This window comes from Pseudophryne corroboree, chromosome 7 (genome assembly GCF_028390025.1).
Source record: "Pseudophryne corroboree isolate aPseCor3 chromosome 7, aPseCor3.hap2, whole genome shotgun sequence".
NCBI lineage: Eukaryota > Metazoa > Chordata > Amphibia > Anura > Myobatrachidae > Pseudophryne > Pseudophryne corroboree.
The window spans coordinates 310,915,965-310,988,053 of NC_086450.1; the positions used below are offsets into that span (position 1 = coordinate 310,915,965).

A 72,089-nucleotide genomic window follows, 5' to 3' on the forward strand; every position below is an offset into this window, starting at 1 on the left:
GAGCACGTGGATGGAATATCGCAAAATCTAGAGATAAATCTACAAATACTTGGTTAAAAATCCAAGTATTTCTATATCTGAAAAAGATTGAAGGTGAATAGGCTATTAAGTCAGGATAGCCTAGACCACCTTTATGTCTATGTGTAATCATCTTAGCCCTAGAAATCCGTGGGCGTTTGCCCTGCCAGATAAATTTAGAAAACATTGCATCTCGTTTTCTGATATCTGAAAGCGACAAAGCTATCGGTATTTGTTGCATACAGTAAAATAACTTCGGAAATAATATAGATTGAACAACAGCAAGTCTTCCCAATAGAGAGATAGGTAAGTCTTTCCATGACTCAAGCTTCACGGCTATTTTCGATATCACAGAAGAGAAATTAGCCGAATATATTTGAGATACATCTGAACAAATTTGTATTCCCAAATATTTAATTTTAGAAGGGGCAAGTGCAAGAGGAATATTTAAAGATTTTAAGAAGTCTGAGTTAGTAGAACCCAAAAGTAACACCTCTGATTTTGATAGATTAACTTTATATCACGACACTTTACCAAAAGAATCAATTAAATGTAGTAAGGCTGGTAATGATCGGGAAGGGTCAGAGAGAAAAACAAGGGTATCATCTGCAAATAGTCCTATCTTCAGTTCTTCCGACTGTATTTTAATTCCTTGAATCAACGAGGATGTTTGGACAGCAACCGCTAGTGGTTCGATTGCAATAGCAAATAGGAGGGGGATAAATGACATCCTTGTCTAGTACCCCTTTCTAGTAGAAAAGCATTACATGCCACCTGCGATTTGGGTTTAGAGTATATAGTGCGGAGAATATTTATAAAATGGGCCGGAAAACCAAAATTCATCAAAATTCAAAATAAGTGGGGCCACAACACTAGGACAAATGCTTTTTCAGCGTCTAAGGTAACCACAATATGAGATGAAGACGAGGAAGATGCATTAGAATAAACATGTTGTCTTGCAGATAGGACTCTCCTCACGTTCACCACTGAGTGTCTTCCTGCAATAAACCTGGTTTGATCTTTATGGATCAAAAAGGGTAAAATGGGTTTTAAACGTTCAGCCAAGATTTTTGTGAATATCTTAAAATCATTATTAAGAAGTGAAATTGGTCTTTAAGAACCAGGGAGATTTAAATTTCGACCTTCCTTAGGCAAAAGATTAATAATCGCATCTGAAAAGTGTAGAGGGAGTGTCCCATGATCTATGATATGGTTAAAGCAAGCTGCTAATGGTTTAACTATAATCGGACTAAGCAGATGGTAAAATTCAGTAGAAAAGCCATCTGGGCCAGGAGCTTTCACTAGTTTCAACTGCTTTTTAACCTTTGACACTTCCTCTGGGGTAATTGGAGCTATCAGAGAATTTGCCAATGAATCAGAAAGCTGAGGTAAAGGGAGGAGATCCCAAAAAGATGGAGAAGAAGAATGAGTAGAATTAGAATCCGATACATCCGGTGGAGAACTCTGCACTAATAATTCCAAGGGAGATGAATATAATGTCTCATAGAAAGACTTCATAGTATCCCTTATTTGAGAATCTGAGTCAGTGAGCGAACCATCTAAAATCACCAAGGGATGTACTGCCGTCTTATGTTTAGAACCTTGCAGAAGATTTGTAAGAAGTTTTCCAGTTTTGTTACCAAAACCTGTGAAATTTAAAATTCACATTAAACAAATATTTGTCACCACTCAACTGGAGAAAATCATTAAAATGTGTTTAGGCAGTAAGGTATTGAGTCTTATTAATAAGAGAAGGGGCTGTTTAAATAATTGAAATGAAGCAGAAAGTTTAGATTGCAAACTAATATAGGATTCATTTCTCTTTTTCATCATCTGAGAATGATATAGTATAAGCTCACCTCTAATCACTACTTTAGCTGTTTGCCAAAAGTAGATGGGTCACTTAATTCATATTCAGCATTATGAAACAGATAATCATTCCATGCTTGTACCAATCGTTCTTTAAATATATTCAATTTGGTTAAATAAGCTGGGAATTTACACATAGGTCTAGTACCATGAGACTTCTTAAAACGTAGGACAATACAGACTAATCCATGATCCAACAAAACAGGGGGTTCAATAGACGCCGATTGAATTTGAGGAAACAGAGGTTCAGCTATAAAAACATAATCAATTTGCGACCACGTGGTATGAGTCATGGAAAGACAGGAATACTCCCTCTCTATAGGATTAAGTGCTCTCCAAGAGTCTATCAAATTAATGGAATTAGCAAAGAAGTCAATACCTAATCTAGGAAGTCTAAGTGGCGATCTCGGAGGTGGAGAACGATCTAAAAAAGAAGCAATTAAATTAAAATCTCCACAAACAATTAATGAAGCTGGGTCATAAGAATGAAGCTTGGCCAGCAATTTTGTAAAAAAAGATTTACTATATGGAGTCGGAGCATAAATGCTACATATATGATATGTAATACCTTCAAATATTAGCCCTACAATAACATATCAGCTCTCTAAATCAGCAAACACAGAAGAAACTTGGATATTAAGTGACCGTTTAGCAAGTATTGACACTCCACTCGATTTAGTATTATATGAGGCCGAACCTAGTAACACCCAGTTTAGAATTTGTAACTTTTAAACCTCATGGGGCATTAAATGAGTCTCTTGTAAGCAAATAACATCTTCAGAAAATCTATTTAAAACCATCAACATTTTCCTGTGTTTAGTGGGTGTGTGAATACCACGGATATTAAGTGAACCAATCTTAAGAGACACTGGTAATACCTGGATAAGGAATATCAAGAGGATCTTTGAATCATGGAGCGGGACGGGTAAAGAATAAAGGGAAAGAAAAGGGAAAATACAATAGGAAACAATAACATAAAATCACATTGACAAATACAAACACATTATAATGTGAACAAGATGAGCAGAATACCAACATTTCCAAAGAGGACTTCCAGCAAAAATCCAAAATCTGGAAATAAATAAAGAAACAAAAATGGCACAGCTCCAACTTCTCACCACCAGCATATATGTACTGTATAACATGAACTAAACTGCCACCGCATATTATATCACTAAGCATAAGCATACAGCAACTCAGAAAACATATCAATCTTCAGTCAGTGCTAAACATTTGGAACACTTTCCATTATCTTAATGTGTATCATAACTGAAGTACAGAGATATGTTTTTCTTTTCCCTCACATACAATGACATCTATCAGCAAATGGCCTATCAGCAATATCTGAACTATAATTTTCCGCAGATTCCTCTTTCAGAAACGCCTCTGCATCAGCAGCGTTGGTCAAATCTGAGTGTCCAGAGTCAGTAAAAATCCGGAGCCTTGCAGGAGACATCATAAAAAATGTGCGATTCTCTTTAACTAAATTAGAACAAATTGGTAAAAAGGACCTCCTCAATTTTGAAAGTTCCACTGAGTAATCCTGAAATACACGCAAGTAATGTCCCTCCAACATAAGTGGATTGAATTTCCGCGACGCTTTCCATATCTCTTGTTTGTGTAAATAATTCAAAGTCTTAAAGATGACCACTCTTGGATGGTTTTGGGATTGTTTAGAAGCATCTCCAAGCCTATGCACCCTCTCAGTTATAAGATCAGCACAATCAGCTTCAATATGGAGTAGCTTGGGGAGTGTAACACTAACAACGTGTGCAAGAGAGGTCCCAATAAGGGATTCAGGGAGTCCAGTAATTCTTAAATTATTTCTCCTTGTTCTATTTTCAATACTGTCCAGCTTTTCAGATAGGTGTTAATTGTCAACTTCCAAACTATGGCCTGCTTTCTGCAGGATAGTATTATCGACAATAGCATCACTGACATGCCTTTCAATATCAGACACTCTGCTAGTAAGATGATTCAGCTGGGAAGTGATGTCTGATACAGCTTTTTGCAATAGGGGAGCCATAGTAGCCTGTATAGCCGAGACCATATCTTCATATGTAGAAGATAACGTACCTTTGCGGTCTCCTCCTGTCGTAGTTTCAGAAGGGAGATCAGAAAATATTGTCTTACTTGCTGGCGTCCCTGGAGCGCTATCCGCGCCCGGCGCCATATTGTCTTCACTTCGATGCTTCTCCTGAAGTGGCTGCTGTGCAGGAGAGACCGCTTTAAGAGTGGGGGACGCGGCCAGAAATTTCTCCATGTTGTACTCCTGACGATGCGGAGATCAGGAGCGGTGAGAGCATGCGGTAAACAGTTTAGCTGGGGTGATTAGCGGAGCTGTTGGGAGACCCTGCTCACTCTCCCATGTCGGAAATGGAAGTTGTTTATTAATCAAGTTAGCAAAATGGGTAGTAAAGAATTCAAGTGTCATATTGTTACATAATATTTCATATTTCCATTAATATCTTCTATTATAAAAATGTTTAGATAAAAATTAACAAATAAAAAATACTGCATAAAAAAGTTTAATGATCTGTACATATTAAGCATTTCATTTCATTATTACTCAGTGTACTTTATTTGCCAACATAAAGAAATTCACATCTTAAAGTGATTTGTAAGTAAATAGAGAAATAAAACTTTAAATATATTTTTTATATGGTGTTTAAAAAGCTTAAGAAATATATTTAGCATGTTCAGTAAAATTTCTATTGGTTCTGTCATCTTTTATTCAATTAGCTTTGCAGATTTGAACTGTTATATCAATCTCAAAATAATATGTTTTTTGCAGGCTTTTATCTGTAGTTTAATAAGTCTGTTTTCTGTTTTCGGGGGAAATTTACTAAGAATCATTTTTTGGGTGGGATTCATGATTACCCCTTATTGCAAAACATTTTGAACCACAAATTGCACGTTTGTCTTTCGATGGTGTACTGAATCTTATTGTAGATCTGTCAATGTGGGTGTTTTTGCAATTCATTTCCCAATTCTTGATATCACAGGTGAGTGTGCCAGAAGTTGCAGGGCAGATCCCAGATGAATGCCCTGGAAGTCACATCAGAAATGTGCACAGATTTAGCAAGGAAGTTGCACTTAGGGGGTAAGTCCAAGTTGATCGCAGCAGGATTTTTGTTAGCAATTGGGCTAAACCATGTGCACTGCAGGGGAGGCAGATATAACATGTGCAGAGAGAGTTAGATTTGGGTGGGGTGTGTTCAATCTGCAATCTAAATTGCAGTGTAAAAATTAGTGATGAGTGGGTTCGGATCCTCGGGATCCGACCCGCCCGAACTTCACCTTTTTTTTACACGGGTCCGAGCGACTCGGATCCTCCCGCCTTGCTCGGTTAACCCGAGCGTGCCCGAACGTCATCATCCCGCTGTCGGATTCTCACGAGACTCGGATTCTATATAAGGAGCCGCGCGTCGCCGCCATTTTCACACGTGCATTGAGATTGATAGGGAGAGGACGTGGCTGGCGTCCTCTCCGTTATAGTAGAACACAGAGTGACTTAGTTAGTTATAATTGTGGGGAGGATTGGGGACAGGGAGCAGCTGTTAGGGAGTACAGTGCAGGGTTTTGATTATACCACACCAGTGAGTTTAATCCTTTGTTTCTCTGCCTGAAAAAAACGCTCCACCATATCTGTGCTCACTCAGTGTGCTGCACTGCTGCATGATATATCTGTGCTGAGTGCACTGCTCTGCTCACACTGCCTAATTGTGGGGACTGGGGAGCAGTTATAGCAGGAGTACAGTGCACAGTTTTGCTGACAGTGACCACCAGTCCAGTATACGTTTGTCTGCCTGAAAAACACTCCTGTGTTTTTTTTTCTTTTCTTCATACTAGTTTAGCAGTCTGCTGACAGTGTCCACCAGGTCCGTTATACAGTATATTATATATATAAGCAGCAGTACGGTAGGCCACGGCTGTACCTACCTCTGTGTCGTCAGTGCACTCGTCGTCCATAAGTAATATAATACTATACTATCCATCCATCTACATTGTATACCTGTGGTGTTTTTTTTTTCTTCATACTAGTTTAGCAGTCTGCTGACAGTGTCCACCAGGTCCGTTATACAGTATATTATATATATAAGCAGCAGTACGGTAGGCCACGGCTGTACCTACCTCTGTGTCGTCAGTGCACTCGTCGTCCATAACTAATATAATACTATACTATCCATCCATCTACATTGTATACCTGTGGTGTTTTTTTTTTCTTCATACTAGTTTAGCAGTCTGCTGACAGTGTCCACCAGGTCCGTTATACAGTATATTATATATATAAGCAGCAGTACGGTGGGCCACGGCTGTACCTAACTCTGTGTCGTCACTCGTCGTCCATAAGTATAAGTAATAATAGTATACTATCCACCCATCTACATTGTATACCTGTGGTGGCTTTTAGTTGTGCGCAAAATATGGAGAACAAAAATGTGGAGGTTAAAAAAATAGGGAAAGATCAAGATCCACTTCCACCTCGTGCTGAAGCTGCTGCCACTAGTCATGGCCGAGACGATGAAATGCCATCAACGTCGTCTGCCAAGGCCGATGCCCAATGTCATAGTACAGAGCATGTAAAATCCAAAACACAAAAGATTAGTAAAAAAATGACCCAAAAATCAAAATTAAAAGCGTCTGAGGAGAAGCGTAAACTTGCCAATATGCCATTTACGACACGGAGTGGCAAGGAACGGCTGAGGCCCTAGCCTATGTTCATGGCTAGTGGTTCAGCTTCACATGAGGATGGAAGCACTCATCCTCTCGCTAGAAAAAAAGAAAAGACTTGCGGCAAAAGCACAGAAAAGAACTGTGCGTTCTTCGAAATCCCAAATCCCAAAGGAGAGTCCAATTGTGTCGGTTGCGATGCCTGACCTTCCCAACACTGGACGGGAAGAGCTTGCGCCTTCCACCATTTGCACGCCCCCTGCAAGTGTTGAAAGGAGCACCCGCAGTCCAGTTCCTGATAGTGAAATTGAAGATGTCAGTGTTGAAGTACACCAGGATGAGGATATGGGTGTTGCTGGAGCTGGGGAGGAAATTGACAAGGAGGATTCTGATGGTGAGGTGGTTTGTTTAAGTCAGGCACCCGGGGAGACACCTGTTGTCCGTGGGAGGAATATGGCCATTGACATGCCTGGTCAAAATACAAAAAAAATCAGCTCTTCAGTGTGGAATTATTTCAACAGAAATGCGGACAACTGGTGTCAAGCCGTGTGTTGCCTTTGTCAAGCTGTAATAAGTAGGGGTAGGGACGTTAACCACCTCGGAACATCCTCCCTTATACGTCACCTGCAGCGCATTCATAATAAGTCAGTGACAAGTTCAAAAACTTTGGGCGACAGCGGAAGCAGTCCACTGACCAGTAAATCCCTTCCTTTTGTAACCAAGCTCGCGCAAACCACACCACCAACTCCCTCAGTGTCAATTTCCTCCTTACCCAGGAAAGCCAACAGTCCTGCAGGCCATGTCACTGGCAAGTCTGACGAGTCCTCTCCTGCCTGGGATTCCTCCGATGCATCCTTGAGTGTAACGCCTACTGCTGCTGGCGCTGCTGTTGTTGCTGCTGGGAGTCGAACATCATCCCAGAAGGGAAGTCGGAAGACCACTTGTACTACTTTCAGTAAGCAATTGACTGTCCAACAGTCCTTTGCGAGGAAGATGAAATATAACAGCAGTCATCCTGTTGCAAAGCGGATAACTGAGGCCTTGACAACTATGTTGGTGTTAGACGTGCGTCCAGTATCCGCCGTTAGTTCACGGGGAACTAGACAATTGCTTGAGGTAGTGTGCCTCCGTTACCAAATACCATCTAGGTTCCACTTCTCTAGGCAGGCGATACCGAGAATGTACACGGACGTCAGAAAAAGACTCACCAGTGTCCTAAAAAATGCAGTTGTACCCAATGTCCACTTAACCACGGACATGTGGACAAGTGGAGCAGGGCAGACTTAGGACTACATGACTGTGACAGCCCACTGGGTAGATGTATTGCCTCCCGCTGCAAGAACAGCAGCGGCGGCACCAGTAGCAGCATCTCGCAAACGCCAACTCGTTCCTAGGCAGGCTACGCTTTGTATCACCGCTTTCCAGAATACGCACACAGCTGAAAACCTCTTACGGCAACTGAGGAAGATCATCGCAGAATGGCTTACCCCAATTGGACTCTCCTGGGGATTTGTGGCATCGGACAACGCCAGCAATATTGTGCGTGCATTACATCTGGGCAAATTCCAGCACGTCCCATGTTTTGCACATACCTTGAATTTGGTGGTGCAGAATTATTTAAAAACAACAGGGGCGTGCAAGAGATGCTGTCGGTGGCCAGAAGAATTGCGGGCCACTTTCGGCGTACAGGCACCGAATACAGAAGACTGGAGCACCACCAAAAACACCTGAACCTGCCCTGCCATCATCTGAAGCAAGAGGTGGTAACGAGGTGGAATTCAACCCTCTATATGCTTCAGAGGATGGAGGAGCAGCAAAAGGCCATTCAAGCCTATACATCTGGCCATGATATAAGCAAAGGAGGTGGAATACACCTGTCTCAAGCGCAGTGGAGAATGATTTCAACGTTGTGCAAGGTTCTGCAACCTTTTGAACTTGCCACACGTGAAGTCAGTTCAGACACTGCCAGCCTGAGTCAGGTCATTCCCCTCATCAGGCTTTTGCAGAAGAAGCTGGAGGCATTGAAGGAGGAGCTAAAAGGGAGCGATTCCGCTAGGCATGTGGGACTTGTGGATGGAGCCCTTCATTCGCTTAACCAGGATTCACGGGTGGTCAATCTGTTGAAATCAGAGCACTACATTTTGGCCACCGTGCTCGATCCTAGATTTAAAACCTACGTTGGATCTCTCTTTCCAGCAGACACAAGTCTGCAGAGGTTCAAGGAACTGCTGGTGAGAAAATTGTCAAGTCAAGCGGAACGCGACCCGTCAACATCTCCTCCTTCACATTCTCCCGTAACTGGGGGTGCGAGGAAAAGGCTACGAATTCCGAGCCCACCCGCTGGCGATGATGCAGGGCAGTCTGGAGCGACTGCTGATGCTGACATCTGGTCCGGACTGAAGGACCTGCCAACGATTACTGACATGTCGTCTGCTGTCACTGCATATGATTCTCTCACCATTGAAAGAATGGTGGAGGATTATATGAGTGACCGCATCCAAGTAGGCACGTCAGACAGTCCGTACGTATACTGGCAGGAAAAAGAGGCAATTTGGAGGCCCTTGCACAAACTGGCTTTATTCTACCTAAGTTGCCCTCCCTCCAGTGTGTACTCCAAAAGAGTGTTTAGTGCCGCCGCTCACCTTGTCAGCAATCGGCGTACGAGGTTACTTCCAGAAAATGGGGAGAAGATGATGTTCATGAAAATGAATTATAATCAATTCCTCCATGGAGACATTCACCAGCAGCAATTGCCTCCAGAAAGTACACGGGGACCTGAGATGGTGGATTCCAGTGGGGACGAATTAATAATCTGTGAGGAGGGGGATGTACACAGTGAAAGGGGTGATGAATCGGATGATGATGATGAGGTGGACATCTTGCCTCTGTAGAGCCAGTTTGTGCAAGGAGAGATTGATTGCTTCTTTTTTGGTGGGGGCCCAAACCAACCAGTCATTTCAGTTACAGTCGTGTGGCAGACCCTGTCGCTGAAATGATGGGTTCGTTAAAGTGTGCATGTCCTGTTTTTACAACATAAGGGTGGGTGGGAGGTCCCAAGGACAATTCCATCTTGCACCTCTTTTTTCTTTCATTTTTCTTTGCGTCATGTGCTGTTTGTTGAGTATTTTTTAAAAGGGCCATCCTGCGTGACACTGCAGTGCCACTCCTAGATGGGCCAGGTGTTTGTGTCGGCCACTTGGGTCGCTTAGCTTAGTCACACAACGACTTTGGTGCAGCTCTTATTTTCTTTGCATCATGTGCTGTTTGGGGACTATTTTTTTAAGTGCCATCCTTTCTGACACTGCAGTGCCACTCCTAGATGGGCCAGGTGTTTGTGTCGGCCACTTGTGTCGCTTAGCTTAGTCACACAGCGACCTTGGTGCGCCTCTTTTTTTCTTTGCATCATGTGCTGTTTGGGGACTATTTTTTTTGAAGTGCCATCCTGCCTGACACTGCAGTGCCACTCCTAGATGGGCCAGGTGTTTGTGTCGGCCACTTGTGTCGCTTAGCTTAGCCATCCAGCGACCTCGGTGCAAATTTTAGGACTAAAAATAATATTGTGAGGTGTGAGGTGTTCAGAATAGACTGAAAATGAGTGGAAATTATGGTTATTGAGGTTAATAATACTATGGGGTCAAAATGACCCCCAAATTCTATGATTTAAGCTGTTTTTTAGGGTTTTTTGTAAAAAACACCCGAATCCGACAAAAAAAATTCGGTGAGGTTTTGCCAAAACGCGTTCGAACCCAAAACACGGCCACGGAACCGAACCCAAAACCAAAACACAAAACCCGAAAAATTTCAGATGCACATCACTAGTAAAAATAAAGCAGCCAGTATTTACCCTGCACAGAAATAAAATAACCCACCCAAATCTAACTCTTTCTGCACATGTTATGTCTGCCTCCCCTGCAGTGCGCATGCTTTTGCCCAATTGCTATCAAAACTCCTGCTGCGATCAACTTGGAATTACCCCCTTAATCAGTGAAAGTCGCAAACACATTTGGATTGGTCAGAATTCACACATTCAACGGTGATGTCACCATGTTATTACAAAAAATGCCCTAAACTGCTGGAAACACGTGATTTGATGGCATTTGTGCTGGAGTGTGTTAAAGTTGGTTGTACAGAGGTGAGCAGTGAGATTTTTTTTAAGTCTTTGCAATTGTTGCCTGGTTTTGAAAGTTGTCTTGTGTATTTCTGCTGTCTTGTTAAGTTTGTATTTTTTGTGTTGTCTTGTCATTATTTGTGAGTGTCTGTAGTGTGTGTGTCACGTGTGTGTGTGTCACGTGTGTGTGTGTGTGTGTGTGCGCGAGGAGGTTTTTTTATTTTATTTTATTTTGAAGTGTTCTGTGTTTAGTGTGGGAATGGCAGAGGAGAGTGGTAGCAGGAGGGGAGGGGACAAGGAGTTTGAAGTGAAGGAGGTTTCTGTTCAACAGCCTATGGCTGAGAAGGAGTGGGAGGAGAAAAATGTTGATGATGATGATGATGATGATGATCGTGTTTCTACGACCAAGGCCAAGATAACGAGTGGCCACAATGTGTGGTTTAGTTATGAGGATAACATGGCTCTCATCAAAGTCGTGATACACCATCATGACCAGTTGTTTGGCTACTACTCTTCTAGGGCAAGTAAAAAACACAAATCTGGCAAAAAGTACCAAAGGATGACAATTGCTTTGGTTCATTGAAACACAGTCTAGAGGTGGCCAAAAAACAAACAGGTTTAACAACATCAAATGAAAAGAGATATGGTACAACATGTAGAGTGGCATTGGCTACCTCTTCCAGCAGGAGTGACTTGAGTACAAAGAACCACTGTTACTGGTAATTCCACCAGAAGTGGTTCAGGCACTCCACGTCCAGGACACAGATGCCCTTCCCAAACAGGGTGAGTAATATTCTAATACTAACCTTTGTCATATTATTGTAGTTTAATGTGCTCAATGTGATATAACGTCAGTTTTTTTTGTTACATTTTACAAATATGTTTAGTACTTTACAAACAGTGGGAATAATTCAGACTGGATCGCTGCTGTGGCAGCGATCGCAATCTAAATTCCTTTGTGGAGTGCACCCACGCACCCTGAGAGCCCAGTGAGATGCTAACAGCATCTCTGGGCTGCGATTGCCTCTGCTTGATTGACAGACAAAAGCAGTCGCGGAAGTGCCAATGGCATTAGAATGCCATTGGCATGGTGTGGTCTGGACAACACAGGCGTGTCTGGAGCGTTGCAGGGGTGGGGCACGTCAGCTACTGGCCAGGTGCAAAAGCATCGCCGCCGTGTGATGCTATTGCACCCTTGCAGAGGGGGGGGGGGGGCGGTGTGACAGAGCCAGACATGGGGGGCAGACTAGCCCTATGCTGGTTGTCCTGCCACATGTCTTGATAGAGCCAGACATGCGGGGCAGACTAGCCCTGTGCTGGGTGTCCCCCCCATATGTCTGAGTACATTATCGTAGATGTGCTAAAATTAGCACATTTTTGATCAGATCTGAATTAACCCCAATGTCCATTGTTTTGTGCAGACATGGAAATGTGAATTAGTAATGTTAGCAGATATATGTCCACAAAACCATTATCTTCTTGTTGCCCAGGTTGTGTCTGGTTAGGAAAATACACAAAATACAGTATGGATTTTATTACTAACAAAGAAAAAGGCCATCAGTAAATGAATTACCAGGGATGTGCAGTCAGGGGAGGCAGGGGAGGCAGTGCCTCCCCTGTCATTAATGATTACAGTAATACAAAGAATATATTTATGACACACTGTTTGTGTCATAAGTATATACTTTAGCCTTTGCATTATTTTTATAATTTTTTTACCTACTTAAAAAGCTTTAAAAGTGTTTTGGAGGCACCTCTGTCGGTGCCTCCTGCTGTCAATGATACAGGTCCGGAAGCGGGGGTAGGGCCAGCATAGGGCAGTCATGGACCATTAAAAAAAACCTAGAAGCGGCACCTCTAGAAGTGCCAGTTTGACAGGGGCGTGCGGACAGCAAGCACATGCAAGCACACCCCTGTCACTGGGTCTCATGTGATTGGCAGTGGGCAATTTCGGGGGCAGAGATGTATACCAATTACCCAGTAGCTTACAGCTGTTGCCAAGTGCAGTCCAACCCAAGGGGGAGGAGGGTCCGCGATTTTCTCTCCTCTCATAATTGCTATGGCTCCACTGTAAGGGCTGCATGCTGCCGCACAGGGCTTCCATCAAGGGGGGATTGCCGATACAGCAGGCCCGGGCACTGTAACAGAGATGGGGGTCCCTGGAATGCTCCTATCGCCCACAGGCTGCAATGTGAATGAAGTTCTAAGGTCACCTGCCCGCTGCAGCAACTGCCGCTGGCTGCTACATCTAGTGCCGCATGCCATGGTACAGTGCTTAGCAACATGAAAGGGAGGAGGCAGGGCTTACCGGCAGTATCAGACAGTGCACCCGCCTCCTGCCAGCCGACTGCCCACCTTCTGCACGAACATTGCACGCCCCCCGCCGCTGCGCTGCCAGTGTTCCTGCTCTTTGGTGACTCACTTGTGAGCAACAGTGAAATTAGCAAAGGGGACTGATAGGGGGAGTGCTGGGGCAGACATAGTCCATGCGTAGAGGAGGGCACACACCACACCAGGCTCAGGCATGATGCTTAGTTCAGTGTGTTACTATGTTGCTGTGTGTGTGTATGTGGCTGTGTCTGCATATGTCGATGTGTGTGGCTATATGTATAATGTGGTTGTGTTTGCATATGTCGATGTGAGTGTGTATGTGGTATATGTTTATGTACTGTGTAACTATGTAACCAAGTAATGTTGTGTAAAACACCAGTTGTCTTAGAAAATGTGACCCTTTTATTTAGACATAATGGTAATTTTGGATGAAGCAGGCTGGGGCAGGAGACTACAAAAAAGCATTGATGAGAAAAATCAAGCCTTCAGGTCATCAGTCAAAAGTATTCAGTTAGACATTGTATGAAAGCTGTGTACTGGCGTGTTTGTTACCCCCTATGCTGTACTTTCCTCACTACTCCCTAATACCATTATAATTTATTATTATACTTTATATTTAATGTGCTGACTTATTACACTGGCATAAGTCAGCAAACATGGTCATGCACCAAATGACCATCCATCTATCTATCTATCTATCTATCTATCTATCTATCTATCTATCTATCTATCTATCTATCTGTCTATCTCATATCTATCTATTTATATTCTGTTCACACTGCTCCAAGAACAGTGTAAATATACAGCTGTTATGGGGCAGGGTGGAAAAGGGAGGGGGTAGTAAGGTGGACGTGGTGGTTGGGAGGTACCAAGTGACCTGGCAAAGGCCAGTCTCTTTACTAGCTTATAATATCATTAAGAAAAGTTATTCTGTCTCCTAGCCGTTGGTGGTGAAAGGGGGGGTACCATTGTTATTTTGCCTCGGTGCATCTGCTATGAACTTACACCCCTGGATACGTGGTGCCTGAAAAGCAACCTGGATCAGGAGAGATGTATGTTTGCTGGCTGAGGCAGAACTTTTCTGGAATAACAGTGTGTGAGCATGACTGCAGTGAGTGTTTGTGCATTGCTGCCGAGTGTGAGTGACTAAATTATTTTTGTGTAAATATAAAGTAGTGGGGGGAAGGGGGCCCTGCCTATTATGTCAGTCCTAGGCCCAATAATTTCTGATGGCAGCCCTGCTGCCACATAAGCGGATTCAGGGGAGGGGGTTTCCCTCTGATGGGTTGCTGGGAGGTCACCTCACTAAGTTACCATGCTCTACCAGTGGCCAGCTCAGATGGTCCCCAGCTGTGCCGCCTTCCTTTGTCACAGGCAGAGCTGCAAAGAGGATGGGACGGCTGGAGCGTGGGGTGCCTGCCGCACTGTGTGGTAAGCTAGCAGCTCCCGGTTATCCCCTGACTACTAGCCACTGCCACAAGCCAAGTTGCTGGGTGACTGCTGCATTGTGTGATACACCAGTGATGCCAAGCCCCTGCTGTCCCTGGATCTTCCTGCTTCCAATGCCTTCCTCCACCTCTTCCAGTATGTGACGCGATCTGTCCATTGAAGTAGAAAGAGCACACAGCATCACACAGAGAAGACTAGCTGTAAGAATAAACAAGGAACCTGTGGATCGACCCAGCTCCCTCCAGCCATAGTCAGCCCAGTATAAGTAAGTTAAAGAAACAGATGATGGCATTAGTAGATGTTCCTATTAATATTTATAGTTTATTAGCCATTTTTGAATTGTGATTATGTTTTGTCCAAGGCGTATGTGCCTGGGGGAGGGGTGTCAGTCATAGTCTTGTTAGGTGTAATCTATCTTCCCCTTTCCTATACTCCTAGCATCTTACTACTGTGGTGCTGGAGGGAGACATGGCAGGATGATGGCATCGAGGGAGACAGAGCAGGATGGTAGGTGGAGGGAGACAGGGCTGGATGGTGGCGTTGAGGGAGACAGAGCAGGATGGTGGTGCTAGAGGGAGACATGGCAGGATGGTGGTGTTGAGGGAGATAGAGCAGGATGGTGGTGCTGGAGGGAGACAGGGCAGGATGGTGGCATCGAGGGAGACAGAGCAGGATGGTGGTGTGGAGGGAGACAGGGCTGGATGGTGGCGTTGAGGGAGACAGAGCAGGATGGTGGTGCTGGAGGGAGACAGGACAGGATGTTGGCATCGAGGGAGACAGAGCAGGATGGTGGCACTGGAGGGAGACAGGGTAGGATTCTGGCGTCGAGGGAGACAGACCAGCATGGTGGTGTAGAAGGAGACAGGGCAGGATGGTGGCGCTGGAGGGAGACATGGCAGGAAGGTGGCAGCCATTGGGCAGAGGCCATTAGCGGTGGTGGTAGTGGGCATTGGCTAAGGGGCAGTAGCAGGCTTTGGCTCGGCGGTGGTAGGGGTCATTGGGGGGACTCAGTGGACATTATGGCTACAGTGCCTCACCAGCCACTGACCTCACCGCACGCCACTGAGTAGTAGCACCCCTAATACACATAATGCCCACAGTAGTAGCACCCCGTAATACACAATGCCCACAGCAGCAGCGCCCCTTTAACAGTGCCCACAGTAGTAGTGCTCCTTATGCAATGTCCACTGTACTGGTAATGGCCACAGTGGTAGTGCCCCTTATATAGAGTCCATAGTAGTGGTTCCCCTTATGTCCCCAGGAGTGATGCCCCTTATGAAGTGCCCCCTTTACAATGCCCTCATTAGTAGTGCCCCCATTAGTAATGCCCTTAATGGTAATGCCCCTGTGTAGTATTGCCCTCAGTAGTAATGTCATCTGTAGTAATGCCCCCAGTCATTTAGCCCCCTGTAGTTTAGCCCCAGTAGTTATGCACCCAGTAGTTTAGCCCCAGTGGTAATACCCCTGCAGTTATGACTGCAATAGTTTACCCCCACTTTTTTTACCCTCCCAGTGGTAATGCCCCCAGTAGTTTAGCCCCTGTAGTTTAGTCCTCGTGTAGTTTTCCCCATGTAGTTTAGCCCTCAGTGATAATGACCCCTGTAATTTTGCCCCTGCAGTTATACCCCTAGTAGTTTAGCCCCCAGTAGTAATGCCCCCAGTAGTTTAGCCCCTGTAGTTTGGCCCCATGTAGTTTGCCCCAAGTAGTAATGCCCCCAGTAGTTTAGCCCCTATAGTTATGCCCTCAGTAGTTTAGCCTAAGTAGTAATGCCCCCCTGTAGTTTGCCCCTTGAAGTTTGCCCCCCCCGTAGTTTAGCCCCCTATAGTTTAGCCCCCCTTTAGTTTAGCCTCCAAGTAGTAATGCCCCCAGTAGTTTATCCCTTGTAGTTATGCCCTCCAGTAGTAATGCCTCTGTAGTTATGCCCCCAGTAGTAATGCCCTGTAGTTATCCCCCCAGTATTAATGCACCCCTGTAGTTATGTCCCCAGTAGTAATGTGCCCCTGTCGTTTGACCCCAGAAGCTTGTCCCCTTGTAGTTAGCCCCCAGTAGTTTGCCCCAAGTAGTTTAGCCCCCAGAAGTAACGTCCCCATGTAGTTTGCCCTCTTGTAGTTTAGCCCCCCTGTAGTTTAGCCCCCTGTAGTTAAGCCACCAAGTAGTAATGCCCCCAGTAATTTAGCCCCTGTAGTTATGCCCCCAGTAGTAATGCCCCCCTGTAGTAATGCGCCCCTGTAGTTATGCCCCAGTAGTAATGCACCCCTGTAGTTTTCCCCAAGTAGTTTTCCACTTGTAGTTTGCCCACAGTAACTTGCACTTTTGCAGTTTGCACCCAGTAATATGTCCCCTTGTAGTTTGCCTCCAGTAGCTTGCCCCTAGTAGCTTGCCCCCCTGTAGTTTTCTCCCAGTAGCTTGCCCCCTTGTAGTTTGCCCCCAGTAGATAGCCTTCTTGTAGTTTGCCCCCAGTAGCTTGCCCCCTTGTAGCTTGCCCCCTTGTAGATTGCCCTCAAAGGTTAGCCCCCTGTAGCTTGCCCCCAGTAGTTTGTCCCCCAGTAGTTTGCCCCCTATAGCTTGCCCCAGTAGACAGTCATTAATACACTCACACATGTTTAAAAAAAAACATACTTATTAAGTCCCGCTCCCGCGTTCGACCACTGTGATCCTCCTGGTGTCGGCTCCTCAGCACTATGAGAGTGACATCATGACGTCTGTCCCATAGCACGCACTGACAGAGCCGAAGCCGGAGCTCAGTAGTGAGCTCCTGCGACTGGCTTCTGCTGTGGAAAGGGAGCCGGGCATCCACTGGTAACACAATCTCAGGAGCCGGTATCTCCTTGTGGCTCCGTGCACACTATGGGTTAGGTGAGCCGGAGGAGGCGGAACTGCATTCCGTCTCCAAGTGGAACTGACAAAACGCAGTTCCACCCTGTTCCAGCTCACTTTAACCCCTGCCACTATGACATTACAGGCAAACATTTTGGAGTGAAGAAAAAAGTGTCCTGGCCACCCCAAAGCCAGGATGATAAACAGCAATGTAAGTACATTTGGAGGATTTTGCTGTGGTACTGTAAGTGACAAAAAACATTGTTGGCTTGCAATTTACACATGCTTCTTTTCTTTAAGGACGATCTGCCAAACAGTTACTACCGCTGCACCCTCCTGTGAAGAGTGGGGAGAAGCAGCAAGTGAAAGTTCATCACACAACTCCATGTACGCAGGAATTTGGTGAGTTTCTGCAGAGATGAAGGATAGCCTTAGCACATGGGTCTTCAACCTGTGGCCCTCCAGATGCTATGAAACTACACATCCCATCATGCCCTGCCACAGTTTTGCTATTAAGGCAATGTAAAACTGAAGCATGGCATGCTGGGATGTGTAGTTCCGCAGTAGCTGAAGTGCTATGTAAGTGAGGTGTGATTAAAATAATACAAAAATATATACAATGTGACAGGGAAAAAGATAAGTGTTAATAAAGTGTTAAGGTGTGCCAACCTGAAGCAGCCTAGCCATTCCAACACAGGGAAAAATTGCACCCCAAACCCACCCCATAAATAATGACAAATATGTCTGGGTCTAATAGCCCAGTGTAAAGCCACATGATAATTGCTCCTACAGCATCTGAGAGCCAGCTTACCTGGAGACACCCCAAACTTCTCCAATGGAACTCTGGATTCAGCAATCCCTCCTAATGCTGACCCATCCATGCCTCTCTAACTACAATGCACATTTATTGGCAAGAACAAATGTGCATTAGATTTGATACACAAAAGCCAACATCTGTCAGCTGCAGCACGAGATGCGTGTTCTGGCCGTTGCCTGCGAGCCAGGATGCTGTGTCTCCCGCTGATCCCCGCCCGGCGCCTAGCAACAGGCTAATGCTGAGCGCAATGCATCCTGGTCTCAGCCCGGTACCTAACAGGTGGACGCCAGGCCCTGGGAGCCACTGGACTCCTAGCATTGGGGAGGCTGGAGGCAGACTGCATTCCCCATTGCTTAGGGAATGAGGTACATGTCCCCATTGCTTAGGGAATGAGGTACATGCAGCAGAGCAGCTGCATAGTTTATTAATTAAGGCTCCTGGGTTCTGATTGGTGCAGCACCATTTATATTCCCTTCCTGGCCTCTCCCAAATCTCTGGTGATAGTTCCTGCTCTTGTGAGAACCTGTCAGCCTGTGAAATACCCATGATTCTAAGACCCTGCCTGACTAATTTCCTGATCTGATCCAGCTAGCCTTGAATTCAGGTTTTGGTGTGGAGTTTCCACACAGGAACTGTCTTGCCTACGTTTCTTTATTGTATCCACCTTGTGTATTGTTGCCTTTACAAATCATTTGTATTTACAGTCTCGTTGTTCATAACACCCTGTGCATTGTTGCATGTATATAATGATTGTGTTAATATTATATTCCAACCTGTGCATTGCTGGACTCACAATCCCTCCTTATTTATTCCTCAGTCTGTGCCTTTGCATAGTAGTGAGGTTGTGTTTGGTGAATGTCTCACCATACTGCATTTATCCCTGCCCAGCCTCCGACAGTCGCCTTCTCCATATGAAAGACCTGGCGGCATCTGAGTATGGGGTGGACATAATTCATCCTGGAAAGGCGGCTGCTATAGGAGAAGCCTAGCATTGTAGGAGGCAAGAAGACTGCTGGGCAGTGGGTAATTGCGTCAGCATCACAAGGCACCACCTGTAAACCTACAGAACGGAGTGTAATCATAACAACATCTACATATTGGAGTGGAAAACTGATTGTTTTTGGTTTATTTTTGGGAGGGGACTTGCTGATCGGTTGAATTACTATTTTTGGACCAAACACCACAATTGGTAATTGGGTTGTGTGTACCCTCGTTTTTCCTCCATTTACTCATACTGACCAAATGTCTTCCTTTTGTCACACAGAGTTAAGAGCTATTTTTCCCCTACAATCAAACCACAGGAGATTCTAGTTTCTAAGAATATAATTTCATGCAATTATTAATTATCCACTTAACACACCTTAATTAAAAGGAAAACTGTGTGGTTTATTATGGCACAGATTATGCAGTGCACAGCAGCAGAGCACAATGTCACAGGTTTTACCAATGGAATACAACAAAGTCCCTCCAGATCTATGAAGACAGTGGAACCTAAAATTTGATAGCCCAAATGTATGTTTTATCACAGATATAGTTAACTTACAGATGTGTTTATGTGCACCTTTCCCAATTTAGCCATATGGCCAAATTAGCCATGCAAACTAATCTGCAACATAGCCATGGCTTGTAACATTTCTTAAAATATAGTACAGTACTTTAATCTACTGTTTTATACATTCTTTTGCAGGAAAAAATAATGTGAATAGTGGCTAGGGAAGCATATATAGGTACAGAAGATAATCTTAAATGTATCAAGGACTTGGCCTGGGTGATCCAATCTCATTGTGGAGCATCTTAGAATGCTAAGCATTTCATGTGACATGAAGCAAATAAGGAAAGGTATATGAGACCACATCTGTATGTGTATCACTTTCACTCAGCATGACTATAAGAAAGTGACAATGGAGCCAGAAGCCAATAGAAACATCCATACCCCAAGACCCCTGTAAGGCAAATTAAGGAATGTTTTTGAAGGTTAAAGTGACCTCATTTCTAGGTGTGTATTGTGAAAGTAACCAGACAAACGTGTACTTACCAATCAGCCATCCCTCTGGCATTTGTCTCACGTCAAACTTTGCACACAGGAATGACTGACAGGTGACGAATGAATCATGGCATGAGCCAGGATAGCCAACTAAAATGCTCAGGATTCTTTGGTTTGCATCACAAACCACCTGCATATTGGTGGAATAGCTGTGGTGGAGATTTAGGAACACATGTGCTCATGTCCTAGATGGCCTAAGCTCAATGTGTGTGCAGTATATAGCACTGAGGATATTGAGCATGTCTGTAATCCTATACAAAGCTTAACTGACATCATGATACTGTGAATCGTGGCTAGAGAAGCATATATAGGTACAGAAGATAATCTTAAATGTATCAAGGACTGGGCCTAGGTGATGTGAAAAGAGGTGTCTTGGAATCCTCCATGTCACTGACTAAAAGCTTCCAGTAGCAAAGAAGTACAGAACAGCCAGGAATTTGTTTAGATCAGATAAAACTCATGGCTGTGCAGTGTCTGGCTCAACCTGCTGGGTCTTCTGTTCTGATTCTTTCTCCTGGGTAGAGGAGGCAGTCAGCTGGTGCAGAGTACATGAACTAGTAGCTTGATAGTACATCAGCACAAAACCTGTCTCAGCCATGCTTGAAAGTAGAAAGAGAGTGCTGCAACTGACTTGGTTTGCTTTTTTAAATGTCCTGACTGGGTGGAAGGTAATTTAAATTGTGTTGTATAAAATTGCTTGTAAGCTTATTGATTTGGTGCCTTGAGATGCCACTTTGCTGCAACTTTGAATAATTTTGGTAAAAAAATGGTATATCAACACTTTTGTTAAACAAGCTCATTCATTTTGTGCATTGAGATACAACTTTGGTGTGACTTTGCAAAAATGTTTCTTAGTAAATTCATCATTTGCATTTGTACCAATGTTATTTTAACTATGTTTGCTCCGGTGGTGATTTGCTGCTATTTGGAGTGCAAAGTCGCATTTGACATGCGATTTCCATGCAAATCGTTCTCAATAAATTTCAAACCAGCAAAATTGCAGCTTCATCGCAAAAGTCCCTGGAGGAAATCTATGCAAGCACGGGGATAATATACAAACTCCATACAGTTAGGGCCATGGTGCTTATTGAACCCATTACCTCAGTGTTGTGAGGCATTAATGCTAACCATTATACCACCCATGCTGCTTAATATATTTACCCCCTGGTTGGGATTGAACCCCTGTGAGAATATCTACATGTGTTACTGTAGGACAGGTGACACTGTATTCTGTTGCAATTAGTATGACATATAGTAAAACAAGTTTAAGACATACATACTGCATTTTAGAGCAGTAGCATTATTTGTTTATTTATACAGCTCAAATCATATGCATCGTTCTGCAGAGGACATGTAATTATTCATATTAGATTCTGCTGCATTCATTCTACAGTACATTAAAAATTTCTTAAAATACACAGACATACAGACTGGGATCCAACTAATCAAACTACAGAATATTTATCTTGGAATAATTAAGCTGGATGCAGAAAAATTTATTAATGTTCACTGCTATGCAAAAATGACTTTTATCGGATATATATGCAATTAAATACGAGAGATTGGATGAGGAAAGATAGGGGCAAATTTGACAAACATTTAGATTTAGATGAAATACAAAAGGGAGAGATGAGATTCAACCAGAGAACAGAATCACATAAAAATAAATCAAATAAAAAAGACAATTAAGGAATGAAAATAGTTTAAATATAATATAATATAATATAATATAAATATAATATATAATGAAATTGAATAAAAAATGGTTAGCTCAAACAATAGAATAGGAAAATCTATAAATCTAAATTAAAAATATGGTAAAAATAAAATAGTGATAATTATTAGGGATGAGCGGGTTCAGTTCCTCGGAATCCGAACCCGCCCGAACTTCATGTTTTTTTACACGGGGCCGAGCGACTCGGATCTTCCCGCCTTGCTCGGTTAACCCGAGCGCGCCCGAACGTCATCATCCCGCTATCGGATTCTCGCGATGCTCGGATTCTATCGCGAGACTCGGATTCTATATAAGGAGCCGCGCGTCGCCGCCATTTTCACACGTGCATTGAGATTCATAGGGAGAGGACGTGGCTGGCGTCCTCTCCGTTTATAGAGAAGAGAGTGAGACAGTAGAGAGAGACACAGTAGTAATTTTGGGGAGCATTAGGAGGAGTACTAGTTACTTGCTGAAGTGATAGATAGTGTGACTGTATATTATCTGACTTGTGGGGGAGACACTGACAGTGGGGAGCAGTTAGAGTCTGAGAGCAGGACTCAGGAGTACATATAACGTACAGTGCACACTTTTGCTGCCAGAGTGCCACACTGCCATTGTGACCACAATGACCACCAGTATAATATATATTGTGATTGTCTGCTTAGGGGTACTACTTGCAAGTTGCTGATAGTGTGACCAGTGACCTGACCACCAGTCAAATATATATATATATATATATATATAATTGTATATAATATATATATAATATTGTATACCACCTACCCGTGGTTTTTTTTTTCTTTCTTCTTTATACATACTACTATAGTAGCTTACTGTAGCAGTCTGCGGTGCTGCTGAGCTGACTGTGTCCAGCAGGTCCGTCATCAGTCATTACATAATAAATATATATACCTGTCCGGCTGCAGTACTAGTGATATTATATATATATATATTGATTTCATCTCATTATCATCCAGTCTATATTAGCAGCAGACACAGTACGGTAGTCCACGGCTGTAGCTACCTGTGTGTCGGCAGTCGCTCGTCCATCCATAATTGTATACCACCTACCCGTGGTTTTTTTTTTCTTTCTTCTTTATACATACTACTATAGTAGCTTACTGTAGCAGTCTGCGGTGCTGCTGAGCAGACAGTGTCCAGCAGGTCCGTCATCAGTCATTACATAATAAATATATATACCTGTCCGGCTGCAGTACTAGTGATATTATATATATATATATATATATATATTGATTTCATCTCCTTATCATCCAGTCTATATTAGCAGCAGACACAGTACGGTAGTCCACGGCTGTAGCTACCTCTGTGTCGGCAGTCGCTCGTCCATCCATAATTGTATACCACCTACCCGTGGTTTTTTTTTTCTTTCTTCTTTATACATACTACTATAGTAGCTTACTGTAGCAGTCTGCGGTGCTGCTGAGCTGACAGTGTCCAGCAGGTCCGTCATCAGTCATTACATAATAAATATATATACCTGTCCGGCTGCAGTACTAGTGATATTATATATATATATATATATTGATTTCATCTCCTTATCATCCAGTCTATATTGCAGCAGACACAGTACGGTAGTCCACGGCTGTAGCTACCTCTGTGTCGGCAGTCGCTCGTCCATCCATAATTGTATACCACCTACCCGTGGTTTTTTTTTTTCTTTCTTCTTTATACATACTACTATAGTAGCTTACTGTAGCAGTCTGCGGTGCTGCTGAGCTGACAGTGTCCAGCAGGTCCGTCATCAGTCATTACATAATAAATATATATACCTGTCCGGCTGCAGTACTAGTGATATTATATATATATATATATATATATATATATTGATTTCATCTCCTTATCATCCAGTCTATATTAGCAGCAGACACAGTACGGTAGTCCACGGCTGTAGCTACCTCTGTGTCGGCAGTCGCTCGTCCATCCATAATTGTATACCACCTACCCGTGGTTTTTTTTTTCTTTCTTCTTTATACATACTACTATAGTAGCTTACTGTAGCAGTCTGCGGTGCTGCTGAGCTGACAGTGTCCAGCAGGTCCGTCATCAGTCATTACATAATAAATATATATACCTGTCCGGCTGCAGTACTAGTGATATTATATATATATATATTGATTTCATCTCCTTATCATCCAGTCTATATTAGCAGCAGACACAGTACGGTAGTCCACGGCTGTAGCTACCTCTGTGTCGGCAGTCGCTCGTCCATCCATAATTGTATACCACCTACCCGTGTTTTTTTCTTTCTTTCTTCTTTATACTTACTACTATAGTAGCTTACTGTAGCAGTCTGCGGTGCTGCTGAGCTGACAGTGTCCAGCAGGTCCGTCATCAGTCATTACATAATAAATATATATACCTGTCCGGCTGCAGTACTAGTGATATTATATATATATATATATTGATTTCATCTCCTTATCATCCAGTCTATATTAGCAGCAGACACAGTATGGTAGTCCACGGCTGTAGCTACCTCTGTGTCGGCAGTCGCTCGTCCATCCATAAGTATACTAGTATCCATCCATCTACATTGTTTACCTGAGGTGCCTTTTAGTTGTGCCTATTAAAATATGGAGAACAAAAATGTTGAGGTTCCAAAATTAGGGAAAGATCAAGATCCACTTCCACCTCGTGCTGAAGCTGCTGCCACTAGTCATGGCCGAGACGATGAAATGCCAGCAACGTCGTCTGCCAAGGCCGATGCCCAATGTCATAGTACAGAGCATGTAAAATCCAAAACACCAAATATCAGTAAAAAAAGGACTCCAAAATCTAAAATAAAATTGTCGGAGGAGAAGCGTAAACTTGCCAATATGCCATTTACCACACGGAGTGGCAAGGAACGGCTGAGGCCCTGGCCTATGTTCATGGCTAGTGGTTCAGCTTCACATGAGGATGGAAGCACTCAGCCTCTCGCTAGAAAACTGAAAAGACTCAAGCTGGCAAAAGCACCGCAAAGAACTGTGCATTCTTCGAAATCCCAAATCCACAAGGAGAGTCCAATTGTGTCGGTTGCGATGCCTGACCTTCCCAACACTGGACGTGAAGAGCATGCGCCTTCCACCATTTGCACGCCCCCTGCAAGTGCTGGAAGGAGCACCCGCAGTCCAGTTCCTGATAGTCAGATTGAAGATGTCAGTGTTGAAGTACACCAGGATGAGGAGGATATGGGTGTTGCTGGCGCTGGGGAGGAAATTGACAAGAAGGATTCTGATGGTGAGGTGGTTTGTTTAAGTCAGGCACCTGGGGAGACACCTGTTGTCCGTGGGAGGAATAGGGCCGTTGACATGCCTGGTGAAAATACCAAAAAAATCAGCTCTTCGGTGTGGAAGTATTTCACCAGAAATGCGGACAACATTTGTCAAGCCGTGTGTTGCCTTTGTCAAGCTGGTAGGGGTAAGGACGTTAACCACCTCGGAACATCCTCCCTTATACGTCACCTGCAGCGCATTCATAATAAGTCAGTGACAAGTTCAAAAACTTTGGGCGACAGCGGAAGCAGTCCACTGACCAGTAAATCCCTTCCTCTTGTAACCAAGCTCACGCAAACCACCCCACCAACTCCCTCAGTGTCAATTTCCTCCTTCCCCAGGAATGCCAATAGTCCTGCATGCCATGTCACTGGCAATTCTGACGAGTCCTCTCCTGCCTGGGATTCCTCCGATGCATCCTTGCGTGTAACGCCTACTGCTGCTGGCGCTGCTGTTGTTGCTGCTGGGAGTCGATGGTCATCCCAGAGGGGAAGTCGTAAGACCACTTTTACTACTTCCACCAAGCAATTGACTGTCCAACAGTCCTTTGCGAGGAAGATGAAATATCACAGCAGTCATCCTGTTGCAAAGCGGATAACTGAGGCCTTGACAACTATGTTGGTGTTAGACGTGCGTCCGGTATCCGCCGTTAGTTCACAGGGAACTAGACAATTTATTGAGGCAGTGTGCCCCCGTTACCAAATACCATCTAGGTTCCACTTCTCTAGGCAGGCGATACCGAGAATGTACACGGACGTCAGAAAAAGACTCACCAGTGTCCAAAAAAATGCAGTTGTACCCAATGTCCACTTAACCACGGACATGTGGACAAGTGGAGCAGGGCAGGGTCAGGACTATATGACTGTGACAGCCCACTGGGTAGATGTATGGACTCCCGCCGCAAGAACAGCAGCGGCGGCACCAGTAGCAGCATCTCGCAAACGCCAACTCTTTCCTAGGCAGGCTACGCTTTGTATCACCGCTTTCCAGAATACGCACACAGCTGAAAACCTCTTACGGCAACTGAGGAAGATCATCGCGGAATGGCTTACCCCAATTGGACTCTCCTGTGGATTTGTGGCATCGGACAACGCCAGCAATATTGTGTGTGCATTAAATATGGGCAAATTCCAGCACGTCCCATGTTTTGCACATACCTTGAATTTGGTGGTGCAGAATTTTTAAAAAAACGACAGGGGCGTGCAAGAGATGCTGTCGGTGGCCAGAAGAATTGCGGGACACTTTCGGCGTACAGGCACCACGTACAAAAGACTGGAGCACCACCAAAAATGCCTGAACCTGCCCTGCCATCATCTGAAGCAAGAAGTGGTAACGAGGTGGAATTCAACCCTCTATATGCTTCAGAGGTTGGAGGAGCAGCAAAAGGCCATTCAAGCCTATACAATTGAGCACGATATAGGAGGTGGAATGTACCTGTCTCAAGCGCAGTGGAGAATGATTTCAACGTTGTGCAAGGTTCTGCAACCTTTTGAACTTGCCACACGTGAAGTCAGTTCAGACACTGCCAGCCTGAGTCAGGTCATTCCCCTCATCAGGCTTTTGCAGAAGAAGCTGGAGGCATTGAAGGAGGAGCTAAAAGGGAGCGATTCCGCTAGGCATGTGGGACTTGTGGATGGAGCCCTTAATTCGCTTAACAAGGATTCACGGGTGGTCAATCTGTTGAAATCAGAGCACTACATTTTGGCCACCGTGCTCGATCCTAGATTTAAAACCTACCTTGGATCTCTCTTTCCGGCAGACACAAGTCTGCTGGGGTTCAAAGACCTGCTGGTGACAAAATTGTCAAGTCAAGCGGAACGCGACCTGTCAACATCTCCTCCTTCACATTCTCCCGCAATTGGGGGTGCGAGGAAAAGGCTCAGAATTCCGAGCCCACCCGCTGGCGGTGATGCAGGGCAGTCTGGAGCGACTGCTGATGCTGACATCTGGTCCGGACTGAAGGACCTGACAACGATTACGGACATGTCGTCTACTGTCACTGCATATGATTCTCTCACCATTGAAAGAATGGTGGAGGATTATATGAGTGACCGCATCCAAGTAGGCACGTCAGACAGTCCGTACTTATACTGGCAGGAAAAAGAGGCAATTTGGAGGCCCTTGCACAAACTGGCTTTATTCTACCTAAGTTGCCCTCCCACAAGTGTGTACTCCGAAAGAGTGTTTAGTGCCGCCGCTCACCTTGTCAGCAATCGGCGTACGAGGTTACTTCCAGAAAATGTGGAGAAGATGATGTTCATTAAAATGAATTATAATCAATTCCTCCGTGGAGACATTGACCAGCAGCAATTGCCTCCACAAAGTACACAGGGAGCTGAGATGGTGGATTCCAGTGGGGACGAATTGATAATCTGTGAGGAGCGGGATGTACACGGTGATATATCGGAGGATGATGATGAGGTGGACATCTTGCCTCTGTAGAGCCAGTTTGTGCAAGGAGAGATTAATTGCTTCTTTTTCGGTGGGGGTCCAAACCAACCCGTCATTTCAGTCACAGTTGTGTGGCAGACCCTGTCACTGAAATGATGGGTTGGTTAAAGTGTGCATGTCCTGTTTATACAACATAAGGGTGGGTGGGAGGGCCCAAGGACAATTCCATCTTGCACCTCTTTTTTCTTTCATTTTTATTTGCGTCATGTGCTGTTTGGGGAGTGTTTTTTGGAAGGGCCATCCTGCGTGACACTGCAGTGCCACTCCTAGATGGGCCAGGTGTTTGTGTCGGCCACTAGGGTCGCTTAGCTTACTCACACAGCTACCTCATTGCGCCTCTTTTTTCTTCTTTGCGTCATGTGCTGTTTGGGGAGTGTTTTTTGGAAGGGCCATCCTGCGTGACACTGCAGTGCCACTCCTAGATGGGCCAGGTGTTTGTGTCGGCCACTAGGGTCGCTTAGCTTACTCACACAGCTACCTCATTGCGCCTCTTTTTTTCTTCTTTGCGTCATGTGCTGTTTGGGGAGTGTTTTTTGGAAGGGCCATCCTGCGTGACACTGCAGTGCCACTCCTAGATGGGCCAGGTGTTTGTGTCGGCCACTAGGGTCGCTTATCTTACTCACACAGCTACCTCATTGCGCCTCTTTTTTTCTTCTTTGCGTCATGTGCTGTTTGGGGAGTGTTTTTTGGAAGGGCCATCCTGCGTGACACTGCAGTGCCACTCCTAGATGGGCCAGGTGTTTGTGTCGGCCACTAGGGTCGCTTAGCTTAGTCATCCAGCGACCTCGGTGCAAATTTTAGGACTAAAAATAATATTGTGAGGTGTGAGGTATTCAGAATAGACTGAAAATGAGTGGAAATTATGGTTTTTGAGGTTAATAATACTTTGGGATCAAAATGACCCCCAAATTCTATGATTTAAGCTGTTTTTTAGGGTTTTTTGAAAAAAACACCCGAATCCAAAACACACCCGAATCCGACAAAAAAAATTCGGTGAGGTTTTGCCAAAACGCGGTCGAACCCAAAACACGGCCGCGGAACCGAACCCAAAACCAAAACACAAAACCCGAAAAATTTCAAGTGCACATCCCTAATAATTATAGGAATAATTAAAATAAGAATACAAATGAACCAATAAGGATTAGGATATAGCTGTATGACAAATTCCTTAAATTAAAGTAAATTAAATGAAAAAGCACAGATTAATAGGATTAGGAACAAATAATATCAATTTAACTACAGATAGTTAAAATTATTTAGTAGGGAAAAAGACTGGTGGTAAATGTCAATATATTTTGGAGATGAGCACATGAGATAATAAACTCTTGGGTTAACATAACAGTTATAATGTATGTGGGATTGCAGCAAGGTTAACTTTTAAACTATTTGCTAGCAATATAAAATCAATGGTATGTATAGACTTGGCTCTAAGTCTATATGATACCAATATTTAAAAGTGATATTAATAAAAACTAAGTAAGGAAATTAGTAAAAACAACAAATTAAGGTTTAATATATTACAATATCAGAAAAAAATGTGGACTACGTGCAAAAAAATTGGGGTTAAAAGTAGAGATGAGCGGGTTCGGTTCGTTGAGATCCGAACCCCACCGAACTTCACCCATTTTACACGGGTCCGAGGCAGCCTCGGATCTTCCTGCATTGCTCGGTTAACCCGAACGCGGCCGAACGTCATAATCCCGCTGTTGGATTCTTGCGAGATTTGTATTCTATATAAAGAGCTGCGCGTTGCCACCATTTTCACTCGTGCATTGGAGATTGAACGGAGAGGACGTGGCTATGTTCTCTGCCTGAAAAGCTCAGTGTGCTGCAAATATCTGTGCTCAGTGTGCTGCAAATATCTACGTTCTCTGCCTGAAAAGCTCCATATCTGTGCTCAGTGTGCTGCAAATATCTGTGCTCAGTGTGCTGCATTTTGGTGACCAACAGTATATAGTTGTACAGTACAGTAGGCCATTGCTGTATCTTGCAGCTCTGTGTCACTGCAAGTATCCATTCCATATCTATGCTGCATTTTTGTGAGCAGTATATATAGTAGTACAGTGCAGCATTTTAATGACCAACAGTATATAGTTGTACAGTACAGTAGGCCATTGCTATTGACATAATAATATTACTGGTATATAATTCCACACATTTAAAAATATAGAACAAAAATGTGTAGGGTGAAATAGGGAAAGATCAAGATCCACTTCCACATAGTGCTGAAGCTGCTGCAACTACTCATGGCAGAGACAATTCAATGCCATCAACGTCGTCTGCCAAGGCCGATGCCCAATGTCATAGCATGTAAAATCCAAAAAAACTAAATTAAAAGTGTCTGAGGAGAAGCGTAAACTTGCCAATATGCCAATTACGACACGGAGTGGCATGGAACGGCTGAGGCCCTGGCCAATGTTCATGGTTAGTGGTTCAGCTTCACATGAGGATGGAAGCACTCATCCTCCCGCTAGAAAACTGAAAAGAGTTAAGATGGCAAAAGCACATCAAAGAACCGTGCATTCTTCTAAATCACAAATCCCCAAGGAGAGTATAATTGTGTCGGCGGTTGCGATGCCTGACCTTTCCAACACTGGACGGGAAGAGGTGGCTCCTTCCACCATTTGCACGCCCCCTGCAAGTGCTGGAAGGAGCACCCACAGTCCAGTTCCTGATAGTAAAATTGAAGATGTCACTGTTGAAGTACACCAGGATGAGGATATGGGTGTTGCTGGTGCTGAGGAGGAAATTGACAAGGAGGATTCTGATGGTGAGGTGGTTTGTTAAAGTCAGGCACCCGGGGAGACACCTGTTGTCCGTGGGATGAATATGGCCATTGACATGCCTGGTCAAATTACAAAAAAAAAAATCACCTCCTCTGTGTGGAATTATTTTCACAGAAATGCGGACAACAGGTGTCAAGCCGTGTGTTGCCTTTGTCAAGCTTTAATAAGTAGGGGTAAGGACGTTAACCACCTAGGAACATCCTTCCTTATACGTCACCTGGAGCGCATTCATCAGAAGTAATTGACAAGTTCAAAAACTTTGGGTGACAGCAGAAGCAGTCCACTGACAACTAAATCCCTTCCTCTTGTACACAAGCTCCTGCAAACCACACCACCAACTCCCTCAGTGTCAATTTCCTCCTTAGACATGAACGCCAATAGTCCTGCAGGCCATGTCACTGGCAAGTCTGACGAGTCCTCTCCTGACTGAAATTCCTCCGATGGATCCTTGAGTGTAAAGTTTACTGCTGCTGGCGCTGCTGTTGTTGCTGCTGGGAGTCGATCATCATCCCAGAGGGGAAGTCGGAAGACCACTTGTACTACTTCCAGTAAGCAATTGACTGTCCAACAGTCCTTTGCGAGAAAGATGAAATATCACAGCAGTCATCATGTTGCAAAGCGGATAACTCAGGCCTTGGCAGCTGTGTTGGTGTTAGATGTGCGTCCGGTATCCGGAGTTAGTTCACAGGGACTTAGAGAATTTATTGAGGTAGTGTGTCCCCGGTACCAAATACCATCTAGGTTCCATTTCTCTAGGCAGGCGATACCGAGAATGTACACAGACGTCAGAAAAAGACTCACCAGTGTCCTAAAAAATGCAGTTGTACCCAATGTCCACTTAACCACGGACATGTGGACAAGTGGAGCAGGGCAGACTCAGGACTATATGACTGTGACAGCCCACTGGGTAGATGTATTGCCTCCCGCAGCAATAACAGCAGCGGCAGCACCAGTAGCAGCATCTCGCAAATACCAACTCGTTCCTAGGCAGGCTACGCTTTGTATCACTGCTTTCCATAAGAGGCACACAGCTGACAACCTCTTACGGAAACTTAGAAACATCATCGCAGAATGGCTTAACCAATTGGACTCTCCTGGGGATTTGTGACATCGGACGATGCCACCAATATTGTGCATGCATTACATGTGGGCAAATTCCAGCATGTCCCATGTTTTGCAAATACATTGAATTTGGTGGTGCAGAATTTTTAAAAAAACGACAGGGGCGTGCAAGAGATGCTGTCGGCGTCCCGAAGAACTGCGGGCCACTTTCGGCATTCAGCCACCGCATGTCGAAGACTGGAGCTCCAGCAAACAGTCCTGAACCTTCCCCGCTATCATCTGAAGCAAGAGGTGGTTACGAGGTGGAATTCAACCATCTATATGCTTCAGAGGATGGAAGTGCAGCAAAAGGCCATTCAAGCCTATACATCTGCCTACGATATAGGCAAAGGATGGAGAATGCACCTGACTCAAGCGCAGTGGAGAATGATTTCAACGTTGTGCAAGGTTCTGCAACCCTTTGAACTTGCCACACGTGAAGTCAGTTCAGACACTGCCAGCCTGAGTCAGGTCATTCCCCTCATCAGACTTTTGCAGAAGCAGCTGGACAGATTGAAGGAGGAGCTAAAACGGAGCGATTCCGCTAGGCATGTGGGACTTGTGGATGGCGCTTTTCATTCGCTTAACCAGGATTCACGGGTGGTCAATCTGTTGAAATCAGAGCAGTACATTTTGGCAACTGTGCTCGATCCTAGGTTTAAAGCCTACGTTGTATCTCTCTTTCCGGCAGACACAAGTCTGCACATGTTCAAAGACCTGCTGGTGAGACACTTGTCAAGTCAAGCAGAACGTGGCCCGCCAACAGCTCCTCCTTCATTTTCTCCCGCCACTGGAGCTGACAGGAAAAGGATCAGATTTCCAAAACCACCCACTGGCAGTGATGCAGGGCAGTCAGGAGTGAAAACTGACATCTGGTCTGGACTGAAGGACCTGCCAACGATTACTGACATGTCGTCTACTTTCACTGCATATGATTCTGTCACCATTGTAAGAATGGTGGAGGATTATATGAGTGACAGCATCCAAGTAGACACGTCAGACAGTCCGTACGTATACTGGCAGGAAAAAGAGGCAATTTAGAGGCCCTTGCACAAACTGACTTTATTTTACCTAAGTTGCCCCCCCTCCAGTGTGTACTCCGAAAGAGTGTTTAGTGCAGCCGATCACCTTGTCAGCGTGGAGACATTGTCAATTCCTCCGTGGAGACATTCACCAGCAATTGGGAACAGCAACAGGGACCTTAGATGGTGGATTCCAGTGGGGATGAATTAATACTCTGTGAGGAGGAGGATGTACACAGTGAAAGGGGTGAGGAATAGGAGGATGATGATGAGGGCGACATCTTGCCTCTGTAGAGCCAGTTTGAGCAAGGAGAGAATGATTGCTTCTTATTTTGGTGGGGGCCCAAACCAACCAGTCTTTTCAGCCACAGTCGTGTGGCGGACCCTGTCGCTGAAATGATGGGTTTGTTATAGTGTGTATGTCCTGTTTATACAACATAAGGGTGGGTAGAAGGCCCAAGGACAATTCCATCTTGCACCTCTTTTTTTATTTATTTTTCTTTGCATCAGGTGATTTTTGGGGCCAATTTTTTTAAGTGCCATCCTGTCTGACATTGCAGTGCCACTCCTAGATGGGCCAGGTGTTTGTGCCGCCCACTTGTGTCGCTTAGCTTAGCCATCCAGCGACCACAGTGCACCTCTTTTTCTCTTTTCTTTGCATCATGTGCTGTTTGGGGACTATTTTTTTAAGTGCCATCCTGTCTAACACTGCAGTGCCACTCCTATGTGGGCCAGGTGTTTGTGCCACCAACTTGGGTCGGTTAGCTTAGTCATCCAGCAACCTTGGTGCAAATTTTAGGACTAAAAATAATATTGTGAGGTGTGAGGTGTTCAGAATAGACTGGAAATGAGTGGAATTATTGTTATTGGGGTTAATAATACTATAGGATCAAAATTACCCCCAAATTCTATGATTTAAGCTGTTTTTGAGGGTTTTTTAAAAAAAACACCCGAATCCAAAACACACCCGAATCCGACAAAAAAATTTCAGGGAGGTTGTGCCAAAATGCGTCCGAATCCAAAACACGGCCGCGGAACCGAATCCAAAACCAAAACACAAAACCCGAAAAATTTCCGGTGCACATCTCTAGTTAAAAGTGATGCTGTGTTAGTATGGATGATGAGAATTTTAGTTGAAGTTCAGAAGATATGAGTGCATAAGTATAGACAGTATGTCTTGTGGATAGACTAGGTTACATACAGTAAATAGTTAACATACTGTACATTTCTGCCATTTCTGTTTCTATCCATTTTCTGAAATATTAGTCCATTTTATACCTATTTAAACACATACAATACCTCTCCTTTTTGGCCCTTCTATGTCTCCAATCTACACACTTAATTAGACAAATTTAATATTATTAGATATAAATTTGGTAGATTGCTGAGAAATGTAATTGATGTTACAATTGTAATAAATGCAAATGTATAACCTATGACAGTGGTTCCCAAACATTTTAAAATCACGGCACCCTAGAGTATCAGAATTCTTTTCACGGCACCCCTAGGCCAAAAGTTTTTTATTGAGAAATTTAGAACTAAATATTAAATTAAGTAATTTGTGTTTATATGTCATCCTTAGGTTCAGTTGTGTGGTGAGGGTCAAGATTTGCTTCTGTTTGGCCACATATTTTATGATTGGCAGCCACCAGCACTGGTATTGCCTATTACATTGACCATAAATAATTTGAATTAGTCCTGGACAACCAATCCAAGGTACCCCTGCAATTGTCCTAAGGCATTCCAGGGCACACAGTTTGAGAATCACTAACCTATGAATATACTGTGAATAAGGAATTCAATATAATGGTTCTGATTTAACAATTTCCTAGTTTACTAAATGTAAAACAACAGTTGTTATCGACGTACTCAGTTGAACATGTGGTCTACAATATGTTGGGAATACCACTCTTTCATTCCCTGAAAAAAAGATTTAGAGATGATAGATGTAGAAAGAGCAGACCAGTGCTAATAAAGTAAATACGTTTTTTAAATACCCACCAATATGGCAAGATTCAATAGACAAGACACAATATAAAAATTATATATGTTTAATATCTAAACCACAAATATACTGTATAATATAAGAGAATTTATCCTTTCTAATCAGTAAAAAGCTTTTTCAATGTACATACATAAAAAAGCCCTTTAAGTACATGTATCTATCTTACACTATAAAGTGCAAGTTAAAGTTCCATAAAATAATAAAATGTGAGTATTGCACACTCATCTGAATGTTGAAGTAGTCTGTGGAACTACAAGTCCCATAATAGTGTGGATACTTGCATGAGCTCAATATAGTTCAAATATGATCCATTGTAGATGCCTAAATCAGCAGTGCGGTTGTGTGTAGTTAATAACCCCAGTGAGATATAATATTTGCTGTTAGCACTGCGCCACCGCTCTCCACTCCAGATTTGGGTAAATACAGTATACTGCTGCTGTAGGTAATAGAGAATGCTCAGACTAGAGATGTGCACCGGAAATTTTTCGGGTTTTGTGTTTTGGTTTCGGATTCGGTTCCGCAATTTGGTATGTGTGAGAGAGGCACAAGTAACTAGGGGGGCAGATGGAATCAAGCGAAACAGAACCTGGGTGGTGGTGAGATCCGGACTTACACACTCCCAGGAACTGATACCCAAAGAAAACAAGTGTCCTTCGATTAAAACCAACGCGTTTCGACATACAGTCTTTATCAAAGCTTTGATAAAGACTGTATGTCGAAACGCATTGGTTTTACTTGTGCCTCTCTCACACATACCAAATTGTGTATGATTATTGTAATTATTAATAAATATCCTTTTACATATATTTTTTGAAGCCCCCCCATTTTTGACCCTTTCATCTGGGCCTGATAGGATACTTTCTCAAAGAAGGGAAATCATCCCATATATTGATAACAACCTGGTGTCCACCAGTGAACATCCCCTTGGTTTTTTATTTTTTTTGGGAGGACGCAACGAGGAAAAATAATAAGGAGGGGACCACCTGTGAAAGATATCCTGCCAGCTCGGGACCACCAATCAACCACTAAGGAGGAATAACTGAAAGATACCTTTATGAGCATCATTCACTCTTCTCAAACGTGAGTCGGGTACGCTCCACTAAGAGATATTCTCTACGCTCTTTTTTGTCTTCTTCACCTGTTAAAAGATACCTTTATGTGGGGATCCATATACGCACCTATGTAAGTTGGGTACGTTTGGGAACCTTCCAATTGTCCTTATAGTCTCCAGTTAATATCATAACCCACTTCCCATACACTGGCTGAAACCTATTACACTATTAGTGTCTCTACTGTTTATATTTCCGGGTCCATATGGGAAATCGAACACTGATATGAAGAGGTCCCACCCAAAGGACATCCATTAAACAAAAGTCCCAACTGGAGAAAGAAACCTTTATGAGCATTGGACAGCCTGCATCCACGTGAGTACGGTGTGTACCCCGTGAAAACCTCCTCTTTGCTTTCAAGAATACTCCACTTGACCTTTTCATCATATCGAACTCTACATATACCAGACCTTGAGAAATATTTGTTTAGGAATACTTCTTGGTTTATCATTTGTGATATCGCAGTTTTTTGAAAAATTATCCCATCCCCACCTCATGTACTGTATTGTGTTGGATAGCGCAATAAGGTAGTAGAAAATCTTTTTCTTGTTCCTATCCCATTGGAGATTGTGTGACATCTCCTTCTACAGACCCATTGCAGCAATCCAGAGGGCGCGGTAGGATTTTTTCCAATTTTTTTTTTTTTTTTTTTGTAGCCCACTGGAAGAAAATGACAAAATCACTGGAATTATTAATTCTAATCAATGGTATTATTGGTCCAAATCACTGGAAGAAAATGACAAAATCACAGGAATTATTCGTTCTAAAATCACTGGAAGAAAATGACAAAATCACTGGAATTATTCATAAACATTTGTAGAAAGTCGCTGCTTTCTGATTACAGAAATGCTCAGATATTCCTGCGAATCCACAATCCCTTCCCAGAGTAAAAAGAAATTGAGAAACCGTTGTTTGAGAACGTTTGTTCTCTTTCCCTTACAAAGGAACAAACCACTTTCCAAGAAGACTGACGTTTTTGGGATTATGGAGACATAATGTTTTTGAATATAAATCCTAGAGCAGGTGGTGTATTAGAGCAAAAGAGTGCAAGAGACCAGCCATGCAGTTTCTGAAATATTATGACAAAATGTTACTGTATTTCATAAGCACTCATTCCTAACTCTGCTTAGTACTGTTTGGTATACTGTATCTGGCTTCCATGAGGTAGTTGTCCATTATTTCAGCTTCCATTGACCTTTTTGAAAGCGGTAGAAGTTATCGATTCTTTTTTTATTTTTATTTTCCCCTATTTTTAATTTTCTCCTGTATAGCCCAGTAAAATGTTGCAATGTTAAGTATTGACATGTGTCTTCTGGGGGTCCACTTCTTCACCAAACCCAGCCAAATCTCATCCTGACCCTCTGTTCCACGTTCTCTATGTACCCCATCTGTGTCACCCATGTCTGTCTACCCCTCCCCTTTAGATTGTAAGCTCTCACGAGCAGGGCCCTCTTCCCTCATGTGCTTATCCTTTGTCTTACTTTAATAATCTTCAACTGTACCACATCCAGCAGTCTTCTGCCACCTGATACTTATTCCAGTGTCATCTGCTGATGTAACTATGTGTATTTACCTTGTACTTGTCCTATACTGTCATCAACTGTAAGTTGCTGTTTTCCTGTTTGATTATTTATGTACTCTATAATTGGGCGCTGCAGAACCCTTGTGGCGCCATATAAATAAAGGATAATAATAATAATAATAATATAGGGTGTATAATCCCCAGGTGTATCTCACACATCGCTCAGTACAGATTACAGGATGTATAATCACCAGGTGTATAACACACATCGCACAATACAGTATACATACTGGTCAAAACAATGCAGCAGATATTGAGCACTGACCAGGATACTAGAAGTGACACAGAGCTGCAAGATACAGCAATGGCCTACTGTACTGTACTATATATGTATACTGCTGGTCACCAAAATGCTGCACTGTACTACTATATACTGCTCACAAAAATGCAGCACAGATATGGAATGGATACTTGCAGTGACACAGAGCTGCAAGATACAGCAATGGCCTACTGTACACAACTATATACTGTTGGGTCACCAAAATGCTGCACTGTGATATTATATACTGCTCACAAAAATCCAGCACAGATATGGAATGGATACTTGCAGTGACACAGAGCTGCAAGATACAGCAATGGCCTACTGTACACAACTATATACTGTTGGGTCACCAAAATGCTGCACTGTATTACTATATATACTGCTCACAAAAATGCTGCACAGATATGGAATGGATACTTGCAGTGACACAGAGCTGCAAGATACAGCAATGGCCTACTGTACTGTACTACTATAAGTATAATTATATACAATAAAGTACACTGAGCACAGATATTTGCAGCACACTGAGCACAGATATGGAGCGTTTTCAGGCAGAGAACGTAGATATTTTCAGCACACTGAGCACAGATATTTGCAGCACACTGAGCACAGATATTTGCAGCACACTGAGCACAGATATGGACCTTTTCAGGGAGAGAACGCAGCCACGTCCTCTCCGTTCAATCTCCAATGCACGAGTGAAAATGGCGGTGACGCGTGGCTCTTTATATAGAATACGAATCTCGCGAGAATCCGACAGCGGGATGATGACGTTCGGGCGCGTTCGGGTTAACCGAGCAAGGCGGAAAGATCAGAGGCTGCCTCGGAACCGTGTAAAATGGGTGAAGTTCGGGGGGTTCGGATCTCGACAAACTGAACCCGCTCATTTCTAGCTCAGACTAATATTTCAAAACGATATACAGTAAATAAGAATGAAATTAGGAAAAACAACAAAATAATGTTAAATATATTACAATCGCAGACATTTTTAGTGCCACTCCATTCTCCTTATATCCTTATATAAGGACTAGTCAGATAGATTCCATATAAATCATATTAATGTCCTGCACCTGATTACATGGAAAACTTCATTAAATGCTTTAAACGATATATATATATATATATATATATATATAAAACTAGTGTGTCTTTACTAGAGCTCATAAATAAATAAACATACATATACAAATATACATATAAAGAGTAGAACAATATGACAGGGAGCTGGTTGAGATAAAACATAAAAAAGGCAGAAAGAGACAATAGAGTTTATCAGACAGGTGTGGTGAGAGACTATAGGAGGAGAGCTTGGAGTACCTGCCCACAACCACCATCCTCTAGAGTCCCCCCACCAAGTGGAATGTGAAATCCTTGTTTTGAGACAGTTAGTTATAGAGAGTACATGAAGGCATCTACATACATGTAACAATCTAGAAATACCCAAAATATTTCTGGGAACTGTGTTTTGTAACCATCAAGTTTCAGAACTAGAATTCATTCCCATGAGAATCCTAATAGAAAATGGTCTGTGGATTAATTACCCAAGATACTGTAATGATTATTTAGAGAAAAGAGGAGGGCTGGAGAATTATGAGGATCTAAACCTCTATGCTCCTCTGTATCTAGCCATCCCCAATAGGGGATCCGGTCTGAAGATCGACACTGTCTAGGTCGACAATGTTTAGGTCGACCGCTACAGGTCGACAGTCACTAGGTCAACAGGGTCAGAAGGTCGACAGGGTTTCTAGGTCGACATGTGCTAGGTCGACAGGTCAAAAGGTCGACAAGAGTTTTTCATTTTTTCCTGTTTTTGAACTTTTTCATACTTAACGATCCACTTGGACTATGATTGGAACTGTAATCTGTGCCGAGCAAAGCGGTAGCGGAGTGAGGCACCTTGCCCGAAGCTTGGCAAGCGAAGCGAGCCATGTGAGGGGACACGGTGCACTAATTCAGCTTCCCGGTCACTGTACGCAGAAAACGACACAAAAAAACCCTCATGTTGACATTTTGGCCTGTCGACCTAGCACATGTCGACCTATAAACCCCGTCGACCTTTTGACCCTGTCGATCTAGTGACTGTCAACCTATAGTGGTCGACCTAAACATTGTCGATCTAGACACTGTTGATTTGATGATCCACACCCCCCCAATAGTGGCAAAGATTAAGATGGACTAGATGAGGCATAAAACGCCACAAAAAGGCAGAGAATAAAATAAACAAGACAAAAGCAGAAGTTTTGAAATTATTAAGAAAATAACTTAATGAATCAGAGATAAAATTATTACAAAATGGTCTGAGCTTTAATCCCAGTAAGACTCCAACCTTTTTGAACTTTTTGAGAACTCAATCGTATTTTGCTTCCAAAAAATTAAAAATGGTGGATGAGAAAGCCACACCTATTGTATATAATGACCACAATGACTACAAAGTTTTAGAGGATCTAGAAATTTTGTGGAAAGAAAGTAATGTTAGCTCAAGTACCCCTGAAAAGATGCTCCTTCTTGATGCTAGAAAGGAGTATATTTAGTCCAATGCTTATGAAGGAAATTGGTTCAAAAGACAGTCTTCCTTTAATCCTAGTTCAAATAATAATCACACCATCACCTATTTTTATAAGAATACTTTGGAAGACTTTAAATTGGTTTGTACTGGAAAGTCAAAAGCCAATTCTAACTTATCCAGGTGGTATCAGATTGCTCTTAAAATTCTAGAAAAAGATGAATCTCTGGCACTTTTCACACCACAAGAAACTTTGTCTGCAACTGTCTTCAGTGCAAAACCCCCTCTGTTAATTAGCTGAACATCCTGATGAACACACTTCCCCTGTGCCAGCTGATATAGTGTGTAGTATATAAGAGCGATATACTCATGACCTGCAGTTAGTTAAGGATGCATTTGAAAGATGCAGTTAGAACCAGAGTTTGAACTGCATTTGGACTTTGGACTATGCTAGAATCTCTAATTAAACTAGTTTCACAAACTCAGGATCATTATGTGGCCTCTCCTCACCTCTGACATAAGAACACCAGTACCAGGCCTATCACCCCTCTGTCTGAGAATATCAGGACCGGCCCAGGCCTACCCTTCATGCTGAGCAGGAATCTTAGGGAGGTGAGAACCAGGACCAGGCTCAGTAGGGACATTTTCATCAGACATTAGTTTGCTCCCCACATTCTCACACCCACCTGTATTGCTCCCATGAGACCAGGGCATTTAGAAATTAAGCAAATTATGTTATTACAGTTTTCCTCCTACCGTTGGTTACCTACAATGTGTTCTTAACATTTTTTAATTCTTGCAGCATACTTCCACCCCACTGAGTGCTATTCCTGTAATGTGTTCCTCCACTGATTGCACCCCCTGCCTGAAATAACCTATGCAATGCACCCCAGGTGCATCCTCCATGGGCAGGATGTACTTCACGTGGATCTTTCCATACAGGGTATATAATACCACTACATTAGTGTTAGTTTCACCATTTATGCATTGGGCCCTTGTATAGCTCACCTCCCAATGTGTAACCTTCATAGTGCGCCCAACATGGCTGCCTCATTGTTATGAGCCACGGCTTTGGCTCATTCCTGTTTTGCATTTTGGTTATGTATTTTGTTATACTTCTGTTTATGTTCCCCGTGGGTGTCATGGGGTGTTCGGAGCTCACTCTTAAGGAGAGGGTACTGTTATGAACCACAGGTAGTGGTTCATTCCTATTCTATGTTTATAGTTGTCTTGCAGGCCAGGATTTCCCGTTGCTCTGGTTTGAGAAGACTCTTGTTTGCGGCCGGTGGTGAGTCTGTGTGATTGCAGCTTGTTCCCATGTGTTCAGCCTCACCTGTCTGTTGATTGCACCTCTCAGTAGTGCAGCAGGGCAGCTGCACGACATAATTAATTAAGACTCTCTGTTATATTCTGGCTCAGTGCAATTCACAGACGCTGGTGATATTTCCAGAGTTCCAGAGTTCTTGAGTTCTGAGCTAGTTCCTGCCAGTTCCTGAGCTCCTGTCTAGCAGTGTCTGTCTAGCTGCTTCGAGTGTCGGTTCCAGTGTCGGTTCCAGTGCCTGATCCCGTGTCCTGCCGTGAAGCGTTCCTGTCCAGAAGTCCTGTGGCTTTGTCTGTGCCTGGTCGAGTATCTGGCTTCTTGGTGTCCACCGGTCTGTCGTTTGGGATTCTGCCTGTCCTCTGGTTCTGAGAGTCTGTGTCAGCTACATTGGGGGTTCCTGTCCGTTTGCCAGTATTGGTACTGGTTCCGTGAGTAGCGGCTTTGCTGCGTCCGTCGACCTAGGCCGCAGTATTCTTTGGTTATATTTTGTTACTGGTGTTTTGCAGAGGGTTCTGCTTATGCTGTCACCGCCGGTACACAACAGTATTGTGTCGGCGAGTGGACAGCATTTCCTTTGTTGTTCTTTTCCTTTGGTGGCGTGCCGCACATATATTTAGTTTTAGGGTTGTTAGCAGCCCCTAGCCTTCTGTTTGCTTTAGTTAGAGGTCCCCTTGTTATTATCCTGTCTCGGTTCACGCCTTGTCTCACTCTAAGACCTGGGGGCATCGGAGTTGGGCAGACCTAATCCGCTCTTCAAATGCGGCTGCCGTGGGCCCAAGAAACCATAGTCACTCAGGCGTGAACTGACTACACGGGTGAAACAATGGAGGTAGGGTGCTAGGGGCTATTTCCACACCACACCTTATTTCAGAATCACGTTCTGGTGCTCTGGACTCACTACGCAACATCTCCCTTGTTCTGAGCACCAGGAACCTAACATTATCACCGGCCATACAACAAAAAAGAAACAAAGCTAAATAGTAGTTTTTTCTTTTTTGGTCCAGTGTCTAGTCTAGAATTCAGTCCTGTCTAGAACTCAGTGTGCAGAATCTAGTCGGGTGTTTAGAATCCAGTCCTGTCTAGAATTCAGTGTGCAGAATCCAGTCCGGTGCGGTACCCGATGCCCAGAGTCCTGGAGTGGTACCCGATGCCAAGAGTCCTGGAGTGGTACCCGATGCCCAGAGTCCTGGAGTGGTACCCGATGCCCAGAGTCCTGGAGCGGTACCCGATGCCCAGAGTCTGGGAGGAACATGCCATCTGGAGCGGTACCCGATGCCCAGGGTCCTGGAGCGGTACCTGATGCCCAGAGTCCTGGAGCGATACCCGATGCCCAGAGTCCTGGAGTGGTACCCGATGCCAAGAGTCCTGGAGTGGTACCCGATGCCCAGAGTCCTGGAGTGGTACCCGATGCCCAGAGTCCTGGAGCGGTACCCGATGCCCAGAGTCTGGGAGGAACATGCCATCTGGCATTATGGCCTTATGGGGGCGGGCCTGGTATCCTGGCAAAGGTTCATAGACGACATATTTTTTGTCTGGAATGGAACAGATGAAGAACTCAGAGTTTTTTGTAATTCTCTTAATATCAATGAGTTTAATATTGCTTTGACTTTTAATATAAGCAAAACTGATATAGTGTTTCTCGACCTGTCCATTTATATTAAGAATGGTCAAATCCAGACAAAGAATTATCGTAAACCCACTGATTGCAACAGCTATATATATAGGGATAGCTTACATCATGAGAATTGGTTAAGTGGAATTCCATTTGGCCAATATAGTCGTATCAAAAGGAACTGTTCGGAACCAGAGGTTTGTAAAGAGCAAATAAATGAAACAAAACTTCGTTTTTTGGAGAAAGGCTATACATCAGACGAGCTAACTAAAGTAGAGGATCGCCTTGAACTTGTAGATAGAGTGGATCTACTAAAGAGTAAACCTAAGACTCAAAACGAGAATGGTTTCATGTGGGCTTTCATAAGTAGATATAATTCCAACTCGAAAGAAATAGAAAAATGTATTAGAAAAAACTGGCCTATACTTCGCAAGGATCCTATTATTGGAAAAGAGATCCCGGTACAACCATCCTTTATATACAGAAGAGCTCCTAATCTTAAAAACAAGCTGGTACGTAGTAGTGTAGATGATGTAAAACGTAGTAGTCTTAGGATACAAGGCTTTCATCGCTGCGGACTATGTACCATGTGCAAAATTACCACTAAGAATAATCCTTCAAAAATTAAGGAATTTGTTGCTAATGGGACTACATATCCCATTAGGGACTTTATTACATGTAACACAAAGAATGTAATATATGTTGTACAGTGCACCTGCAATCTCTTATATGTGGGTAAAACCACGAGAAATTTAAAAACCAGATTGGCGGAGCACGTATACAACATTAAAAAGGGTTTTGAACAGCATACACTTTCTGCTCACTTTAAAGAAAAGCATCATTCAAAAGAATGCTACTTAAAGTCCTTTTGGGGTATTCAAGTTATCCAACCTAATTGGAAATCAAGAAACACAGACCTTAGATTATCAAAAGCCGAAATGAAATGGATCTTTCTCCTAAAAACCCTTGTCCCCAGAGGTCTGAATGGGGACTTTGAGCTTAAGTATTTTTTATAGATATGTCTCCTTCTCTGTTTTTATATAGGATATTGTGTTAAGTGTTATGATATTAACTTTCGATTTCTCTTTTTTATGTTCTGTTCAGGCCACCCCCACCTTCTATATGAATGGACGCTGTGTCAATTTTATAGTTACCACCCGCTGCCATGACAATATTCTATAAACAAAATGGGTTTAAATCCCTGGATCCGTCTGTGGAACGCGGTGGAACGCACTCGTTTCCGCTTCCTGTTTATTACCGGAAGTTGTGTAACACACTGAATACACCATGTGGAACGCGGTGGAACGCATATGCGTAACTTCCGGTTAATACCGGAAGTGATGTAGCGCAATTCCATAGTGATGTCAGCGCAATTCTAATTGGACTCTTTTCTAAATCCTTACAACGATTGGTCTTTTTGAATATTGGCGCCTTTCTCTCTGGGAGGTGGGGGTGTCCACTGTGTATCATTATGTTAATGAATAGTGGTATAAATATGTCAAACTGTTGTACACCACCATGCTTCTGAAGAAGGACTTACTGGTCCGAAACGCGTTAAGCTGGTGGATTCTTTTTATGCTGAGACTGGACACTTTCTCCTCCGGGTAATTCTACAGGGACTTCGACTTGCATGAATTTAGGATCGGCTGGTTCCGCTTCTTATCTTTGTAAGAGTCGTCTATTCCCACAGGAGGTGTTATGTGCCTTTTATGCTTGTACTAAATGTGAGTGCATTTGTCATGAATAAATTGTTATGCTTTTAAGAAACAGTGTTGCACTATATCTGTTTCTTTTCTCTTTGAGCTGCATATTTCCAAGTGGAGAACGAGATAAATTTCCTAATGTGGAAGATGATGAGCCTATTTATGATTCATTAAATGTGAGTGTGCAATTGTTACACTAGCGTGTGATAAATCCAGTTGCTAAACGGTGTTGCACTAAGGATTATTCTCTGTCCTGTTTGAGGTACATCTTTTGGAAGAAAAAGCCATAAAGAAGAATTTCTTCTATGAAAAGGATTCTTCATTAAGAGGAAAGACTTTTATTGTGTATTATTTCACATACCACATTTGTTACCTTTTTGCGCCACTGGGTTTCTCTTTTTTCTGTACTAGAATCCAGTCCTGTCTAGAATTCAGTGTGCAGAATCCAGTCCGGTGTTTAGAATCCAGTCCTGTCTAGAACTCAGTGTGCAGAATCCAGTCCGGTGTTTAAAAATCCAGTCTTGTCTTTTCTAGTTTCAAAATCCAGTCCAGTCTTGTCTTGTCTTGTCTAGTCTAGTTTAGTCTTGTCTTGTCTAGTTTGAAATCCTCCTATGCCTACTATGCAAGCCCTGCAAGCATCTCTCTCAGCCCTGAACTCTGCTTTCAGTGCTTTGAAACCTGAGCGGCTGGAAGTTTTGCAGCAATCCTTAAAGCAACTGCAAAACCTTCTGACCAAAATTTTGCTTATTTTGCCAGAAGTAGTTGAGAGTTCATTCTCTAAAGAGACTCTTGTTCACAGTATGGTGACAAGTGAATCCTCAGGTTTTATTAGAGAGAAAAATTTTGAAAGTTTTCTACGGCCCAGGCTCTCAGAAGAGGAGCGTCTGCGTTGCAGAAACTTAGATTTATGCCTATATTGTGGGGGTTTAGGCCACTATCTGCAGACCTGTGAGTTGCGCAAGCCAAAGTGTAGTGACAAGTCCTGCCCTCTGGCCAAGTTGAGTCAGGATACAAGACCTACTCCTGTCTCTACTGTGGCAGAGGTACTTGTCACACAACCAACACTAAAAAGCACTCTGTCCTATAATTGGGGTCCTTGGGCTAGGGAGCCCCATTATAGATTCAGGAACCAAAGGAGAATGTTTCTCTCCTCTCTTGATTTTCTCTCTTGACTCTGTTGAAGCAGAGTTGCAAACCCCCAGAGCGGTGCCCGATGCCCAGGGTCCTGGAGTGGTGCCCGATGCCCAGGGTCCTGGAGTGGTGCCCGATGCCCAGGGTCCTGGAGTGGTGCCCGATGCCCAGGGTCCTGGAGCGGTACCCGATGCCCAGGGTCCTGGAGCGGTACCCGATGCCCAGGGTCCTGGAGCGGTACCCGATGCCCAGAGTCCTGGAGCGGTACCCGATGCCCAGAGTCCTGGAGTGGTACCCGATGCCAAGAGTCCTGGAGTGGTACCCGATGCCCAGAGTCCTGGAGTGGTACCCGATGCCCAGAGTCCTGGAGCGGTACCCGATGCCCAGAGTCTTGGAGCGGTACCCAATGCCCAGAGTCCTTGAGCGGTACCCGATGCTCTAGGTTATAGAGGGACATCTAATATTATAGCTCAGGTGTCAATACCAGAAGGGGTCTCAGATGCTGTTACCCCAGGTAGATACTTGAAAAGCGCAACTCTAGAGAAGGTGTCTAAAACCATAGTTCTAGAAGTCAACTCGAGAAGCAAAACCCCAGAGGGATCTTTGAAGTAATATCCCCAAGTGGGGTCTCGAGAGACAAAGCCCCAAAGAAGGGTCTAGAAGTCACCTCCCCAGGAAAGGACTCAAGACGCATAGCGTTAGTGGAGGTTCTGAAGGTTATAGCTTCAGCAAAAGTCCCGGAAGTCATTGTCCTGGGAGAAGTTTCGATAATTATCGACTCGGAGAGGTAGGCTGACGGCCCGGTCCCAGAGAGGGAGGCTGACGGCCCGGTCCCAGTAAAAGAATCCGAGGTGCTGACCCCAGCGGGGTTCCCGTAGGCCACTGCCCCAGCGGGATTCCCAAAGGCCACTGCCCCAGCGGGGTTCCCAAAGTCCACTGCCCCGGGTGGGGTTCAGAAAGTCACTGCCCCGGGTGGGGTTCAGAAAGTCACTGCCCCGGGTGGGTTTCAGAAAGTCACTGCCCCGGGTGGGGTTCAGAAAGTCACTACCCCGGGTGGGGTTCCGAGGGCCACTGCCCCCAGGTGGGGTTCCGAGGGCCACTGCCCCAGGTGGGGTTCAGAAAGTCTCAGCCTCGAGTAAGGTCAATAGTGACCAGGTCCTAGCAAAGAACTCTAGTCAATCATATGGGAAGGAAGCAGATCCTGACTCTGTTGATATCTCAACATCTATAATCTTTGATGGGGACTGAGTCCAATTTCTGGCACTTTACAAACACTATTACACCATTTTGTTGTCTAGACCATTTCTGGGCATCACTTCAGAGAACCTAGTGCTCTATCTGATATATTCCTTTAGAGGAGAGCCTTTTGAGAGGGCGACCAGCCTAATGAAAGCTGAAGATCCCATTCTTCAGGATCCACCAGCATTCAGTGATGCAGTTATTAAAAGATATGGTTCCAAAGAAATTGGTTCAGGTTCCTCTAGGTCACCCGTCTTATCTGCTGAGAGTTCACCGTATACTGTAAACTCGGCACAAGAGTCTCAGCCCGTTGTTTTGACTGCAGGATGTGCTTTTCTGTCTTCTTCTAATAGTAGTACTTTGCCTGAAAGTTCAGCTCCCAAGGTTAAGAAACCAATCTCTGATTTGAACCCAGCCTTGCTTGGAGAGACCTCAAGAACTTTGTAAAAATAATAAGAAGAAAAAGAAATAATTATTGACTCTTGCCTTGATATAAAAAAAAAAAAAATTTCCCTTGTTTTGTGTCCAGTGGCCACTGTCAAGGGGGGGCACTGTTACAAGCTGTTGCCACAGCTTGTTTCTGTTTTCTTGCCTGTTAGACCAGTGTGTCAGGTATTTTTTTGTATCCCTTGTTTTGGAAAGTGTGAATTTTGGGGTCCGTTGACCCCTCCTCAAGGGGGGGGGTACTGTTATGAGCCACGGCTGTGGCTCATTCCTGTTTTGCATTTTGGTTATGTATTTTATGTTATACTTCTGTTTATGTTCCCCGTGGGTGTCATGGTGTGTTCGGAGCTCACCCTTAAGGAGAGGGTACTGTTATGAACCACAGGTAGTGGGTCATTCCTATTCTATGTTTATAGTTGTCTTGCAGGCCAGGATTTCCCGTTGCTCTGGTTTGAGAAGACTCTTGTTTGCTGCCGGTGGTGAGTTTGTGTGATTGCAGCTTGTTCCCATGTGTTCAGCCTCACCTGTCTGTTGATGGCACCTCTCAGTTGTGCAGCAGGGCAGCTGCACGACATAATTAATTAAGACTCTCTGTTATATTCTGGCTCAGTGCAATTCACAGACGCTGGTGATATTTCCAGAGTTCCAGAGTTCTTGAGTTCTGAGCTAGTCCCTGCCAGTTCCTGAGCTCCTGTCTAGCAGTGTCTGTCTAGCTGCTTCGAGTGTCGGTTCCAGTGTCGGTTCCAGTTCGGTTCCAGTGTCTGATCCCGTGTCCTGCCATGAAGCGTTCCTGTCCAGAAGTCCTGTGGCTTTGTTTGTACATGGTCGAGTATCTGGCTTCTTGGTGTCCACCGGTCTGTCGTTTGGGATTCTGCCTGTCCTCCGGTTCTGAGAGTCTGTGTCGGCTACATTGGGGATTCCTGTCCGTTTGCCAGTATTGGTACCGGTTCCGTGAGTAGCGGCTTTGCCGCGTCCGTCGACCTAGGCCGCAGTATTCTTTGGTTATATTTTGTTACTGGTGTTTTGCAGAGGGTTCTGCTTATGCTATCACTGCCGGTACACAACAGTATTGTGTCAGCGAATGGACAGCATTTCCTTTGTTGTTCTTTTCCTTTGGTGGCGTGCCGCACGTATATTTAGTTTTAGGGTTGTTAGCAGCCCCTTGCCTTCTGTTTGCTTTAGTTAGAGGTCCCCTTGTTATTATCCTGTCTCGGTTCACGCCTTGTCTCACTCTAAGACCTGGGGGCATCGGAGTTGGGCAGACCTAATCCGCCCTTCAAACGCGGCTGCCGTGGGCCCAAGAAACCATAGTCACTCAGGCGTGAACTGACCATATGGGTGAAACAATGGAGGTATGGTGCTAGGGGCTATTTCCACACCACACCTTATTTCAGCGTCACGTTCTGGTGCTCTGGACTCACTACGCAACATCTCCCTTGTTCTGAGCACCAGGAACCTAACACTCATGTGGTATACTTGTGGATGGGATACAAAATACATGGACCTGACTGTTTTGTTGGGACCATTCTCTGGGTCTAATTCAGCATTAATTGTTATTCTGAAAAATTGCAGTTGTCTGCAGGTAGAAAGGTTTCAACCCGACAGATAGAAAAACCGTGCAAGTTTGTGATCACTATCCATTCACAGATGCATAAGCAATTTCTGGAACATCGAAGATGTTTTGCCATCTGGGCAAATGTAAGTAGGTCTGAGGCTGTAACTAATCTGTGACTGAGATGGCAACTGAGATGGCTAGAAGTGGTCTGCGCTGATGTCAGAGACCTTCCCCCAAAATGCCTGAGCACGCTTGCATTTTTCTGTTATACCCAGAAAATGGCAGGTTTCCACCCAGTCAAACAGCGGCTTCATTGCAATTATGACCTGTGTGCAATTTCTGGCGCTATTACCCCTCATACTTGCATAATGGGAATGCTATGCATGCACAGTCATTCAATAATAGCTCAATTTGCAAATTTTCTGAATGGCGATAGATGCTGAATTAGGCTCTCTGAGTTTTAGGATGCTGCAATCACCCCATCCATTTTGTGTCATCTCTTTTAGGGGTAGACTATGCCTCCCAGGGTAATCCTATGCAGTGCACCCAAGATGGCTGCCTCACCTGGTACCTGTGAGAGTGGAATAAACAACCCATGGAAGTTATTACCCAAAATGCCTACACCAATCCTGTATCATGCTTACTCTGCGCTCTAGATTTTCTTTTTATGTCTGTGCAGCTTGTCTGTTGCTGTGTTACTTAGATCTTCTGCATTATGTGCATTGTTTTGATGTCTGTAATGCACCTTCAGTCCTGTTGGAGAAAGAGCGCTATATAAATACAATTATTATTATTATTATTATTATTATTATTATTATTATAGTCATACGTACAGCAGACAATGGAGGTAGGGTAATTGTGCTGTATAAATTTTACTACATACAAGAAGCACAGAGACAGCTATTAGTTACCTCCTTTTATACCAAACTAATGATCCTACAAAAGAGTATTAGTCCTCTCTTAAAAATGTTCTGGAAGAAGCCCTCTGAAAGGAAGTTATCAATCAAGACAAATTTTCTTTTTTATTTATATCCTGTAGCACCCAATTTGTATCACCTTCCTAAAATTCATAAAACTAGTAGCACAACCTGGGTGAACTATAATTTTGGAAATTGGTTCTGTCGCATGTAACCTATCACAGATTTTACACTTCTTTTTGCGGAAATATGTAACCTCTTTGAGATCACGTTTCTGGGAACCTATGCATATTTTGAACACTCTCTAAGATATTAAGTGGATACTAAATATGACTTCCTTACTCTGAATGTACACGCCATATATAGTTTACACATATTCCTCATGATAGAGGCTTGAAAGCTGTGAAACATTTTCTGCCTAGTTATGATGAGATGTCATGGCATTTCAGAAAGTTTATATTGAATTCCAGTAATTTTATTCTAAATTACAATTATTTCACTTTTAATGGTGTTTTATTTTTCCAAGTTATGAGAACGGCTACGGGCCCTAGAGTCACTCCAAGTTATGCCAATCAGTTTATTGAATCCCAGTATATTTGGGGAGTCTTTTTTGAAGTGAATCCATTATATAGCTGACATGTTTATGACTTGGGAAGGTGGGGAGCACTTAGCTATAGAATTTGTTACTTTTCTTAATACTAACATCTTTAACTTAAAATTTACTAGTTTTTTCAGTTATCACACTATTGATTTTCTGAATCTTACTTTTCTTTCGGGAGACAATATATTGTTAGTAACAGCTATCACAAAAAACTGGATTGTAACATTTATTTACATTACAATAGTGCCAATTATAGACCTTGGTTAAAGAACATCTTTCCCAGTCAATTTAATAGGCTCAGACATAAGTGTTCTATGGTAGGGTCCTCTGAAGTACAAAAGTACGGCGGCATGTAATGCCGCCTGAGTCTGGCAGTTGTGTGGGATGCCAGCCGAACTTTGACATTTTTTTAAATGAGCAATCACTTACAAGGCATGGTTTTGCTTTGTAAGTGACTGCCTCTTTAAAAAAAAAGTCTGAATTCAGCTGGCATCCTGCACAGCCACCGGACCGGGCAGCATTACATCCCACCAATTATGTTTGAAAGCGTCAAACAAAAAAGTTATCCAGAGGACATTTTCAAAAGAGAATTTCTGAAAGCACTTGATACAGATTGCTCTAGCCATCTGATTCCAAAAATAAGCATAATGTTAATAAGAACATACAGCATGAATCCCTAAGAATGTGTATATATTTCCAAATATAACAACAAATCTCAATCTGTGAAGATAATCTTACAGAGTAATTTAAACATACTAAATTAGGACTTCCGCTTCCGGGCTCATGCAGGAAACAGCCTGAGGACACTGCTCCACTCCAATGCCCGTAATTATGTATGATTTATCCTGCTCAGTAACATCCAGTTGTACTTGTTCAGCTTTACATTCCTCAACATAAGATATCCTATGCTAGCTTGTTTTTTACGTAACTCAAAAGCACTAGATATGTGGATATTCATATATCCCCCTGCTGCCCTACTCTCCTTCATCCCTGACCCCTCCCCCCTTCAATATTCCAGAATCCTTATGTTATGATATATAACATTCATGTCATATTCTTGTTGGAATTTCTGCTTAGTAACAACTAAATTTATAAAATAATATAACTCCATAGAGGGTGTTTTTCTAAAATTTTCATTATAATGGTAATGGAGCTCCTCCCATGCTCCAGATTCAGTTAATTTACCCTTAAGTGTACGACACTTGGTACCTTTTCACATATACTGTATGCTTCATTATTTTGCAGAAGTCCATAGTTGAACTGTTATTTTTTGTTCATTGTTTAGCATGTGGATCATGCTACAATTTGACGTATTTAATGCTCCCTTGTCTATGTCTATTATCTCTCCCTCTATGTGTCTCTCCCTCCCCTCTCCATATTTGTTTAACATATCCTACACATTACTGCTGGTTACGTACAACAATTTAAAGAAACAATCACTCCTTCTCAGCTGATGGAAATTAAAATTGGATCCCTTAGTGTAGGGGGATTAAATTCACCAGCAAAGGGGCATAGAGTTTTACTATATCTTAAAAGACAAAAATTAGCCCTAGCCTGTCTTCAAGAAACTCATATTACTGCAAATGAAACCACCAATCTACAGATGCTTAACTGGCAAGTTTTAGCCTCATCCCCTTACACATCCAAATCTAGAAGTGTGGTTATATTGGCTTCAAAAACCCTTCCTATAGAGATCATTTCTTCTTACTGTGACCATGAGGGGAGATATGTCTTAGTTGCTTACAAATTATACAATACCACCTATAGTTTATGTACTATTTATGCTCCTAATATTTATTCTAAAATATTATTTCGCAAGATTATTAGGCTTCTCATTCCTTATGCCTCCTCCAACTTAATCCTATGTGGTAACTTCAACCTAATATCACATACATATCTAGATAAGTCTCATAATTGTTCAAAATGTACTCATTTACCTAAAGTACCCTTTCTATTAAATTCATTACAACTGATAGATATATGGAGAACCCTACATCCAACTGACAAACTTTACACATGCTTATCCTCAGCACATCATTCTCTATCATGGATAGATTATATCACCATGTCAAAATCTCTATTATCCTATACTGTAGAGTCTGGAATAGAGCCAATAGCAGTGTCTGATCATGCCATGGTATGGCTGTCTCTAAAAACTCAACATGAAAGGTCCACCTATAAAACATGGAGATTTCCAGTACATCTAGTCTCCTTTCCCAAATTTAAGCCCATATCACAGACTCATGGGATACTTTTCATGAAACTAACAAATATCTTCTTACTTCTGATTCTTCTCTCTATTGGATGATGGCGAAAGCTGTTTTATGAGGCTCAATATTGTCATTTGAATCTAATCTTAAAAAACAATCTACTCACTCTCTTCTTACACTACAACAAACTCTGACTGACTCTTATTCTGCATATTGTCTACATCCAGAAAACGATAGGTTGGCTTACCACTCTGCAAAAACACAATATGAAGAATTACTTAAAATTCAAATGGATAAACATCAATTTAACACACTAATTTTCAGTTTCACAAATATGGAAATAGAACCAGTAAACTACTGTCCAATATGCTGAATGGCACTAGAACGCCTATGATTGTTCATAAAAATAAACAAATAAACAAATAACCCAGACTATGAGAAATTTCTATGCCAATATTTATGCACCAACACAAGCACAAATCCCTCCATCACAGCCCTCCTACCTATCCTCTGAATCACTTTCTAACCTATGGGCGTCACTCGAATTTCCACAAATACCTAATAACTTATTCTCCTCGTTAACCCAACCAATCACCCTTGTTGAAGTTACTTCAGCCATAAAATCATTAAATCCAACCAAAGCACCTGGTCCAGATGGATTAATGGAGATTTTTACACAATGTTTGAAAACAGAATAAGCAGTATCTTAGTTTCCCACTTCAATCAAATTCTTGATACTGGTGTTCTTCCATTATATTTTAACTCTGCAATTATAAAAGTTTTACCAAAACCAGGTAGAGACTTATCCAAACCTGAATCATATAGACCAATATTGCTTTTAAATTATGATTATAAGTTATTAACCAAAATTCTTGCTGATCGTTTGTCTCATATTCTCCCACTGATTATTTACTGTGACCAAACTGGCTTCATAAAGGGAAGACAGTCTACACTCAATGTTCGTAGAGTCCTAGCTGCTACTCAAGCTTTCCAAGGAGAGTCCAAATCCACCACCACTAATCTAATAATGACAGCTAATGTCGGAAAGGCTTTTGATTTAGTGCTTAGGTCACATTTGTACTCGACTTTGGAAAAATTTGGCTTCCCCCCACCTTTATATCTTTCTTTAAAACTATTTATTCTAATCCTATCTCTCAAATATCATGTAACTTTTTTTTATCATCTCCTTTTCCTATTCAAAGAGGGACCCATCAGGGATGCCCCCTTTCCCCCTTATTATTTGCTCTAGTTATAGAACCCCTATCAATTGCCCTCCATTCCTCACCTGACTTTCAAGGTATTCGAATCTCGTCCTCGGAACTTAAATTAGCTATTTTTGCAGACGATATGTTGCTTTTTATTTCCAACCCTTCTACTTCTATTCCTGCAATCATGGATATAATTGATTCATATGGCCCTATTTCTGGTTATAAAATTTATGTCAACAAATCTGAAATACTTCCTCTTACTACATTATCACTTTCCATCAATATATCCCAGATATTGACCCAGTTCCAGATTTAAACCTCTCATATAAAATACTTAGGCATCTAAATCACTAGAAATCCATAATATTTATATAAAACTAATTTCAATCCTCTATTTGATAACATTTTCTTTCAATCAGACACCTGGATTAAATTACCGTTATCTGTCTTAGGTAGAGCTGCTGTCCTACAATCTGTGGAATTTCCTAAAATTTACTATTTTCTACAGATGCTGCCACGCAATATAATCAGACAAGATATTCTGAAACTTAATAAAAAAAACTATCCTTCTTTTTATGGAATGGTAGGAGAACAAGAATGTCTCTAATTAAACTTACTAGAACTAAAAAAAGCAGGGTGTCTAAATATGCCAGACTTTGCCTTATACTCTGCTACAACTCATTTTAGATATATAGCCGATTGGCTCCTGGAGACGTCGAAATATACTGACTATGATCTAGATCAACATATATTATCTCCCTATTCACCTGGTGCTCTCCTGCATACACCATTACGCCTCATTCCACAACATATACTGAATAATATTTTATTTAGTGACACATATACTGCTTGGTTGTCAATCAACAAGACTTTGTCATCTCAATACACTAATACTCCTTTTATTCCCTCCATTCACAACCCGGATTTTCAGTCATTGCGCAGAAAAGGACTTAATTTAGCCTCAAAATTATTTGAGCCGGTTAGACCTTTGCTTATATTTGATAATATCAAATAATTATATGGTCTTCCAAATACTCACTTTTACCTATATCTACATTCTAGACATTATGTAACCACTGATGCAATTTCTCAAATGTTGAACTATGCAAGGCATCCACTAATTTCTTTGTTGAATTCACTTCATACTCTTAAATTTAAATCTAAAATGCTGTATTCACTTCAACTTCAGCCCCGTGATAACCTACCAAACTAGTCACTCATTGCATCCTGGAACTCTGATATTCCTTCAATATTGGGACCAGAATCCCTATTTAATAGTTATACAAAAACTTTCAGTCTTTTACATTCTGCTTATCTGCAGGAAGTACACTGTAAATCTATAAATCGACTATATATTTTACCTGCACAAAGAAAATATATGATCTCTTCAGAAACAGGTGTATGCCCTAAGTGCAGGATGGCTAACACAAAATATTTTAATTGCTTTTGGTCTGGTTCAAAAATATTACAATTTTGGCGTAAGGTGGTTGCTTTTCTAAATCTTGTCCTAGACCTACACCTGTTCCCAAACCCTCTTGCATGCTTTTGTACAGTATTAACTTTGAGGAATGGAATCTGAATTCCAGAGGTCAAAGTTTAGTTCCTTTTCTAACAGTAGCCCTGACCATGGCAAAAAAGCTTATATTGACACACTGGATAAAGAGGAAAGCCCCGAACATCCAGGAACTAAAAAGTAGGCTATTGCAATTGATTTACTTTAATAAAAGAGCACTATCACTGAACCCTGGAAATTCATTGGAAAAGTTCCTAAAAATAATGGGGTACATATATAATCTCTCTTGATACCAACACACGCTCACACATAATGTTTAATATTTCTAATTCTATTCTCCCCTAATCTTAATTATTTGCTTGCTCAGTCTATCCGTGCACTTAATCATTACTAAACTGTTATAGCTCTTATCTTTCAACTTGCCATTCTTTGTCAGTATTCCTTAATGCTTAATTAAGGCTAGACCTCAGAAATAGCTTCTATTTCTCCGCTATCAGTCCTTAAAATTTGGAATAATATTCTATAAAGTTTGTCATGATATTGTCAGTGATGTGTACACTTATATATCAGAATACTGCTTTCACCTATGTCCCTCCCTCTCCTCTTGTGTCTTGTCAGCATATGTACAGTTTTATTGTTTTTAAGGTTACAAACCTTTATTATTGTACGAAGTTCAATCTCGCATAATCTTACACTTGTAGTTATTAATACACATCCTGAAAACTTTTTCTTCTTAGTACTATATAACAATTTGTTAAATCTTCTTCATTGTAACAATGTATTATATATTTTTACTTCAAAGATCATACGATTTGCATACACTGTTATGTACATAGGAGCACATTTTTATTGTTCCTCTTCTAATAATTTTACAGTATACTCTCATGTATACTTGTTAATCTGTTACAATATGTCTATTGAGAAAATCAATAAAACTTTTAACCATAAACATACTAAATTAAGAAGATGGTATTCTGAATTCAGATTTAAGAACTGCACCTGGAATCATTTTATAAAAATACCAATCTAAAAAACAAATTAGCTCCCAGTATGTTGAAAATAAGAATAGAAGAAATGTTAGCCTTCAAACAGATATTATATCTCGGTTACCTATTTTTCGATTTAAGAAATGTAATAGCATGAGATGTATCACCTGTAGATTTACTGAAAATAAGTGTATGTTCATTGAGTCTAATTAAAATTAGGCAGTCTATTAAGTGTAGCTCCACATACTGCATATATGTCCTTCGATTTTTCTGTGGCTTACCAGATTTTTGTTTTGGTTCTGTCTAGAGATGAGCGAGTTTGGTTCTCAGAGAACCGAACCCCTGAAGTTCATGATCCGAGCTGGAAACCGAGTCTGGTTTGGGACTTCCTGCCAGACTCGGATCCTAGAACGAAGCAAAACATCATCATCCCGCTGTCGGATTCTCACAAGTTTTGGATTCCATAAAAACAGCTGAGAATAAAGGAGACAGACCTCTGTCTCTCTCTGTGGCTGGTGGCGTTGGGTGTGGTCAGTGTGTGCCCCCGGGGGGTGCTGTGAGTGGTGCTGTCCTGTCACTGTGCTGTTAGAGGTGCTGTCCTGTCACTCACTGTGGTGTCCTGTGCTGTTAGGGGTGCTGCAGCTCTACATGGGTGTTGCTGTCCTGGCTGTCACTGTGCTGTACAGTGGCACTGTCATCCTGTATGTTGTGAAAATACAGGGGTGCTGTAAAAATAGAGTGTGCTGGCCCTGTCATGTATGTTGTAAAAATTCAGGGGTGCTGTGAAAATAAATGAACACTGGCCCTGTCTTGTATGCTGTAAAAACACAGGGGTGCTGGCCTGGTCCTGTATGCTGTAAAAGTTCAGGAGTGCTGTGAAAATAAATATACAGTGTCCCTGTCTTGTATGCTGTAAAAATTTAGAGGTGCTGTGAAATAAACATACATTGGCCCTGTCTTGTATGCTGTAAAATTACAGGGGTATTGTTAAAATTCAGGCGTGCTGGCCCAGTCCTGTATGCTGTAAAAATTCAGGGGCAATGTGAAAATAAATGTACACTGGCCCTGTCTTGTATGCTGTAAAAATTCTGTGGTGCTGTGAAAATAAATGTACACTGGCGCTGTCCTGTATGCTGTAAAAATATGGGAGTGGTGTGAATATAAATGTAGACTGACCCTGCCCTGTATGCTGTAAAAATATGGGGATGCTGTGAAAATAAATGTACATTGCCCCTGTCCTGTATGCTGTAAAAATACAGGGGTGCTGTAAAAATAAATGTACACTGGCCCTGTCCTGTATGCTGCAAAAATATGGGGGTGCTGTGAAAATAAAGGGGCACTGTTCTTTGTGCTGTATTAATAAAGGGGTGCTGCCCTATGAAATGGAGAACAAACATTTGGAGGAAAAAATTGTGAAAGATCAGGAATAAGTTCCTAGTGCTAGAGTTGAAGCTGCTGCTGACACCAGTCATGACATTGGTGATGTAATTCCATCAACGTCATCTGCTAAGGCCAATGCCCAATGTCAAAGAGGGCATGTAAAATCCAAGAAGCAAACATTAACAACAAAAAAAAGAAATAATCTGATTGGAAACATAAAATTGACAATATGTCATTCACGACACAAAGTGGCAAGGAAAGGCTAAGGCCTTGGCCTATTTTCATGACTGGTGGATCAGCTTCTTATGAATACTGAAGCCCTTCTCCCTCTTGAAAAATGAAAAAAGCTTGTTAAAACACAGGAAAAGAGCATTCAGAGATATCACAAATCCCCAAAGAGATTCCAAGTGTGTCCACAGTTGCGATGTCTAGGCCTGACCTTCCAAAGACTGTATGGGAAGATGAGGCTCCTACCACCATTTGCACGCTTCCTGCAAGTGCTGGGAGGAGCACCGCCAGTCCAGTTGCTGATATTGAGATTGAGGATGTCACTGTAGAAGTACACCAGGATGAGGAGCATATTGGTGTAGCTGGCACTGAGGAGGAAGTTGTCAATGAGTATTCTGATGGTGATGTGGTTTGTTTGAATAAGGCACCAGTGTAGATAGTTGTTGGCCATGGGATGAAAAAGCCCATTGTCATGCCTGGGCAAAATAAAAAAAAATCCACCTCTTCGGTGTGAAATTATTTCTCTGTGAGCATGAGGATGTAAACACTGAAGGGGGGAAGGAATCCGAGTATGAGGATGAGGACGACATCTTGCCTCTGTAGTTTGTGGAAGGAGAGATTAATTGCTTCTTTTTTGGTGGGGGCCCAATCAAAGCAAGCATTTCAGCCACAGTTGTGTGGCAGAACCTGTCGCTGAAATGATTGGTTTATTAAAGTGTGCATGTCCTGTTTATACAACATAAGGGTGGGTAGGATGGCCCAATGACAATTCCATCTTGCACTTCTTTTCTTTGTCCGCCACATCATTCTAGGGGTGCTGCCCCTCTGCCCTATCAGTCCAGAGGTGCTGCCACACTGCTGTTTAAGTCCAGGGGTGCTGTTGACTGTCTGATGTGCTGTGTAATTCTCCAGGGGTACTGTCTATGCTGTATAAATCCAGAGGTGCTGCCTATCTGCTGTATTAATCCAGAGGCACTGCTGTATAATTCCAGGGGTGCTTCTTTACTTGATCCTAGGTTTAAATTAAAGCCTAGCACAGAATATGAAACAAGATTCAACATCACAACCAGATTTATGAAAACATATAGACGCAAAGGTGGAAATGGAAATTGCAATTTTGACAAAGTGTTTTCCTATGAGACCACATTTGTGACCAAAGTCATTTAGACTCAAAAAAAGAAAGAATCATAATCCAGCACAACTGCTGGAGAAAACTAGATTTTTCAAATACACCTGTGTCTATATGTCTGCCATATAATTCCAGGGGTGCCCTGTTTGAACCCGCTTATCTACATCTTCTAGTGTGCACTGTGTACCTAGCATTAGAGAGAGGTTCTTTTAAATTATTTCATGTTAGGGACTCACACAAATGAATGGCTCCAATTAGTCAACGTTAATTTGGATTTATTATTAATGTTCCACATTTTGGGATTATTTACAAGATGCGCATTTGTTGTACAGGGTTCTTTTACTAAGGACTGCATAGTGTTATCACAAGACCTCGTGGTATTAAAGGGCCAAATGCCCCTGTGAGGCACAAACAGTTACTGAATAAGGCCCAGTATGGAATCTCATGGTGGCTTACAGCCAGAAAGATGTTTGGCTTGCTGTTGGCACAGGTTAGCAATGCTTCTCCCACAGTTCTACTTATAGTATGAAATTAGTTTCGATTGTAGAGTGGTACACTCCACTAGGGCAGGGGCTTAATAACAAAATAATTCACTGCACAGTCCTGCTTAGTACTTTACCAAACCCATCCAAACTCAACTTGCCCCATCCGGGACTGCTGTGGGGGCTCAGGAGGGGCTGCTAAAACTTCTAAGGGGCTGCTTTATTTAAAAATAAAATCTGAATAAATAAATAAGACACACATGTGCGTGTAACTGGGACACACAGGTAAGCTCACATGCATGTACTTTAATCCCTGTTGTATAAACTAGTATATTTGCAACTCAGCATTAAATCCGAGATTATCTTAATCCCTTAAAATTGAGAAGGGGGTACAAATTCGAAGGCTTTGGCCCCTAGTTTTTCAGTTTGTCCACTAATGTGGTAATTATATATTTGCTTGGTTAAAGTCCTTTCCGTTCCACACCAATATAGGAGTGGAGATGAAAGCCTGCGTGTTGTTCCTGATGGCGTGGTTCCTGATTGCATGTGCCTCTCTAATTTCTAATCACCTTATTGACACTGTCATCTTCCTCTCACCTCTTTTCATAATGTGAAAAGTCATCAAAGAAGGAGGTGTTATGTTTGTAGCTAGCTATGATTTGGAGAACTTGGCAAGCTTTTTCCTGGGGGACGACCTGTCGCTGAATTAATGGGTTTATTAAACTGTGCATGTCCTGTTTAAACAACATAAGGATGGGTGGGAGGTCCCAAGGACAATTACATCTTGCACCTATTTATCTTCTTTGCATTATGTGCTCTTTGGGGCCTAGTTTTTAAAACTGCCATCCTGTCTACGACTGCAGTGCCACTCCTAGATGGGCCAGGTGTTTGTGCCACCCACTTGTGTCGCTTAGCTTAGTCATTTAGCTACCTCGGTGCAACCTTTGGCCTAAAAACAATATTGTGAGATAATCAGAATAGACTGGAAATGAGTGGAAATTAATGTTATTGAGGTTAATAATACCGTAGGATAAAAAAAAAAATTCTGTGATTTTAGCTGTTTTTATCTTTTGTTTTTCAAAAAAATCCAGATCCACAACCAAAACCATAACTTGAAAGGGTGGTTTTGGCAAAACCAATCCAGATCCAAAACAAGAATGGATATCCAGATCCAAAACCAAAACACAAAACCCGAAAAGTGTCCGCTGCACTTCTCTAGTTTTTTCTTGTAAATGATTGTTGCTTTACAAAAACGGGCAGACTTGCACAAAGTCACGCACCACCAGCAACTATTACATTTAGCCCAAAGTCTGCTAATGAAATGATAGAGGATGTTTTATCAAAAAATGTGTGGAAGCAAACAGCATACACTAGGTGAACAAATGTCACTTCTGCCACCACTGACTTGAGTTATCACACAGATTGACACATTTGGCTAAGTCAAACAAGGCAAGACCAGTTCAGACCTACAGATATGCAGCTGTATTCTCTACTTTTGTAGCTAATTATTGTGAAAGAGGTCTCAATTGCTTTAGGGGAATTGCAGGCAGCCTATGAATAAATAACATTCCTAGCTACCTACCGTGGAACCCTTCCTGGTAATTTAAATTGACTTAAGTGAGAGTGTTGCAATATGTACTTATGTCTGTAGACATTTTCACATGTTGGCTTAAAACGTATCTGATAGCCTTGCTGGTAGCTAGTACTGTGTAGCAGCTAAGATTTTATTATACGTATTTCATGCAGGTTCTTTATACCCCTGGAAAGTTCTTCTGACAAAGGTATCCATTTTAATGATTATTTCAAAAATGTCTAGCATGTTAGATGCCAAAACACAATTGTAAACTCCTTATCACTCATAAGCTACAGGAAAATAATATATATATATATATATATATATATATATACACACAGTAATTCCATCATTATAACTAAATTAACAAAAATCACCCAACAAACCAGTATGATATGGACTGAAACTTTGTTGTATTTGAGTTTTGTTTGGAAAATTCCTCAACTTGATATTGAGCACCTCACCAAGTTTGACAACTGATCAAGACATGACTGTGAACTACTGTATTTGATAAGAATTCCTAGCAATGTGAAAGAGCTCCCACCATCAGTACAACTTTTTGGACACATTTGAATCTGCTTTTTATAGGACACTCAATAAAGGTAGGAGATTGTGTTATAAGTTGAAGTCTCTTACACTCTGATTCTTAGCTCCTTACAAGAGGCTTGGTCTCTACCTGCTTCTGCAATATGGATATATCTCCCCATAAAGCATTTTATATTGAGCAAGCCAGTTCAAGAGGCTTGCCACAGACCTTTGACCTATTTTAAGTAGTTATTTCAGCCTCCAGCCTGTCCACAGCACTTTCTCACCACTAAATACAAGATCTTAATAGAAGACACTTTATTTCTGATCAACCGTGGTTCACAGCACACTGGGAGAGACATCTCTGCATCTAGATTGAACTCAAATGTTGGTATAAGATCTTTCAAACCACTATGTCATGCTTGGTCATATATTCCATTGTAGGGACTTAGTATAAGGTACTTGCCCACTGGAACTGGTGTCCTGCATTACTTGCTAAAATTTTCCCTGTGGTTCCTGACACCTGCTGAAGATGTGCTTCAGCAATAGGTACTATGCCCCTTTTAGGATTCTGTGATTTACTTGTCCAAAAAGATGCTAGGCCAAGAGGTTTGTACTGACTTTCTCTTTTGGCTATTAAATAAATTATCTGATCCTGTATCATATTACATGAAGTCACTCCTCAAACATATCAATAGTGCGGCCAAGACTGTCATATTGGTCCGCTTGCGGTCCAAATCCCCATTTATATTACAGAATATTTTTCTAGACTGGACCATTATATGGCAATGGATGACCTTATGTTATCCAAAGCCAATAGATTTTGGTGAGCTTAGTACCATTTGGGACTTTAACTTAGGTTAACCTGTTCTGACTTACTCAATAGTGGCCAGTAAATGCATCTCTGTTATGACACTTTGCTTGACTTTCTCTTGGATGGATCTCATCTTCTCCTATTCCTCTCTAGTCCACACCACCCTCACTTTCTCTCCTTACTCATAGTTTAGTTAGAAAATATACTGGTTGTACATTATCTCTTAGCATCTTGAAGTGGTCCCAGTACAATAACAGGATAGGATGGTTGTTCTTATATAAAAGATCAAGAGGCTGATATTCAGATGCACATACTGTAGAAAAAATAGGCAAACTCCAAATACAAATATGAGAGTTTGGTATCCTTTTGGGTTTCTAAGTAGAGAGCTACCTAGAGTGCTATTTATTTATTTTATTTATTACCAGTTATTTATATAGCGCACACATATTCCGCAGTGCTGTACAGTGAATATTTTGGCCATTCACATCAGTCCCTGCCCCAGTGGAGCTTACAATCTATATTCCCTACCACATGTACACAAGCACACATTCACACTAGGGTTAATTTGTGTTGGGATCAAATTAACCTACCAGTATATTTTTGGATTGTGGGAGGAAACCGGAGAACCCGGAGGAAACCCACGCAACTACGGGGAGAATATACAAACTCCACACAGGTAGAGCCATGGTGGGAATTGAACCCATGACCTCAGTGCTGTGAGGCAGTAATGCTAACCATTACACCATCCGTACTGCCCAAATATTATAGTATTTATACCACTAAAATATATAACATTGGGTTTATTGATATTAACCATGGTATTTTATTCATAAAATGTTCACCCTTTCTCTGCAAACATTGCATCAACAGGAAATTTACAGTACCTGAGCTAGATGTAGAACAAATAAAAATCTTAAATACATGGTTATGGATTTCCCAACCAGAAAGAACATCTCCTTCTTTGATTTATTTTTTAATGTATAACATGAATCTAACGCCACCTGCTTAAGCTATGGCCTTAGTTGAGCATCCTCATACCACATCAAGAGTATGGTTATTAAATTATATCTTCTGTACATTTATTGTTTTCATTTATACTATAGTCTGTTATCTTTTTTCCTACTTTTGAATACAGATGCCCATAGGGAGATGTCTAGGATTTTTATACCAGAGAGCATAAGAAGATGGACTAATATAGAAAAGGTAAAGGGAATGAACTAATTCAAATGTATTACTTATTTCTTTATAATCAAGATTTTTATAGTTATATGGCTTCAGTGCCGTAACTGGACATTTTAGCGCTGTGTGCAAGAAACAGCATCTGCCCCCCCCCCCCCCCCCCACATTTAAAATAGGGCCAGTGTGCACCATAGGCACACAACAAAATATAGGGCATGGCTTCATGGGGAAGGGGTGTGGTCAAAAATAATACCAATTCATATTATTTTGCACAGTAGTCTCCATTATTTAAATTACGTCACACATTAGCGCCACTTACACACATAACACCAGATAGAACCCCTTTTACACTTTATGCCAGGTAGAGCCCCTGTCACACATGACACCAGGTAGAACCCCATTTTACACATTACTCCAGGTAGAGCCCCTATCACACATTACGGCAGATAGAGCCCCCTTTTACAAATTACGGCAGGTAGAGCCCCCTTTTACACATTATGGCAGGTAAAGCCCCCTTTTACACATTATGGGAGGTAGAGTCACGAGAGAGAGAGAGGGGGGGTGGAGGGAAGGGAGAGAGATATGGTTGGGAGGGAGAGAAACAGAAAGGTGGCAGGAAGAGAGAGAGAAAGTGGTGTGGAGACAGAAAGAGAGGGGTGGTACACATGCAACACACATACACTCAAAACACACACACCTTCTTTACCTATGTGACAATGGCAGCGGCTCCCAGCATCCCCTGCTCAGCCCCCAGCATCCCCTTCCCGGATCCGGTCAGGTCTGGTGCAGGGACGCTGCTGCACAAGAGGTGAGGAGCAGGGCAGACCGAGCAGTGCTGCCAGCTATAATGTACATCAGCAGCTGTGTGAACGGCAGAAGTGCTGGATGCAATGCTACTGTTATAGCGGGCAGCGCTGCAGCTGGCAGTTGTCAAGTTGCATGGATGGTGCATCCACAGTGCAAATGCACTGTGTGCTAAGCACCATATCTCTACACCTAGTTATGACCCTGATCAGGAGACCAAGAGACTGACCGCACCATCAGCCAAGGAGGATAGTGTCAAGTGCACCCTCCAGCCAATCAGTACGGTCACTGAGTCTTCTTCAATGGAGCTGCTCCAGCAATATGTTCAGAGCTGGGAGAAGAGAGATCCGGGCTCACGGTGCTGGTCTGCTGTGATCTCCTCTTCTAACCCCATCTTCCGTCTGGTAACCAGGCATCAGAATAATGGGGCAAGTGGGCAGCATGCTCCCCCAAACATGACTGAGGTGCTGGGGAGGGGGAGCATTTACCGCCGATCACCATGGAGCCTCCAGTCCTATGTTAAAAAGTCTGTCTCCTCAGCGTGCTCCCCCATGTCCTGTTCTGACCAGCTCTTCACACAGATGCATTACTGGGAGGAGGCGGGGATGTCCCAGCAGGCTCAGCATGGCCCCGCCTCCTCCCAGTAATGCATCTGTGTGAAGAGTTGCTTAGAACAGGACATGGGGCAGCACGCTGAGGAGACAGACTTTTTAATGTAGGACTGGAGGCTCCACGATGATTGGCGGTAAGTGCGCCCTGCACGGGGGGCAAGCTGTAAGGTGCTGGAAGTATAGTACAGGCAGTGTGAGCAGTGTACTGCACACAGGGAGACCTGAGAAGTTGGCCATTGTCAATTGGGGTGGATGGTGCACCCACAGCGCAACTGCACTGTGTGCTAAGCACCATCCGTCCACACATAGTTACGGCTCTGTATGACTTTGCTGCATGCATTTCTACATTGTAATTTTAACATTATAGTAAAGAGATTTTTTTTTCAGACTGATGTTGTTTGCAACCCAAGATATATTCCAGGCATAATGTCAAGATGGATATCTGTCCTAATACAATATGTCATAGTGTCCTTAAATATAACAGCATTTAGTATCTGCTAGCATTAAAAAATATGTGATTTGTTCAATTAATTTTGCCTTCTTTCCTTTAATTATCATAAAAATGTATAAGCTTCCTTTTAACATTTAGCATATTGAATATTTTTTTGTAGTTACAAATGTACCAAAACAGTAACATCAATAAAAGAACCAATGAGTACAAACATGATTTGAGTGCATTTTTCATCAGAACAATAGAAAAGAAAAAAGAGCAAATATGTACGAAGAAAAAAAAGGAAATAAAATGGGGGGAGGTTAGATGCACAGTAAAGTAAGAACACAGAGGGGGAAGATGCGGGTTGGATGATTATTTGTTGTAAGAAGGTATAGTGCGTTGACTCACAGGTAAGTAATTGAGCAATTCAGATACTCAGTAGATTCTTTTAAGTCCAACCAGGCAAAATCCTGGTATCTATCCTGACTGGATAGTGCTATGTCTTTCATATCCATGTAAATATCTATTCTATGTTACCATACAGATATTGAATGAGGGTGAGCGTCCTTCCAGGTGACAGGTTTCACTGCTTTAATACAATGCTTAAGCAGAGATTTTTTTTTTTGTTGCATCTGGAAATGGGTAGGTAGCCAGATTATGCAGCCAGGATCTACAGCTTTGGTGAACTGTATAACCATGATCCAAAACTTCAGAAACTTAGGACAATCCCATCAAACACAGAGGGGGCATCTCAGTGTACCTCCACAGCACCAACATGAGTTAGGAAGATTGGGCAACATTTTACAAAAAATGCTCCGGCACCTACAGGCTGTGGTTCCAGGAACAATGTATGCATGCTCCTGCTACATATTATTGAAAAAGACACTTTGTGGGCACAGGCAGTGGGGAAATGATTTAATAAAATGGTTGAGTGCTTGTGTGTTAATAAATAAACATGGCACCTGTGGAAAAAAGTATGGTTAAAACATAATGTTTACAGCTACTTTTGGAGCTGGTTTTTGGACAGTCAGGAGTGGGTTTGATTGTGCTAACCCTAACCTTACCTTAGCTTTCAACGGAGATGGTGTTCGTTGGTCTCTTGCCCGACCGTGGCTCCACGTGTGTTTCACCGTTGCACTTCCACTGCGGGAAGCGGGGCACACTTGCTGGCGTGGAGCCTCTGATGTTTTGGCGCCATTTGTCACTGCGTCCAGCGGGAGTTCTCATGGCGTGTTCGGGCGGGAAGTGGTGGTCTCCGGGGTGGTGGTTTCTTCTGCCTGGCTGTCCGGGTCACGTGCCAATGCGTTTCGTGCATTTCAGTGCACTTTTTCAAGGATGAAGTGACTATTCAGATTGTTCTCTTTTTATAGTGAAAAAACTTTATTGTTCTGAGTTAAAAAAAAACGGACGTTCCGGTCCGGAAGTGCTGAAATTGGCGGGAATCACATGTTGTTAAACATGTGTTGTTCTTTCATATCTTAAGGTGCCACGTTATTAAAAGTATATAAAAAATATAAAATTGAGGGGAAATTGAAAATGATCAAGTAATAAGGGTCAGTTTTATAAAAATACATTCAATTCAATATCGACGTTTAGACCTTTTGGTTGAAGAGTTTTTAGTTCAAAAATCCATTTGCTTTCAGCTTTTTTAATTTCTGAGACAATATCTCCTCCTCTCCAATGTCTTTTTACTTTCTGGATTATGGTAAATTTCAGTCTGGCTGGATCTTTCTGGTGTCTTTCCAAAAAGTGGTTGGACAAACTGTGTGTGGTCAGGCCTCTTTTTATTTTGTATAGATGTTCCGCAAATCTTAATTTTGCTTTCCTTTTTGTCTTTCCCACATACTGTAGGCCGCATGAACATTCCGCCAAATAAATTACTTCTTCTATATTGCATGATACATTGTCCTTGATTGTGTAGGTTTTTCCTGTGGTATTTGATTTGAAATGTTTTATTGCTTCAGTTGAGACTTCTTTGGAGTTTTTGCAGGATTTACAGTCTAGACATCTATAGTATCCCTTTTTGCCTGAGGTTGATGCTGGCTGACTGACTGTCTGATTGCAGGCAATCAAAAAATAAACTTCACTATGGCCAATATTGACTTCATTCTAACACACAACTATTTTTGGTACGAGGACCATTTTTACCTTCAAAAATGTGGTTCCGCCATGGGTATGCCCTTGGCACCCAGCTACGCCAACCTGTGCATTTCCAAATGGGAAGATGATTACATCTGGACCAACAACATATACCAGGAACAGCTTTTATGTTGGCATCGCAATATAGATGACGTATTCTTCATCTGGGGAGGACCTGAAGATCAGTTAGAGAACTTTAAACAATATATTAAGTCAAACACAATAAATTTGGAATTCACCACTACCTCGAGCAAAACAGAGATAGTCTTTTTAGACTTAGAAATCTACATCAAAAACACCACCATCCAAACAAGAACCCATTTCAAACCAGTTAATAGAAATACCATTCTTCCCATTACAAGCAATCACTATAGGAATTGGATTGCTAACATCCCTAGAGGACAGTTTCAAAGATTGAAAAGAAATTGCACAGACCAGGACACGTGTTTGTCTCAAAGTAAAGAAATGATGGAAAATTTAATCAAAAAGGGATACAAGAAAGAAACATTACAGACACAAATGGACCAAGTACAAAATCTGGAAAGAACTGAAATGTTAAAGTATAAAGAAAAAACAACAAATAAAGTGTCCAACATTCCTTTCATCACACAATTTAACAGTAACACCAAAACAATAGAAAACATAATCAAGAAACATTGGCACATATTACAATTAGATGAAACAATAAGACCTCTGATCACAGAACAACCACAAATAATATATCGTCGAGCGAAGAACCTCAAACAAGAATGAACATCAAGTTTCCTACAGACAGTCAGTCAGCATCAACCTCAGGCAAAAAAGGGATACTATAGATGTCTAGACTGTAAATCCTGCAAAAACTCCAAAGAAGTCTCAACTGAAGCAATAAAACATTTCAAATCAAATACCACAGGAAAAACCTTCACAATCAAGGACAATGTATCATGCAATACAGAAGAAGTAATTTATTTGGCGGAATGTTCATGCGGCCTACAGTATGTGGGAAAGACAAAAAGGAAAGCAAAATTAAGATTTGCGGAACATCTATACAACATAAAAAGAGGCCCGACCACACACAGTTTGTCCAACCACTTTTTGGAAAGACACCAGAATGATCCAGCCGGACTGAAATTTACCGTAATCCAGAAAGTAAAAAGACATTGGAGAGGAGGAGATATCATCTCAGAAATTAAAAAAGATGAAAGCAAATGGATTTTTAAACTAAAAACTCTTCAACCAAAAGGTCTAAACGTCGATATTGAATTGAATGTATTTTTATAAAACTGACCCTTATTACTTGATCATTTTCAATTTCCCATCAATTTTATATTTTTTTATATTCTTTTAATAACATGGCACCTTAAGATATGAAAGAACAATACATGTTTAATAACATGTGATTCCCGCCGATTTTGGCACTTTCGGACCGGAACGTCCGTTTTTTTTTAACTCAGAACAATAAAGTTTTTTCACTATAAAATGAGTACGATCTGAATAGTCACTTCATCCTTGAAAAAGTGCACTGAAGTGCACAAAACGCGTTGAAGACGTGACCCGGACAGCCAGGCAGAAGAAACCACCACCCCGGAGACCACCACTTCCCGCCCGAACACGCCATCAGAACTCCCGCTGGACGCATCGGCAAATGGCGCCAAAACATCAGAGGCTCCACGCCAGCAAGTGTTCCCCGCTTCCCGCAGTGGAAGTGCAATGGTGAAACACACATGGAGCCGCGGACAGGTAAGATACCAACGAACACCATCTCCGTTGGAAGCTAAGGTTAGGGTTAGCACAATCAAACCTACTCCTGACTGTCCAAAAACCAGCTCCAAAAGGAGCTGTAAACATTATGCTTTAACCATACTTTTTCCACAGGTGCCATGTTTATTTATTAACACACAAGCGCTCAACCATTTTATTAAATTACTATTCTTTTTATTTGAGCTGCTAAATAAGACATAGCGTGGATTACAACACCTTTCTATAGTGGGGGAGTGATGCTCCCTCTGCCCTATACAAAAGGGGGAGCCAGCAGATTCTATTAGGAATGAGCAGAGAGGAGCTGTGCTCCTTCAACCAGAGGCGTAACTATGGTTTTCAGAGCCCAGGGCAAGATGAAGAGTGGTGCGCCCACCTCCCCCCAAAAAAAAAAAAAACACACACAGAAAAAATGGGCATGGCCATGCACCAGAAGGGGTGTGGCCGCTGAAAATGGGGCATGCCAACATGACTATCACCTACCCCCTGTGTCGCCTCTCAGCACACTATAACCTACCCCTTGTGTCATCTCTCATCACACCTTCATTCAATTTTTGCACAGTACGCATGCAGAGTTCCCTTTTTACACAGTGCCAGATACACAATTGCCCCACAGTGCCAGATACACAGTGCCCCACAGTGCCAGATACATGCCCCACAGTGCCAGTTACAATGCTCCACAGTGCCAGATACAAGACCCCCCCACCGCCGCAGCTTACTTCAGTCAGGATCCCATCGGGCCATCAGGATCCTGTCAGCCCATCAGTCACCACTGCCCTTTGCTATGTGAGGGGAGGAGAGCACAGCGTAGCGCCTCTCCTGCCCCTCAATGCTTCATGAAGTCCAGTCTCTGGCGGGCAGCTATCTTAAATGTGGCGCCGGTTCGTTAGCCAATCAGAGCTTGCGGACCGACAGCCATTCAGGAGCCGGTCCGCAAGCTCTGATTGGCTAACGCCGCCGGAGACTGGACAGACATGCAGCGCAGTAGTGAGCACATTGAGGGGTAGGAGAGATGCTGCGCTCTCCTCCCCTCACATTGCAGCGGGACGGGGGCGGGTGGGCATTATGCCCTGGCCACTGGCGGCGCCCCCCTCTGCTGGGCCTGCCTTAGTTACGCCTCTGCCTTCAACACGTTCTTTTAAGTAATTTTTGTCCACCGCTTTCACTGGAGAGATCCAGATATGTTGGCCTTTTGATCCATCAGATCTTGAGATAAAAGAAGGGGTTTCTTATTCTATATGATTAGTGCATGTATTATTTTTGCTTATTGAGGCTAACCCATTTGTATTGAAATGAACCGTGAAAAACACTTGCCTATAAATGAATATGTATGTTATATCTGATTATATCTGCCTATGGGGCATATTTATTAACATTGTTTTTTACTAAAATAATGTGAAAAGTGTTGTCTTCACACCCTTTTCAGATTAATTTAGTATCACCTGAATGTATTAAAGGGCTTTTGGAGCAGTCTTCATAAAAATAAGGGTATTTTTTATGAAAAATGCTCTGTTAATGTTGCTGGGGAGCATCACAGGGACAGAGCTTGCCCCTGCATGCGGTAATTGATACATCTGTGCGATGTAATGAATTATTGCAGTGCAGACTGAGTCGATTTCATCACGTCTTATCCGCATCCTTAGATGCGGATGGTGATAAATCGCTCACTATGGGAGAAGGGACCTAAGCGGACTATAAAAATTGCTGTTTACTTATTTTTAAAAGCTGAGAAAACAATTGTGTGGCCACATATGTGATAAGCCCACAAGTAAGACTTACCAGCACTGCACGAGTTAAGGAGCACTTCAAGAGTTAAGGACAACTACAAAAGTTAAAGAGTACTGCAGGTGTTAATTTCCCTACAGCTTCTGGAAAGTGCTGGAAAAAGCAGACAAAGCTGTCTGATTGGAGGAGCTGCAGGAGGCTGCTTGAGCTGCATGTGGACAAAACCTGGTTGTAACAGGAGAGGGAGAGACCCCACATATGTTGGGAAAAGAGGAGTGGGATGAGAGGGAGCAGAAGAGTAACTCTGAGGTGTGTGACAAGCAGTGAGCATCAAAGTGCTGAGTAACACTGAGCAGTGACATGCGGTGAGGTCAGTAGCTGGTGAGGCACTGCAGCCATAATGTCCACTGGGTCCCACTGATGACCCGCCGAGCCTAAGCCTGCTACTGACCCCTAGCCAATTCCCACTACCACCACCGCTAATGGCCTCTGCCCAGGCAAATGGCTGCCACCTTCCTGTCCTGTCTCCCTTCAGCGCCACTTTCCTGCCCTGTCTCCTTCCACACCACCATCCTGCTCTGTCTCCCTCAATGCCACCATCCAGCCCTATCTCCCTCCAACACCATCATCCTGCTCTGTCTCCCTCGACGCCACCAACCTGCCCTGTCTCCCTCCACACCACCATCCTGCTCTGTCTCCCTCGATGCCACCATCCTGCCCTGTCTCCCTCCAGCACCACAGTAATAAGATGCTAGGAGTATAGGAAAGGGGAAGGTAGACTACACCTAACAAGACTATGACTGACACCCCTCCCCCAGGCACATACGCCTTGTACAAAACATAATCACAACTCAAAAGTGGCTAATAAACTATAAATATTAATAGGAACATCTACTAATGCCATCATCTGTTTCTTTAACTTACTTATACTGGGCTGACTATGGCTGGAGGG

The 72,089-nt window shown here is 42.7% G+C and overlaps 1 long non-coding RNA gene across 1 annotated transcript; it reads left to right on the top strand.

Annotated features, from left to right (window-relative positions):
* The first annotated feature begins 13,819 nt into the window (after positions 1-13,819).
* Positions 13,820-20,863, top strand: LOC134943630 (uncharacterized). The gene is made up of 3 exons (XR_010181643.1): positions 13,820-14,714; positions 17,568-17,669; positions 19,772-20,863. It is a non-coding gene; the product is annotated as an uncharacterized LOC134943630 (long non-coding RNA).
* The last annotated feature ends 51,226 nt before the right edge of the window (positions 20,864-72,089 follow it).